This window comes from Mastomys coucha, unplaced genomic scaffold (genome assembly GCF_008632895.1).
Source record: "Mastomys coucha isolate ucsf_1 unplaced genomic scaffold, UCSF_Mcou_1 pScaffold1, whole genome shotgun sequence".
Classification (NCBI taxonomy): domain Eukaryota; kingdom Metazoa; phylum Chordata; class Mammalia; order Rodentia; family Muridae; genus Mastomys; species Mastomys coucha.
The window spans coordinates 79,447,441-79,513,144 of NW_022196891.1; the positions used below are offsets into that span (position 1 = coordinate 79,447,441).

At 50.1% G+C, this 65,704-nt stretch overlaps 2 protein-coding genes across 6 annotated transcripts in view; one reads left to right on the forward strand and one right to left on the reverse strand.

Annotated features, from left to right (window-relative positions):
• Nucleotides 1-4,614, forward strand: part of Tp53bp2 (tumor protein p53 binding protein 2) — a 60,130-nt gene extending 55,516 nt beyond the window's left edge. For all 5 annotated transcript variants that reach the window (XM_031337262.1, XM_031337271.1, XM_031337245.1 and 2 more), the window contains exons 17-18: nt 341-540; nt 3,863-4,614. In XM_031337262.1, coding sequence (XP_031193122.1) covers nt 341-540; nt 3,863-3,904 — 242 coding nt within the window. In that variant the 3' untranslated portion in view covers nt 3,905-4,614. The remainder of the gene's footprint in view (nt 1-340; nt 541-3,862) is intronic.
• A 4,144-nt stretch (nt 4,615-8,758) lies between these two features.
• Nucleotides 8,759-59,543, reverse strand: Capn2 (calpain 2). Its single transcript, XM_031337293.1, has 21 exons — nt 59,020-59,543; nt 53,435-53,504; nt 33,712-33,830; nt 33,041-33,174; nt 31,889-32,057; nt 30,980-31,063; nt 30,323-30,408; nt 29,123-29,197; nt 27,973-28,133; nt 25,613-25,782; nt 24,052-24,063; nt 22,962-23,173; nt 21,118-21,154; nt 19,746-19,811; nt 18,452-18,509; nt 15,454-15,518; nt 14,487-14,555; nt 14,039-14,117; nt 12,251-12,367; nt 11,721-11,779; nt 8,759-9,712 (listed from the first exon to the last, which is right to left on the reverse strand). Exons 1-21 carry the CDS (start codon nt 59,254-59,256, stop codon nt 9,689-9,691), a joined length of 2,103 nt encoding a protein of 700 aa, XP_031193153.1. The 5' UTR covers nt 59,257-59,543; the 3' UTR covers nt 8,759-9,688.
• Nucleotides 59,544-65,704: the final 6,161 nt, after the last annotated feature.

Below are 65,704 nucleotides of genomic sequence, written 5' to 3' on the forward strand. Positions count from 1 at the left end.
AGTTGACAGCAGTCTTCTTTTTTAATGTCATGGAGTCCGACAGTTTTTCTTTTAGCTACTGGGCTAACAGAGGCTTCCTCTCTGGGGAAGGTAAGCCTTATGAGATGCCTAGGGGTGTTTGTTGTTGGGCTCCTAGATACAGCATCCTTTATGGCCTATAAATACTGCTGGTCTTCGTCTCCCTCCAGTGCGGGGACATTTATTTCTTGAATGCTTACTATTGTAGTTCTGACATTCTAGTGAGGATCCTTTCCACATTTGTTTCACAGAGTTTAAAGTTCTTGTGAGCAGTGTAATCTGAGTAGTGAATCCCATGCGGTCTTTCTTCTGTCTTTTGTAGGCGTTCAGGAGAAAATGGGCATAATGAACAAAGGTGTCATTTATGCACTGTGGGATTACGAGCCCCAGCATGACGATGAGCTGCTCATGAAAGAAGGGGATTGCATGACCGTCGTCCGCAGGGAAGATGAAGATGAGATTGAGTGGTGGTGGGCGCGCCTTAATGATAAGGAGGGATATGTTCCACGCAACTTGCTAGGGGTAAGTCACTCCAGCACTGACCATGCTCTGTGTTTACTGCTGTGTCACTCCAGCGCTGACCATGCTCTGTGTGGGAAAGTGGAGCTCTGTGTGCACTGCTGTGTAGAGTCAGTGCAATTTACTGTCCTTTGTTAATAAGACGTGACACGGGGCTAGAGATGTGGCTCAGCAGTTAAGAGCACTTGCTGCTCTTGCAGGTGACTCAGGTTCAGTTCCCAGCATCTCCATGGCCCCTCTCAATTATCTATAAACTCCAATTCTAGGGGACCAGATGCCTACTCACTGCACATACATGGTACACACACACACTTGCTGACAAAGCACTCATACACATAAGATCTTTTTAAAAACACGACACTCAGCCAGGCAGTGGTGGCTCATGCCTTTAATCCCAGCACTTGGGAGGCAGAGACAGGCGGATTTCTGAGTTTGAGGCCAGTCTGGACTACGGAGTGAGCTCCAGGACAGCCAGGGCTATACAGAGAAACCCTGTCTCGAAAAACCAAAAAAAAAAAAAAAAAAAAAAAAAAAAAAAAAAAAAAAAAAAAAAAAAAAAAAAAAACAACCCACAAGGCTCAAATTGATGATGCCCTTCCTTAGACTCATAGGCACATTTACAGTGCACTTGATTATACTTTGGAATGTATTGGTAGTTTAAACTCAGGGCAGTGTGTTCCAGATTTGTGCCTTAGGCTCTTTTATAGGTTTAACCCAGGTGTCATAGGTCATGATCATGGTCCCAGCACTTGGGAGATGGAAGTAGGACGATCAAAACAAGCTCCTTCGCTGGGCAGTGGGGCGCACGCCTTTAATCCCAGCACTTGGGAGGCAGAGGCAGGCAGATTTCTGAGTTCGAGGCCAGCCTGGTCTACAGAGTGAGTTCCAGGACAACCCTGTCTCGAAAAAACCAACCCCGCCACCCCCCCCAAAAAAAAAACAACAAAAAAAATAAAACCAAGCTGCTTGATGGGCTTGGCTATTCGTGTATGCAGCCTGCGCACAGCGAAGACTCGCTGGGTGTGTGAAAGAATGAGAAATAGTGCAGGTGGATTGAGATAAGGTTTGGAGGGAAAGTGCTTGTGGATCTGTTGTTGGTAAAGAGTAGGAAACAAGCTGAAGGGCAGGAAGGGTGGGGTGATAGACACGTGGGCCATGTAGGTCACGGGCACCTCGCTCTACATCTCCACTGATTCATTCAGAACATTTCTGTTCTGGATAAGCAGGTGGTGGAGAAGATGAAGCAGCCTGCCTCCTGAGCTTGGTGTGCAAATAGTGCAGAAAGTCCATGTAAGACATTGGTGGGTGTTTATCAAGCATCAGCTAGACAAGGTCTGTTCTACAGCTTTAGATAGAAGCCTATGGGAGAATCTCCAGCATCCCACCAGGAGCAGGATTCTGTCTGCTAAGGTTCTGCTTGAGTTTTGAGTAGCCTTGGCCCAGGGACCTGGCACTCTGGATTGTGACAGTGACCCCCTTCCTATGGTTGTCTGTCACGTCTGTCATAAGGCTACACCTTAACTGCTGTTTCCGGAGAGCAGCATTTGTTGTGAAATATCTGCTGAGCCATCTCTCCAGCCTCCTCATGCCCTAGTCTCTCAGGAGCTGCTCAGGTGAGCCCTCCTCACCTTTCCCCGTTTCTGTGAGCTGGGTGAGACAGGGCTTTGCTATATAGCTGAGGCTGGCCTCAGACTCAACCCTCCTGCCTTCCAAGTGCTAGGTTTACAGGTATGTCTCACCGACCTACCTCATTTGTTGGGAATTATCAACTAATTGTACATATTTGTGGTATAAAGCATGACTTTTAATCATTTTTAAAACATTGAGAGACAGAGAGAGACAGAGACAAAGAGACACAGAGAGAGAGACAGAGAGAGAGAGAGAGAGAGAGAGAGAGAGAGAGAGAGAGAGAGAGTGTGTGCGTGTGTGTTTTCATGTACCACGGTAATTGTGTGAAGTCAGAGAACATTTTTGGGAGTTCCCTTTGAGATGAACTGAGGAAGCCTACAGCCAGTGTTAGCTGCTGAAGCATCCCACCCGCTCCTTTCTTTACACCCCTAACCCAACTTTAAAATAATTGTTGATTTATAAAATGACTCAGTTACGCTAATTAACATGTATAATCTGATTAGCTTACTTTTAATTTTGTGATGAAAATAAAATCTCTTAATGAGTTTTCAGTTAGTATGCATGTTTTTTAACTATTAATTCCTATGTTGTACAACAGGATTCTATTAAGTTGAATTTTCTAGGGAAGAATGAGATGGGAGGATTATTCTAAGGTGGGGGAGGAAGCAGTCATCAGAGACTCCATTGAGCTCTCAGAAGATTTTGAAATTAACAGACTGAAATAAAGGTTGTAATTTTAATCCTAAACTTAGAATTCTTAGTTCCCTGGTGTTCTCTTTTATAAACATGTTCTGTATGTATGTTTTAGTATCTTTTGAATGTTAAAAAAGTAAAGGAAATTTTACAATGTGGAATATTTAGACAAGCTCAGCCTTGAATCTGGAAAGTGCATTGGCGAGTGTCTTTTCTCAGCTGAAACTGACTCTTAAATCAACACACCACCTCTTTTGTTTTCTTGTCCCTAGGAGACTGAAGGGGAGGGTTTGTTTAGCTTGATGGTGAAATTCTAGTTTGACTCGCTCTGGGCTTCTAGACAGGGCCCTGCAGTCCTCCCATAGCCTCTCCTCGCTCTTGCTATGGAAAGCACAGGCCAGTGAATTCCAGAGCTGTTCATGTCTTTCCTAGGTCTGCTGACTCAGGCCTTTGTCCTGATAGGCTCAAGTCCCACCCCAGTGTCATGTCCTGTAAATAAGGTTGAAAAAGCGTGGTTTACTTATGTGGTTCCAGTACTCAGAAGTGTGAGACAAGAGGATTGTAAGGCTAACCTGAGGTACCTTGAAAGACCCTGCCTTAAAAACAAAAACAAAAACAAAACAAAACAGAAAACCAAACTTTTGCCCCATCATACCGGGCTTCCCAGTCCTGGAGCATAGAGCACTCTCCAAGGAGTCTTCAGCATTTGGCTTCCCTGGGCTGCAGTGTAGTTGAGCTGAGTCCATGCCTGGACTCTTTGTCCATGTCACAGCTCTGTGGTACTGCTCCAGCTGCTGGACCCTTGTGATCGTCAGTGGCCTTTCAGAGAGTGGCCAGCGAGACTGTGAGCGGTGTGTCCTCACTTGCTGCCTCCACAGCTCAGTGCCTTCCTGAGTTGGTTTCCTGTGCCACCTTCCTTGCCCCCCTTCCTGTATTTATTGAAATATTGTAGAACTTCTGTACATAATGCCACGTGTAAATATTTTTTTAAATTCTCTTGCAGCTATACCCAAGAATTAAACCAAGACAAAGGAGCCTGGCCTGACACTTGAGTGAATGAAGAATTAATGAGCTACAAGAGATACTATGATTGTTCTGGAAAAAAAAATTCAAAAGACTTATAAATAAGACAGTATAGCTTGAAAGCAATGAAGAATGTGTCCTGGAAGAAAATGAAGGATCAAAGGAGTGAACATGAGCAGAGGAGTTGAGCAGCTGAGTCCGCACCACCCTGTGCAGGGCCAAGTGCTCATTTCGGCTTATGGATAGGAGGCAGCCATCTGGTTTTGTCAAGAAATGGGACCATTTATTGGACTGTGGGAAAATCAGCTTCCTGTCCTTCGTAGGGTGATTTTGGCACTGTTCCCATTCCGCTGACCTGCCAGAAAGGGCCTGTGCCATCTGGCACCATCTCCAACTGCCCGCTAGCACCAGCAGGCGTTGGGGATCCCCAGCGGGCGCTGTACACTTATGTATTGTCAGTGAAGAACTGTAGCTGCTTGTCAGTGAGCAATAACTATTGTATGAGTTCTTGTAGCATTTAAGAATTATGCATATATTTGAAATACTGAAATAAAACTACACTACCTAATCTAAAGTAGATTTAGAATCTTGTTTTTAGGTTGAATTTGAATCTATATTTATTGTCTTTTTGTATCTTGGAAATTAGAGATTTGTTATAGATTTACCTGTATTTGTCAAGATCATAGCTGATTTTAAAAATGATTGTAATAAAATCAAACTTTATGAGTCCAAGCCATTTGCTGGTTTCCCTTTTCATGTTATACACAGCTTTGGTTATAGGGCATAGGCCACTGGGCTATCTACTGCACAGCTGAGAAGCAGCGAACTGCTTGATCCAGCGAACTGTGCTAAAACTTCCTTACAGTCATGTGATCGAGAAGCGGCTCCTAGTTACAAACACTCATCTCTGCAGTTTACAAGTCTGAACGGCTAGAGTACTCTACCTTTAAGAGACTGAGGGGGAGGTGTGTGTACGTGTGCACCTGTTTCATCGTGGAGGCTGGAAGCTCCAGGTCCCTTGGAGCTGGGGTTAAAATGGCACAGACCTAGAGACTTTTCAAACTAAGTTCCCTCATCAGCTAACATGATAGGGAGATCAGCTTGGGTCATCCAGGTGGGCCGGGGCAATCACGAGAGCAACCCCTTGGATAGCAGAAGGGGGGTCAGGAGCCCGAGACTGAAGAGGTGGGCGAACAGATGTGGGGTGTTTGCAAACCAGGAAGTATGAAAACGGAGAAAACCTCTGGACTGCAAGGAGAGGAGACCTCAGGCTTGTAGCCATGTAGACCTGAGTACACCCCACCAGGCAAGCTGATCTGTCTGGAGATGACTCCCCGTGTGTGTGGGGTGACCTAATGAAAGTTTTGTTGGACCCCCAGCTGGATACGTGCGAGATAATGGATATTTTTTTAACCCATTGGATTTCTATGAGATGTTACAGTAGGAGACAAATACGACATGGGTTCTAGAACAAGACTATTGTACGACCTTGTCAAGACAGTTGACCTCCTGGAGTCTTGTTCTCTTAACACATGCAGTGAAGCCTAAGGGTTTGTTGAGAGAGATCATGCAAAGTGCTAGAGAGACTGCTGGAGAATTCTACAAGTCTACAAAAGCAGGAGATGTGGGAGGTGGGGAAGGAGGCCAAGCCGATGGGTCGGTTGGTTGCAGATTTCCTACTCTTACCTGTGTTTTTATTCTCTTTGTAGGTTTTTACCTGTTTCATTAATAAAGTACCAAAGCTTCTTGGGCTAATCCTTGAAAGTGTAGACAAGGGTTATTGACTCAGAGTAACATAGCTTTCAGCGTGTAGTCAATTGGAATGGCCCAGGAAACATGGAGCCAGCTTACTCCAGGTTCCTATGTTCCCACAAGGAAGCAGTTGCAGGAAGCGTTACAGCAGTAGGGCAAAGGAAGTCCTAAATCAAAGCAACTTAAGAACCTGGTGGGTACTTGAGAGAGGCAGTTCCTCAGGATGGAATCTGTAGGTCTCGATGCTGGGTTAGACTCTGGGTTAATAGACTCTAAACAGTTTTTATCTGTTACCAGATGCTAGTCTGACATAGAGGTGGCTCTCAGGGGCCTAAAATCAGCCCCAGGTTTAGTGATTAAGTCCTGGACCTAAGCGTTCTAGCCAGCCTCAGATGCAGCTTCTGTCTAGGAATTCTCTGTCTTTTTTTCTTTTTTTCAGGTTCCTAAGTAACAGCTTTTTATTCACTCTCCAAATTGTGTATAGCAACGTTAATCCTCTGCAGTACGATTCTACATCTCCTTGCCCACCCACACTAGAGATGTATTTGGGATTCACAGATGTTCAGACTTTACATGAAGATCTTATCACATAGACCTCATATCTGCAAACTGCCTTCAACGATGCCCATGTGACTTTGACAGGAATTACACAATGAAGGCATTGATTCTGGCCAGATTTTACATGCAGTTGGCTCAATACAATCTCTGGTATTCAGGGTGTTCTAAGACTTTAGAATTGTGGGTTGTCAATCTGTCTTCAAATAATGGTTGAAAATAAGCCACAAGTAGTTGTTACAACAAAACTCAGTCTAATACTTTCTCTCCTTTTAAGACTACTTAAATACATATAATTTATTTCATTTATAATTTGACTACAAATTTCATATACAAAGCAGGAATTCTGGTGTAGAGTTAGGCAGTGGATACTGGAGAGACACTGTCAGGCATATTTCGTGGTCTTGTTTTTAGATTTTTTTTTCACATAATTGAGAGCCTGCTGGAGGCGATTCAGTATTCTGTTGCTTGCTTGCTTGCCCTTGTGTGTTTGGATTCAATGGCTAGATCAAACTCATAATTTATCAAACGATCTAACTGTTCTTCAGCTCTGTGTGTTGCTGGGGCAGCCATTCTAACAGCAGGATTTATAGGGTTTTGCCAAAGGGAAAAGGGAAGCACTGCAGTGGGCCATGCTAAGGAGGAGAGTGCAGACTTTGCTCAGTGAAGCCTTGGCTCCAGGTGGTGTCATGCGACTGGAGTCTCAGTTGACAAAACCAAGGGACAGAAGGAAACTAGGGGAATGTGGACTCGGGGTCAGAGGAAGTACTGAGTGGAATTAAAGGCGGCAGAGCCTGGCAGGGGGTGGGGCCTGGGGGGCTGGGTGCTAGAGGTGTACCTAGGAGTACCCATGAGGGGGTAACTTGGACTTTAGCCACGGAAGAGGACTGATTAATTAACTAGGTGGTACCAGGTGGAGAAGTGATTTGGGGACAAAGCATTGAATCTAGGAGGACAGTTTAGGATCCCTGGGAAGGACAGGTCAGGGTGGGGCAGGGGTTTGATTGGGATGCTGTCAGGGAGGAGCTATGAGAAGAAAACCTGAAGGGATGAGTGTTCCCAGTTCACAGAAGAGCTACAATGGCTGTGGGCTAGCAATTCAGGGCAGAGGTTTCCAGGAGTGGTGGTGAGATGCAGGCCAGAACAGTTCCCGTGGGGTTAAAAAGGCTAGGAGTCTATCTCCTCTTTGTAAAATGGGCACCGGCCAGCCAGTCTTTGGTTTTAGGCTTACTTATTTTTATTTGGTGTGTATTGTCGTTCTGCCCGCTTATATGCTTGTGCACCACATGCATGCCATGCCTATGGAGGTCAGAAGAGGGCATGGGATCCACTGGAACTGGAGTTTCAGCAGGTCTCAGCTGCCATGGGGTGCTGGGAACTGAACCCTGTCCCCATTGCCACCAAGAGCAAAGTTGGCATCAGGGAACCCTGCCCTCATTGCCACAAAGAGCAAAGTTGGCATCAGGGAACCCTGCCCTCATTGCCACAAAGAGCAAAGTTGGCACCAGGGAGAGTGGCTGATGGGCTGGCTACATGCCGCCAGCTAGTGAAGCCAAGAATAGCCTCTGCCACTTGGGAGGGGCCAGCTCTCCTGTCCCACTTGACAGCTCACCTGGGACCACACTCCTCTCAGCTTCTGACAGCAGGACCCCTGCCCTCACTCTCACCCCTGCCATCTGGGTCGAGAACTGCTGCCCTTACTGGAGTAACCACACTCTCTGCTGCGTCTCCTGATCTCAGACTTCAAACATTCTATCACCTCCCTCCCTCCAATCCCATCTTTAGTCCTTCACCAACACTACCCTTGTCACCCATAGTCCCGAGACAATCCATTCCTCCCTATCCTGAAACCCCTCAGTGTTGAACAGAGGAAGCTCATGCCAGTGACCCAAGTTAGTTCCACACACACTCTCCCAACCTCTTAGCCTCCCCAGTCCACTTTGAGCCGCGTTGGAGAAACCCATCTGCTACTTGATATGGTGCTATAATTCCAGAACTGTGGAGATGGAGGCAGGAGGATCAGGAGCTCAAGGCCAATGTTAGCTACATACTCCAGATCTGCTGGGATATATGAAGTCCTGTTATATATCCTCTGTCCCTAGTGGACGGGGATCTGCCCCCTAAACTGTCCATGAAATAGGGTTAGCATTTTCCCATCAGGCTGCCTTCTTTCTTTCCTTCCCATTTTGTGATTCTTCAAGAATCACCATCCACAGGCCTAGCCCTAGGTAATATGTGGGTTTCTCGGCTCCCAAGCTGGCCCCCCATCCCCATGGGAGCTGGCCTAAGCAACGGAGCCAGCAATGATACAGGGGACTTCCCAAAAGCCTTCCTAAACCAGACCAAGCAGGTGAAATTAGGACTATCCTTTCTGCCAGAATGACCAGAACTTCTGAATGAGAGTTTTAAACTGCTGTACAATCCCACAGTTTAATTATAGGCACGATGATCTCTCTGTGTATGAATTTTCAGAGCAGCAGACCTCACTTAAGTAAAACCCAGCTGTTACCTGTGTGCTCATAAACCCTCCCATGGGGGCCACGCTCTACGAAGAAAAACAAGGCAATGGTGCGACTGCATTGTAACTCTTTATTAACAGTACGTTTAGAAGTAGATAAGGCAATATGTCTGTATGGTTGCTAGCATTTTCCCAGGATCAAGAAGCCAGCTTGATTGTTTTAAGATCTTCTGAGCCCTGTCCTCCACAGCTGTAGGCACAATCCCTGGGGTTTATCACGCTCTTCTTACAGACCGCACACCTGGCTCAGTTGGTCAGTAGAATGATCTCACTACTTACTACTTGTAAGACCCAAATGTCTAAGGCCAACTATGGTCAAGGACTTAAATTTAAGAATGATAAAGGTGTATAAAAACCATCTTCTGTTAGAACCAAATGATGGAAACATGCCCCCCTTTTTTTAAATTGGCATTTATTTTTTGAGATTGTGTCTTGCTAGGTAGCCCAGGTTGGCCTTGTGTCAGACCCTCCTGGCTCTTGGACTCTTTAGATGCCTCCATCAGACTGCTTCATCATTGTATTTCCCAGTTTGCTCAGGGCAAGCGGCAGTCTCTGGGCTGCTGTGGCAGATGCCACCACTGCACTTTAAAACTTAAAATTTCTTTAAATATTCCCCTCAAGGCCTTGTGGCCTCTGAGATTGATTTCCTGTTTGCCCTGCTATTTAAGCTCTGCATTCCTTCCTAATTTAATATTGCTATGACCAGGACAATGTGTTGAAGTAAAAAGGATATACTATTTACAGGCATAAAGCTTGCTTTCACCTTACCAAGGGTGGTGCGATTCACTTGCATTTGGTTCAATGGTATGCAAATCTGTTACTCTGATATGTGAAAAGTTCAGCTATCTCCGACGGCTATATTCTTCAGTTATAATCATCCCATGAAGGAAATGTTCCCTTAAGTTCAAGATCCAGATACAAAGGGTTGACGTTTAGGCATTGGCTGTTTTCTTCCACTAGAAGTCTCCAGGCACGGTAACTTCAGAGTACTGAAAAACTCAGCCACTGTATAAAGAAGGAGAAGAAAAAAAAATCAGTCATTCAGGGGGCATCATTAAAATGAAAGACTTTATAGGTGGCTTTGAGTTATTCTGGAAGATGGCTGAACCAGAAAGCTTACCAAGGACTAAGACAGCACAGTTCTAGTGGTTTACTCTACCTGCATTCTGGAGTCTAGTTTTAGAAGTTTGATGATTCGTGTGATTTGAACTGGTGGTCGTTGCAGTTTTAATACATGAAGGGTGACAGACATTCAAATAACATGTGAACCAACTTTTTACACCTCTGCCACAAAACTCCACATCAGAGGTTTGTCTGGGGGCTGGTATGGTGGTGCATACCTTAAATTATAGAGAGGCAGAGGCAGGCAGATTGCTATCGATTTGAGGCTAGCCTGATTTACATAGAGAATTCCGGAACAGCCAGGGCTACATAGTGAGTGCCTATCTCAAAAAAAAAAAAAAATGGGTTTAAGATGTGGACATCCAAAAACCACTGTTTGCAGCTCTGGTTATATTTCTGGTTCTATATTGGAATGATAGGAACTCTAAATTGATCAGACTCTAAATTGATGTGGAATACACCAAGTCATCAGGACTTCAGGAAAGGCCTCCCGGGTAATGTAACCCACAACTGAGGTTGAAATTATGAAGGTCACTGCATAACTAAGGGGAGACTTTCTATCCGACTTGTCCTTGGCAACTTCTAAGGTAAATGAAATGGAGGGTGCATGTTCCTTAAGAGATGGGAAGAGCTGTCAGCATAGACAAGCCAGTATGTGTGAGCAGGCAGTGGGGTCGGGGAGCCAGAGCTGGCTATCCAGCAGGAATGAGATGTAGGCTAGTTTCTAAAACCTAGCATGGCGTGTTTCATGTACTGACTTCCCTTTAAATCTCGAGCTCAGCCTAAGGATGCTTTCCAGGTGATAAAACATAGATAGCTTTGAGCAACTGGTCATTTGTAACTGGTTAAAGGTTTCCACTTGGATACGTGTCCTTTACAACACACAGCAGAGCAGTGAACAGCTGTTTGAGCGTCGGAGTTCAAAATTCAAGAAAAAGCAAAAGGTTAACCGTGTCTTCTTGCCATTCCTCTGTCCTGTGTGCCACGGAGAAGTAGCGAACTGAAGTACTGTTCCCACCCAGTACCGCATCCTTCTGTGGACTATGCCCCACCAAGCTCTTGGACCAACTGGACTCATGGGGTCTTGGATTCTCTGCTGATTTTAATGTTTTCTGCAGTGCTGGGACTTGAACCTGGGGCCTTGTGAGTGCTCACCAGGCTCTCTACTGCCCAGCCCCTTCTGTGAGTGTGAGCCTTCTGTTAGTAGGATGACGAGGGGACGTTCTACGCTTTGTTTTTGGTGCAGCTGCCTACCACATCGACTTAGATTGATCTCAGAGATGTGTTGTTGCATTCCAGAAACATAAACCTATCATGGCATAGGACAAATATGTGATTGTTGTTAATTTCCCTTTATAGAGGCGAGTGCGTAGAGAGAAGTATTGTCCTAGAAAAATGCCTTTAGTAAATATGTCCTATGAATGACATCTCTTCTCAGAAGTCAGCCTGGATTCTCCCCTAAGGGTTTCTTTCATTCTACAAGCACATTCTTTCAGATGCTGACCAGTTCTCCTCTCAGCCATCTGGTATACCCAGCCACCTAATTTAACCCAGTGCTTATGATCCAGTCAAAGCTCATGGGATGAGAGAGCCAGGTGTGTTTTCCTAGGTTGGAGAATAAGCAAGTCGTTCAGAAATAGCAACTCAAAGCGCATCATGGGATTTCCCAACCATTTACAGCCCTATCCCCAACAGACCAGAAAAAAAAATCCAGAAGCAATATTTCAAAAGAATGTCACCCTAGGAGCCTGTTCAGGTCACCCTGGGAACGATCTGTTCAGGTCAGTTACCCCAGGAACAGCTTGTTGAGGTAGCCCCCAAAATAGCCTGTTCAGAGCCGTCTTGCAGCAGCCTTCCCAGGAGTCAGGGCTGGTGTGAGCTGTTGACTTACCGAGATAAGGTTGAGCTGTATTGTTCCGGTGTTCTCAGGGTCCAGCTGCTTGAATATCTCTGTGGAGGGAGGTCAGGGTGTGAGAAATGAGGGAGCAGAGCTGCAGACGGCAGCAGTGTCCAGTGTGGCAGCCAATTTTTGTTGGCTGCCACGAGCTACTACTATTCTTTCCTGCTTCCCCAGTTTAAAGGAACAGAAATTTATTGTCAATTCACAGACACATCTGGTGACTGCACCCTCAGTGAAGGACGAGATAGGCCAGTGGTTCTCAAGCATCCTAACTCTGCCACCCTTTCATAAAGTTCCTCGTGGTGTGGTGACCCTGGCTGGCCATAAAATTATTTTCACTGCTACTTCACAATCTGAAGTTGGCTATGGTTATGAAAACTGTAAAGTAAAAATCTGTATTTTCCTACGGTCTCAGGTGAGTGAGACTTGTGAAAGGGTCATTAAACCCCTGAGAGGCTGGAACTCACAGGTTGAGAACCACTGAGAGAAGCCTTAAGAGTGAATGCAAAGAACCAACATACTGAATAGTGTTTCCAGCCGAACCAAACAGCGGACAAAATTGTCAAAATCGATGATGAGTTCGTCGTCTGCAAACCGGGCGACGATGACTTGGTGGAGTTGACAGGGCAGCTTGAAACCTGGAGGGGGAGTGAACAAGGGACCATCAGATCTCTCTCGAGCTGGAGTTTTGCGGTGGCTGCGAGCTGGCCAGCGTAGGTGTTGGGAACCAGTCAGTCCTCGTAAGAGCAGCTATACTCTGAACCACTGAGCCACCTTTCCAGCTCCCTGCACGACGTGACACTTTAAATGACCCCTGTCCATTGCATCTGTCCGTGCGCAGCATGGCTGGTTGGATTTGCAATGTAGCCCCTCCCAGATGTTTCTGAGCTATTCCATGACCCTGGTCTATTTCCTTGCTAACAAGTAAAGCTTTCGTCTGCTTTTCTACAATGGTCTTGCTACACTGTATTGATAACCACGATCCCATTTTTTTTTTTTTTGTGAGCTCGTTCGAAATCAGCTTGCAGATGAGTTTTAGGAAGATTTAGCTGTCACAGAGGACTGGTCATGGCAAACTCATTACTATTAAGTCTTCCTTGTGAACTGAGAAGGAATTTCAACGGGCCCATGGCCCATGCTGACTGTATTTCCCAGCTTTCCTTGCTGCTGTCTGAGACTCTGTTTTGGCCAATGGTGTGAGTGAGCAGAAGTCACGGGTGTGCCTTCAAAATCAAGGGACCCTTCGTGTGTGGGCTTACTGCCAGCATGTGATGGTGGAGACCTGCCGTCGCAGATCCTTAAGCAGTAGACAGGAGGAGCCTGGGGTGCTAACAGTAGAACCCCCATCCCAGCCTTGGCAGCTTGAGAGAACGATGCAGCCTGTTTAAAGCACTGTTGTTTAGAGTCTCCTGTAGTCAGATTTGTCCTCATAGCACAGAAGTCTCCTGTGTTGGTCTTTGCTAAGTTCATAGCCAAATTAGCAATGTCTGTTCTGCTGGGGCTTTCCTGAAGCTGAGCTGATGCAGTCAGATTCTACCAAATCAGCTTTGCCGGGAAAAAAGTATGAGGAGTATAGACACACACACACAAACACACACGCACATACACGCACATACACATACACACACTCACATACACATGCACACACACGCGCACATACACACTCACACACATGCACACACACATGCACACACACATACACATACACATTCAATCACGCGCGCGCACACACACACACGCATGCATACACACACACGTGCACACACACATGCACACACACATGCACACACACATACATGCACACACACATACACACACATACACACATACACACTCAATTACACACACACACGCATGCATACACACACGCACACACACATGTACACACTCACACACATGCACACACGCACACACACTCACACACATGCACGCACACGCACTCACACACACGCACGCACACATGCACACACACACACACTGGCACACTCACACGCATACACACATACTCAGCAGAAACAGCAGAAACGAGTGTGAGGAGTATGAAGAGGGATACGTATGAGGGGTATATATGCACACATACACACACAGACAGACAAACCAAGACAGTCACACACACTCGCAAGCTGGCTTCACTGGCTTGCTCTGCCAGGCGGTTCCCGGGGATAGAACCCAGGGCCTTGTGCATGGTAGGGTAAGAGCTTTATCTCTCTCTGAGCTACATCTCCAGACCCAGAAGCAAAGCTTTGTTATACAGCAGAGAGGGGAGCAGCAGAGAGCCTGGGCGCGGAGGTGTGAGTCCAAAGTGTTACCTGCTTCTTCCAGAGCTTTCCGCATCTCATAGGAGTTCATGGTTCCGGACCTGTCCACGTCGATTTCCCGGTAAATTTTCTGGAACACACAAAACGCTTATTAGAACCATGACCCAAGGCAAAACAGGTGTCAAGATGTCTGTTAGGTGTATGCTGAGTGGACTTGAAGGACTTCCACTCTGCCTTCCCTGGAAACTCTTGACAGTGACCTCATTTCTGGTCACCAGTCAGGCAAAGGAAAGGATGAGGCTATGTCACTTGCTAAGTCCTTGCTTTGCTTGGTTGTTTGTCATACAAGGAAACTTCACTTCTGCTGAGTTCTGCCATGGACGGAGTTCAAGTCCCTTGGAGATGTGCCCCTACGCTCCAGAACAGCTACATCTTAACGTACATGCCACAGTGTCCCCCCAAAACTGATCTATCCACCCCAGGGCACCCAGGGCCATACTTGATATTTCTGAATCTTTGTCCAGAGGATGTAGAACTCCTTCAGGCCCAGCTTGCCACTCCCGTCTTCCTGCCCCCGGTTAAGGAAAGCCCCTGGCGTACGCAGTCACTTGGGTGCAATGCCATCTGGTTGGCCTACGGGCTGGGCCTGCTGGTCCTCCCAACACAAGCACAGGGAGGTTTCACAGAAGGATTTGCCTTCTGCTTTTCACACTCTTTGAGTTTCCTCAGAAGGGAGCAGCAGGAAGGGTGTGATCGAGCCCTGCTGTCTGCTGACTGAGGGGCTACAGGCCCCCACGTCTCGCTAAACAGTTTGTCACAAGACGATAGATAGATCTGGGCCCTTGAGCGTTATTCGAGTATTTTGAAGAGGCAGCTTGTGAAATAGGTAAATGCCGTGTGGCCAGTAGACACAGTGTCATAGAAGCAAGGACTGTCCCATCATTGAGCATGGAAATGGAGAGGGAGCATGGTTAACCTGCTCCTGGGACAGGTGGGCACCCCAGAGGGGCTAGGCCAAAGAGAGCAAACCACACAGCAAAAGCAGACCTTCATCTTCAGGTCTAGAAACTTTTTGTTCGTTTGTTTGTTTGTTTGTTTGTTTGAGACAGTTATTCTATGTAGCCCAGGCTGGCTTCAAACTGGAAATCCTCCTGCCTCCCACCACGTGCTGGAATGAACAGAAGTATACCAACACGTGGTTCTAGAAGGAAAACTCGCCAAGGACACAAATTCCTGTCAGACCCACTACGGTTTAGGGAAGCTCTGCTTAGGAAGAGGGGAAGGAGGTCACCCGAGAAGCCACCAAGGCTGCTCTGGGTGAAGATGGCAGGTGTAGGGTCCAGGTTTCTAGCTCCAGACCCGCCAGGCTGCCTGTCCACACCTCAAGCCTCTGAAGGTGGGGAGTCGCCTCACGTTCCCTCATCTGAGGAAACAGGCTCTACTGTCTGGAGCACATGAAAGGATACATCCAGCAGGTCCACCATGATCTTACAGGTCTCGATGCTGAAGCCGTCTGACTTGATGTCTTGGCCTAGAAGATAAAATGGATGTATGAGGAGAGCCTTCCAGACCAGCGCTGTCTCCCAAAACTCTCTACAAAGATACCCATGTGTGCTGGCCGCTGCAACAGCCAATCGGGTTACTTTAGCCATGCATGACTGGCTGTCAAACAGGGGCAGTACAGAGGGTCTTACACATGTTTGATTTCTTTTTGTATAACTGCCATGGACAAACAGGGTTTAATATTAAACAGGGTTTAATATCAAAATAAGCAAGTAAAAGAATTTAAAAAAAAAATTGACTGGACTTTTTGAGCTTTGTGACTGAGCTCAGGCAGGCTTCAAACTCAACACCTCTGCCTCCCAAGTGCCGGGATTCTGGGCATGAGCTACCACACCTGGTTATGGCTGGACCTTCAAATCCTGGGGTCACACACAGCCAGAGAGCATGCGTGTTCATTGTAGGCTCTGAGCAGAGAGAGGAAGGCAGATGTTCTACTGGTCCATCTGCAGACAGCTGTGTCTCTGTCTGAGATGACAGAGAGATTTGAGGACCCAGAACCTACTGTTCTTTACTAAGTGAGTCCATTGGTGGTAGCAGGTGGTATGAGACTCCCCACACTCCCCACAGACTTCATGAGGAGCAACTGTGTCTGTGTGTGTGTGTGTGCACGAGCGCGCATGTGTGTAATGAAGATGACAGTAATGTGTGTGTATGGTGGATGTGTATGCCTGTGCATGAGGATGGATGGGTGTGTACCATGGCTCATGGTACATACAAGTCAGGACAGCCTTGGGTGTCAGTACTAACCTTTCACTTTGTTTGAGACAGGGTCTCTTTGTTGTTAGCCCCTGTGGATGCTAGACCGGGACGCCCACAAAATTCTGGGGACTCTTGTCTCCATCTCCCATCTCACCATAGGAACACTGGGTTACAGGTGCATGCTACCGTGCCTGGCTTTACATAGGTTCTAGGGATTCAAACTCAGGTCCTCACACCAGCACGGCCAGCACGTTACCCCCATACCATCTCTCCAGGCCACATGGAATAACCCCTTTGGTGATGTCTTTGTAGAATATTTGGATCTACATCCCAACATTAAACTTGTCCCACTAGAGAGCATCCCATTGTCCAATGTGGTCATGAGGCTATGTGGGGATACTTAGGCAGAAGGCTGGAGTCACCAGGCAGGCAGGGGAGGGGCCTGAGCTCAGCAGCATGTGCTTTCCCTCAACTAGGAGCAGGCTGGACCAAGCATGGCCTAGCTCTTCCTGCATCCCAGCTGTGAGAGACAAAGAGACTCCGTCTTCTGCATGCACTACAGCCAACATCCAAGGAGTCCTCAGACCATCCTTGTGCCAGGCAGCCACAAGGGTCAAGACTATTATTCTCTTGTCCTGGAAGAGGGAGAGTGTAGCTGAGCCCGGTCCTGGGGAAGCTCTGAATTGGCCTGCCTGGATGCTAGGTTCAGCCGGATGCTAGCTCCAGCCACCCTCACTCTGCTGAGTGCTCTGTGAAGCACAGGTGCTATCTTATAGCTGCTTGTTCACGAGCCACAAGCTGCAACCCATTGTCTCCTGTGGGGGACACACACTGAGTATGGAAGACCCTACAGACCTTGGGCTATTCTTTGGTTTTAAAAGAACTTACTTTTATCCTGAGGGGGTCAAGTGGGAGGCCATCTGGTGGTGTCAGATGGAACGGCAGCCCCTGGAGTCCATGAAGACTGACTGTGCTGAAGCTTGGGATGTCACAGTGTATGTATCTGTTTCTGACTCGCGTGACTTCAGGCACTGCACACTAACTACTCTACTATCGTATCAGGAGCATCATGATTTGTACAGATTTGAGAAGTATATTTTCCCTTTTCTCTAGGGATGGGCAGCAGCGGGGGAGGGGAGCATTAGTCTCTGGACAACTTCTTATTTAAGACGTAGCTAGAAAAGCTGGCACGATTGATCACACCTATAATCTCAATACTTACGAGCCCAAGGCAGGAGGATTGCTGTGAGATCAAGACCAGCCTGGGCTACACACCGAGTTCAAGGAAGTCATTCTAAGCTATAGAATGAGACCCCATCTCAAGGCCAAAAGGGCCATCAAGTGGGTCACCAGGTAAAGGTGCTTGTTAGCAAGCCTGATGAGCTAAGTTCAATGAGCTAAGTTCTAGAACCCATACCATAGGAGAAAAGAACGGCTCCTGCATATTGTCCTCTACGTGTGCACTGTGGCATTCATGTGCACACACATGTGCACACACATGTACATACATGTAGAGACATGTGCACGCGCACATGTGCACATATGTGTGCCCATACATTAGCAAGCACGCACATACATATATGCACATACATGTGCACACATATGTACATGTGAAAAGTAATTGCTATACTTTTTGTTTTGTTTTGTTTTGTTTTTTTGAGACAGGTTTCTCTGTATAGCCCTGGCTGTCCTGGAACTCACTCTGTAGACCAGGCTGGCCTCGAACTCAGAAATCCTCCTGCCTCTGCCTCCCAAGTGCTGGGATTAAAGACGTGTGCCTTTTCTTACCAGCTGGTCATTATAAGAGCTTCCACTTACAGCATGCAGGCAGACTGTACATGTCATCTCTCACAGTAATATCTGACCACAGGGAAGAGGAAGTCATAGTATGTCTATTTTGCAGATGGGGTGGGGAGAGTTTGACAGGTGGTCTAACTTGGTTTAGATCACAGGGCTCATACGTAGAAGAGCTTGAATTTGATCTGCCATCCCTAGACCTGGAACCTTTGCTCTATAGCATTATCTCACTCAGAGCCTGCTCCATCTTATACCTCCCTGTGCTGGCAGTGCAAAGGCGATACTTGGGTAGGAGCAGAGAGTGATGGTTCATCTGCTAACTTGTGCCTGAAGCGGGGAGTCCCATGTCCGCTCATGTCCAAAGCGGGAAGAGTATGATGACGGACTTGCAAAGGGGACACTTACGCTTGGCTAGAACTCTCCTCAAGATGGTCTGCAGCTCAAAGGCGGAGATCTCTGCATCCTGTGGACATATGACCAGAACATCATTACGGGCTCCCTGTGGGAGCTGGGTGAACCACCTCTTAAGTATAGCCTCTTAGCAAGGCAATCTTGACTGCATTGTTGGTGCCTACACCAAGGACTGCCCTGGCCTGCGTTTAGCATTATAATGGAGGGCACATACTAGGTCTAGTCAGTCACTCTTTCTCTGTGGCAGACTAGTCTTCCCTAACTGGCCCTCCTACCTGGCAGGCCTTCTCTTCTCACTACAACTCAGACTTTGGGCTTCCAGAAACTGCTTAGCCATTTCCTGGGCCACTTTGTCTGGCCTCTGTGGGAGAGGGTGTACCTAGTCCTGCAGTGACAGGATGGGTAGGGAGCAGGGGGCATGCCAAGGGGGAGGGTCCCTCTTCTCAGAAAAGGGGAGGGAAAATGGGGGGAGGGTCTTGTGAAGGAGACTAGGGGGGAGGGGGGCTGATAAATGAATAAATAAATAAATTAATGAAAAAAAAATCAGCCATTTCCAAGATGGCTCATCTCTCTGCGGTCACTTGCCAGGGCTCCTCTGACATGGTCCAGCTAACTCTGTTCACTTAGATGTGTTTGCGGAATGTATGTAGCCCGGATAAGGCCCAGGGTGTGTGTGGAGGGATATGTATGGTTCAGTCAGTGGGGATGGTAAGGTTCTCTGTGGCCCCTTCCCTTGAGAAGTGGGGGTGGGGGTTGGGGGGAGACAGGTGGCGCCTCAGCGTGAACAGCATGTGGCTTAGCACTGTGATGAGCCTGCTTCATGGTTACACTGCCCTTTGCTTCTGGAGTTGCTGAGGAGAAAGAGCTGACTGGCTCTGTCATGGGACTGCAGGGCTAGGGAACTATTTCAAGAAAAAGACACGTAATGCTTTGGTGTAAACTGCTTCCGTTCTGAAGGAATGGGACCCTTCTCTCTCAGGTATGTGTATGGAGGTCAAGACTGGGAGTCAAGTTTCATATCTCTGTGGCCACGGGGCAGGGAAGACACAAAACAGCCTCAAAGTGAGGGGAACACCTTACGGAAAGAAGAACAGAGCCAGGGCTGCCCCCGGAAGCCAGCAGAGGGCTTGAGAGGGTTTGAACAAGGGGTGCTGAGCTAAGGGTCTGAGTGACGGTGACAGGTGACAATTCTTCGGTTTTTGCTTGGTTTGCTTTCTTCCCCCTTAGACGGAAGCCTGCTCCAGGAATCGCTTCTCCTCTGTGTCAGCGGGACCTCGGTGACACCTACCTCCCCAGCCAGCTGCGTGAACAGCCTTCTGAACCCATCGTCAATATCCTCCTCATTGACGTCGATCTAGAAGGTGAGACACAGAGATAGGAAATGGTTAAAGGGGAGGTTGACAGCAAGGGCCCCTCCCCCTTCCATGGTGTCCCCTCCACCCTCCAATTTCCAGTCTTCCCATCCCTCAGTCCAGAATTCTAAGAATACTGGGGCCAGCAGTGGTGGCACATGCCTTTAATCCCAGCACTTGGGAGGCAGAGGCAGGTGGATTTCTGAGTGTGAGGCCAGCCTGGTCTACAGAGTGAGTTCCAGGACAGCCAGGGCTATACAGAGAAACCCTGTCTCAAAACACCAAAAAAATTAAATAAATAAATAAAAATAAAAAAAAAATCTTTATGAACTTAAAGATGGCCTTGAATTCCTGATCATCTCCCAAGTGCTGGGACTACAGGCATGTGCCATCACACCTGTCTTTTAAGATTTTTTTTTTTTTTCCTTCTCAAGACAGGATTTCAAGTAGTCCAGGGTGGCCTTGAACTCACTGTAGAGCCAAAGAACTCTTTGAACTCTTCATCCTCCTGCCTCTACCTGTTCCATGCTGAGATCACAGGTGTGCACCACCATGCCGAGCTAAGCAAGGTGTTGTTTTGTTTTGCTTTGTTTTAGCTAAAGCCCATGAGAGGGAGTGGAAACCACACCGCAGGGAGGTTACCCTTCAACTTCTTGCAATCCCAAGTATGTTTAATATTTAACTAAAATGACCTTGTATGCTCTACTCCAACAGGAGTCCAGTGGAGCGCTGTGGAGCAGTTTAGTCAATTACAAACTGTCTGGTGTCCCACTGGGTACATAGGACAAGCACCAGACTTCTGCAACTATGATCCAAACAGAGAGCCACCTCAGGGCCTCAGAGACAGGAACCAAGACCCCTTCCTTTTCTAGCCTGCGGTCCTTTTACTCAGCTTTGCTAAGACTGGGCCTTGGGTGAAATTCCTGTATTACATCCCTAAAAGACCTTTAGGATTTACCACCGAACCATCCTTAGAACTCTCAGAAACTTGAGGAATCTCGTCATCCTTTGAGTCCATTTTATAGATGATAAAAGCGAGGTTAAGCGAGGGGGGTGCCCAGAGCCTACCCTGTTGAGTGCAGCATTGGTGATCTGTCTTTCCCTACCCCTCACCCTCACCCACACCCCTGACCCCCCTGCACATAGATAAACTGGGCTTTAATGAGCAAGAGACTGACTGGCTGTAGCCTGGTTTTCAAACTGTCTTCACACAGCCCAAGGGATGCCTAGGCCCCCACTGTGTTTTTGCTCTGTCACATTCTGTGTGCCTAGCAAATGCGCAGAGTTAGAGAGTTAAGGAATAAATACCTCTTCAAGGTTGGCCTCGATTTCGTCATCAACAGCTCTGGAAACGGAAAGATATTTTGTTACTAGAAGGCTGGGGAGGGCGAACCAGAAGTACTGCTGAAGTCGCTCTATGAGAAGGAACAGCAGTGTTTACACCCGGCATGATGGCAGAGGGAGTCTCTAGACCCTGGGTTTCTGTCATAACACAATGCCTCAGCAACAGTAGCCAGGGCAGAGATGTTTCTTTGGTTTTGAGTCTTTATCAAGCAGCTTTCCATATGGTATAGAACAAGTGCGCTGGGGCTCACTTAGCTTCCGGCTGGACAGTTTCTTGACATCTGTTTCTTAGCTTTGATTTTTTTTTTAAGTGCTGGGGGCCTCACAATGCTGAGCAAGCTCCCTACCACTGAGCTGCATCCCTGGTCTCAAAGGACAACCTTAAAGTTCCATCTAAAACATTCTTTGCCATGAAAAAACTCTTATTTTCTTGTATGAACCCCTGACTCTGTCCCACATTGGGCTGGAGCAAGCCATAGGGAACCCGATGGCAAAGTTAGCTTAATCTCACAGACTCTTACATAAGCTGGGTCCTTCGGTGAGGACACTTAAGCAGGGCTTTCCTTGGGAGCCTGTAATCTTAAACAAGGTTACGAAGAGTCTCAACTGCAGGCCTGAAGCATCCCAAGAGGGTAAAGGGTTTAGGAGCGCTGCTAGCTGGGATCTGCAGTAGGTTGGCTGTCCCAGGCCAGGGCAGCAGCTTTGAGTGGCAGAGAGCTCATACTGGGGACTAACCCTTTCCTGGGAGAAAGGCAGGATATAGGGTTTGTCCGAGAGCAGAGCCTTCATAATCTCTCCATCTCATTTCCCATTTTTCCCTGGTCCCCCATCAGTGCTTGGGTCCCCCCAGTCTTTCAATGATCCTCCTTTGGCTTACACTGTCCAGGGGGTGGTTCTCCATCTGGTGGAGACGAAGTTGGACACACTGGGAATCCTCCAGTGAAATGGCTCGGCCCTTTCCCTGCAGCAAGCTTCAATCGAACAGGAGGGCCTGTCATGGCGGGGAGCCACCGCCATGTTCTCTGCCATGTTCTAGTGGCATTTACTGGTTCACAGCTGTTGGGAACTGAAGCTCTTTCTCTGTCCTGTATTATCTTGAAGCAAAGGTTCCCTGGTCTCTCTCTGCCTCTTTCCTTTCCCAGGAGGTGATGGGTACAGACTGGCCTGTGCCCACTCCATCAGACATAATCTATGGGCCCTTGGGTCTTTGGCAAAGGTTGTCCCAACTATGGTTCTCCAGAACGCCCTTGATCCTGTCCTTCCCGTTTTGTCCCTGGTCCCCCATCAGTGCTGGGGTCCCCCCAGCCTTCCAGTGATCCTCCTTTGGCTTACACTGTGCAGGGGGTGGTTCTGCCTGCTGGCTAAAAGACTGACATGGGGACAGGGTAGCAGACGCTACTGTGAGTTGTGGGCACAGGGACAATGGTGGGAACTTGTCATATCTGCTTAAAGGACTCCACCAGAGACTTCCTGACTAAAACTGGGAAGGTTTTGGACATCAACATTATCTATTGCACATGACCTGGGAAAGCAAGGGTTATGCCGGGTATGGGTTCGTAGAGGATGTACATGGGCCATTATGATGATATTAACAATTGGTAACTCATACACAGACTGTGAGACTGGACTGCAAGCTACTCATGTCCCCAGCTGCCCTGTTCCAACCATGTCCTGAATGGTTTTTTCCTTGAGTAGAACCTTCAGAGTTCTTCAGCCCTACACTGACCTGTCAAGTAGGTCAGAATTAGAGAAAAAGAAAAGCGAAGGGCAGACCAGAGCCGGGAACAGGGAGAGGTGGCAGAACCTACTGGTAGTCAGCCTTCTTCTCAGAGAAGACCCGGATGCAGAAGTCGCCATCCTTGTGGGGCTCGAAGGTGGAGGGGACGAGGACATACTCCCCCGGGGGCAGCTTGAAGCGGTTGAGGACCTCCCGGAGGTTGATGAAGGTGTCCGACCGCTCCCTGGCTCGGGTTGTGAGGAAAAAGTTCTTGCCGAGGTGGATGTTGGTCTGCCCTGTTAGCTGATGGTGAAACAAAGCGATGAGGGAGCTCACTCACCTGCAGGTCACATTCACTCCCAGAGGGACAACGGGGACCATGCCCTGGATCATTTTAGGTGGGAATTGAAATTTCCACCCCAAGCGTCACACGACTGACTGGTAAGGAGCTCAGGCATGACCAGGTGTGATAGGAATGTCCCTTTCCCGTCCCCCTCGCTCTAGGTGACAATCAGGGTGCCAGAGGCCCGTCCCTCACAAAGGGTCCAGGTCAGTTCTGTGTTGTGTTTCACACACTGACAGAAGCATAGACAAGGCAGGGAAAGGAGTCCAGCTGTCAAACTAGATGTAACTCAAGGCTGGGCCCACAACTCTATAAAGCTCAACTGTCTATCTGAATGCCCATGGTCAGGGCACCTGGTGTGGTCATTTAATAAATGGCCTTTTGAGTCACCCGGCTGCTGTGCATTTTATTACTGTCAACTGAGGCCTTCTGCACCCCAGTTCATGCCCACAGTGCCTGAGGGAGGAGTGGTGATGGCTGACTATTTACACTGGAAAAGAAAGCAAAACTCAGAGAGAATATGCCATGCGTGGAAGGTCACAGAGCCTGGGAGTTGCTTCTGCGTCCCTCCCCCTCCATGCCTATTCTCAGGGCTACTCTAGGGTCATGGGGGAAAAGATAGCACTAATGAACTCTCTAGATACTTAGCCCTGAGCTTAGGCCAGTCAGCCACAGAATTGGAGCCGCCTCCGCGGGGCCTCTGTGGGGTCAAGGGCTCATCCCTCAACCGTTAGCCCCCTCTGAAGCTCCCACTACTCCCTGAGTTCAGGTTGGCTAAGCCTCCATCTTGTTGGCAGACGGAGGCCTGGGGTTGGGGACTGACATGTGCCCGACGTACCTCCTCTGGGACCTGAAAAATAAAGGAGACCTGGTTCAGATTTGGGGAGCAGATGTGGTGAACACATTAGCACCGGGCCTGACTCTTCACTGAGTGTTTTCTTGGAAGCTCTGATGCTATTAACTAGGCCAGCACTGCAACTCAAAGTACGTAGGCCACATGGAAAGGAAACCATCTTAGGACCTGGTGACGTGGTGGATGGGCCCTTACCATCATTCATGCACGTGGTGACTTGTTTTGAGTCACCAGCTGGCTGTGTGAGTAGGGCTGGGTGCAGATGGAGGAAGCCAGCCACATCCCGTCTCTATGTATCCCCTCCACTAAGGCACTTTCCCTCAATGGCCTTAGTTTTCTGACACGTCAAACAGTACCGATAACTACTAACATCCTGCCCAACTCTGAAAGCTCATGACTGGACTTCCAAGTGCATGCATGAGCAGACACAACTCACTGTGCATTTCTGAGCTATTCGGCCCAGGTCCTCAAGCTTCCTTTTCGGAGGCTGAGAATCCAGGGACTACGTATACTTTGCAACTGATGGTTTTTGTCCAGCCCCATTTCTCAGGTTGGTGGGTGGGGCCTCAGATCAGCAGCCAATCAGAAGCAGCCACATTGTCGGTCCTGGACACAGGAGCTTGACATCCTCCCTGACGCCTAGTTTTGTTTCCCAGTGTGCTAGGAGTGTGCTTGGAGTTTGTGGACAGAAGCCAGGCTTGAATTCTTTTGTTTCCCAAAGTCCTGGTCAGGCTAACACGTGACCTCGCTAAACATGGGGCTGTGGGAATGATGGGCGGCGGGCTTGCAGAACTAGGAAGAGTCCAGCAAATTGCGGGATTTCATTCACTAAACAAAAAGGCATCTATGCAGCCACCCTGAGGTCTTCCATGTTCCACTCATCTGCCAAGCAAGGCCATGTTTTGTGCCGCTGAGCCCTCACATGGAGTCAGGTCTCCTGGGTCTAGCCCTTAGCTTGAAGAAGAGAGATGGCCTCGACAAGACTACTCCTCTGGCGCGGTTGAGCAGGGTGGGCTTTGCATTGGCTTGGAAAGACAGAGGGACCCTTGAGCAGTAAGGGGCTTGTGAGAGCAGAGCTGCAGCCAGCAGGCCCCCGGGGAACACAATGATCCTTCTTTATCCTCTTGACCATCCGGGCCAAAGACTTGGCTGGTCTCTGACCATTAGGACCTGTTGGCTTAGCCCAGCCCTCAGAATACTTCTTGGTGTGCTCTAGAATATTCTGTTCTGGCTTAAGTCTTTCTGTTCTTTTGAGTTTGCTGGCCCAACCAGCATTCCAGGACTAGGGGATGAGAACAGGGACACAGAGGTCTTTGCCAAGCATAGAACTCCTAAGAGCGTAGCTATGGGAGCCCGGGAAAAGGCTAGGAGGTCCCCGGGGACACAAACAGCTATACAGACACTGGTCAGCTACTGCTAAGCCTGGCTTTGCTGACGTCTTTATTCTGGCTTAAGTTCCCTGTCCTCTGTCTTATTCTAAGTCTTGCCTCTGGGGTCTGTGTGGCTGGGAAGCGAAGGAAGAGCCCCACCCACCCTCCGCCCGTACCTCATAGATGCCAAAGCCAATGGTGTGCATGTCCTCGCCCATCTTCCGCTGCCGCCTCCGGTGCTTCTGGATGAGGCCCACCAGGAAGGTACAGCCCCTCTCCCCATCCTCATCGTCTTCATCTTCCTCCTCCAGCTTGATTAGGTACTGAGGGTTCATCCAGAAGGTGTCTGTGGAACAGGGTCAGAGGAACCCAGCCGTGAATAAATAAATGTCACCAGGAGCTGAGAACTGGCGTGGGCCTGGCCCTGTGGCTGGAGGTGGCAGGTCAAGGATGAGACAAAAGGAGCCGGTGGGAGCCGAGGAAGCAACAGAAGAGGCCAAAGGCAACCCCTTAGATTGAGCGGCTCCTGACAGAGGTGGGCTATGGAGGCAGATCTGCTGCTCCCTGGGGTTCTATTCTCTGGCACAGGGTTCTTATAACTCAAGCTGGCCGCAAACTTTCGTATGTCTCTGAGGACAAGCTTGGATTTCTGATCCTCCTGATTCCACCCCCTCAGCACAGGGACTGTAGGTACTAAGGACTGAACGAGGGCTCCAGGCCATGCTAGGTAATCTCTCCCTTCAGAGTTAGTTCTTGGTCTCCTTACAAAGTCTTCACAAAGACTGATCACCCCAAGTCTTAGAAAAAGGGAGGGCCACTGGGCTCCTGGCGCAGTGTGAGTCTCAGAAGGACCTAAATGGGGGAATTGCTCGTTTTCTGCCCTCAGGCTGTCTTGCCTTGGTGGTCCTTAAGGACGTCATCTCACACTGTGCCTGTCTTTGGGCCCCCACCCCTTGGCAAATGCAAAGGCCAGAAAGCATTGGTGTCACCCTCATGGTAGGTGCCTCTACAAGCCATACTTCCAACCAAAGCTCATCTGCAGGAAGACACTGAGTCCCCCCACCCCCTCCGGTCTGAGTGCCTGCCATCCCTCACACAATGACCTCCGGGGTAGAATTAGAAGCATGATCTCACAGCGTTGGCGGCCATGTTACAACTGCTCCTTCAGTCTCAGTTGTGTTGGCACACACTCACTTGTGTATGAAGCTCTAGGCTACCTCAGTGGTACCAAGTATGTATTACTGAGGCAGAGCACCCCCCAAGGCCAAGAGCATTCACTCGGAGGTCCTTGAGAGAGTGTCTGTGAACTCCCCCATCTAATGGGTACAGGGTGTTTTTGTGGGTGGCAGAGGGGCTTTCTCAGTGATGGCCTCTAGAACTGCCACTAAGTGACTGTATGCTGGGACTGGTGGGACTGGCCAGCTAGTCTACTTGCTCTCTTGGTCTGGTATATGACCTAGAGCCTGTGCTTCCTCATCTGTAACAGAGAGTCAAAATATGACCGTGTCCTGCCTCCAGGGTAAGAGTGACTTCAGAGCCCTCCTGCCCGGGGTTCAAACCCCAGAGAGCTCTGTGGCCTTGGGTGAGCCCCTTCCTGTGTCCCAGTCCCATCATCCTCAACTTGGAAATGAAAATAAGTGACTTCATTGAGACGATTAATACACAGATGAAGCTCTTTGGGACAGTTCCCAGTACTCTATGTACACTCCACCCTGTGACTGGAAGTGTCACTGAGATCAGACAGTGTCTAGGGGACAAAGAGTAGGAGAGGACTGAGCCGTCAAGACAACAGAAGAGACCAGCAAAGGGATCAACAGAGCAGAGCAGAGGAGAAGCCCTCTCCTGACATGAGCTGGGCTCTGTCAACATTTCCTTCCTTCCTCCCTCCCTTCCCTCCTTCTCTTCCCCTTTCCTCCTTCCCTTCCCTCCTCCTCTTCCTTCCTTTCTTTTTCCCTCCCCTCCTTCCTCCCTCTCTCCCTCTCTCCCTCCCTTCCTTCCTTCCTTTCCTTCTCTCAGTCTTTTTGAGACAGGGTTTCTCTGTGTAGCCCTGGCTGTCCTAGAACTCACTCTGTATAGCACAATGGCCTCCACCTCTGAGATCTGCCTGTCTCTGCCTCCCGAGTGCTGGGATTAAAGGTGTGCAGCTATCAACACCCAGCTATAAACATTTTATAAGTGAACTTGACACACAAGAGGGTGGCAGACTGCCACCAGCGGCTGGTGTGCCCCAGGATGCAGTGCATGAGGGCTTGGGGTGGCTCGTTATGAACTAGGACTTAGCACTGCCTCCATAAGCAAGATGAAGGTCACAGCCACCAGGGGATGTGGGGTCCAAAGGGAATCACAGCAAAGGAATGCAAGAAGTAGTAAAACTGGGAAAACGGAAAAAGATGTTGAGACACAGGCTGGTGGTGAAGGAAGGGAAGCGGGGCCTGGGTGAGTGGGAGCCAAGTCCCCTGGGCTTCCAGGCTGATGTGGCATATCTATCCAGGTAGGAGGCCATGGGACCTGAGCCACACATGGTCATGGCCCTTACTTGGGTAATTCCTGCAGCCCCCTGCGGTGGAGCCTCGCCTCCAGTTCCCATCCATCTTGGTGAGCTTCCACTTCTTGTAGGAGTCGCAGGTGAGGGTGTCCGGGGTCAGGTTGCAGATCTCCAGGCGAGAGTAGTGCCTGAGGAAGTCACTGAAGGACATCCTAGAAAAGCAGAGACAGGGTGTCCTGAGTTACGGGAGACACGGGGCCAGCCTTAATCGTCTACCTGGTCAGATGAGGGACTGTCTAAAACACAGTGGTGGGAGCTATGGCCAGACTCAGAGGGGCCCTACTCTAGTTCTGTAGCAGCCACTTTCTAAGGGGTGATTTGGGGTGACTTGATGAGTTCTCTTTGCACCTCAGAGTTCTCAGATGTGAAGTGAAAGCCATGAATAAATACAGATCGAGACAACATATGGGGTCTGGGAGTAAACACTATCCACTGTAGGCGTTCTGTGGGGTAGTGCGCACACCGGGGACCCTCTCTGCTCACTAACGAACTGGCTTCTTTCTTTTAAAGCTTTATTAGTATCACATACATTTGCTTTAGTGAGTTTTGGTGCCCTGCACACCTGAGGGAAGGAAGCCTGAGGAAGCCAGACCCCCTGGAATCAGAGTTACAGGCAATCGTGAGCTACCACATCAGGTTTACATGAGCAGAAAGTGCCCGTAACCACCCAGGCCTCCTTTCCTTGGAGTCCGGTTCTTAACGAGCCAGGATGTCTCTTTAGAGAAAGCTCCCGTCTTTCTCTGCGTTTTCTCTGGGGGTCTGGACATTTCTGAAGGACTTCCGCTCAGTCCGTGTGAGATCGCCCCGGGGTGTCAACCCCACAGCTGAGACGGGACCCACCGAAGAGATTTCAAAGTTGTTCAGGATCACGGAGAGATTTTTTTTTTTGTTTGTTTGTTTTCTTTGTCGGAAACAGGTTCTTTCTGGATAGCCGAGGCTATGCAGCTCGGTCTTCCAGTCTGAGAGCCCCCTTCCTCAGTTTCTAGAGAGCTAAGATTACAGAGGCACACCACCTGCTTGGCACTTAGATGCATAAAAAGTGGCAAAGCCAGGGTGCCCTACCGCATGCCCTCAGCTTGTTGACTGCTGTTGACTGACTGATGCTCTGGTTAGACTTTTCCTGGAGCCTCCGCCGCCTTACCAGAATTCTCCATCCTCCTGCCGTTCTGTTAGATTAGCCCGTACTTCTGGGTCAACCGTGTTCCAGCTGGGGCAGCTGGAAAGCAAAGCATAAAGAGAGGCCTTAGGAACGAGTGTGCAGTAATGAGCATTTCTCTCCATAGTCCCCAAATGCTGAGGCAGGAACAAACCCACTTTTCCTATCTTCTGAGGGCCCAGGCCTCAGAAAGGAAGGGGTTCTCCCTTCCTGGATCTATGGAGAAACACAGAGCGTAATCTATGAAGCACAGGACCTTGTGCAGGGAGCTAGGGGAGAGGTCAGGCTCTTCTGGAACACGGTGGATGGAAGAGTAGGAAATGCTGAGCAAGGCCCACCATCAAGGGATGAAGGAGCATTGGCTGTGTCTTGGAAGATGCTCCCGGCAGCTCTTTTAGGGGCAACTGGAAATCCACCAAGGGCCACCCCCAGAGCAACCTGGAAGGAAGCCTGCCCATAAGGCATTCCTCTGCTGAGGCCAGGGCTGCCTAGAACAAGCTGGAAAAGAGGTGGAGGAAGGAGAAGCACATCTGGGGACGAGTCAAGGGACCAAGCAGAGAGGCGCAATGGAGCATCTGCCCCAGAGGGTTGAGGCGGAACAGCTAACAGAACCCCCCCCGAGGATTAACAGGTTTATCTCTGCTCTTGGCACTTAGCTCACGCCCTTCTGTTATGAGGGTGATGGTAGGCTCTGTCACAGTGCCTTTGTGAAGGTCAGAGGATAACTTGTGGCTAGCTGGGTCTTTCATTCCTCCATGTGGGTCCCAGGGATCAAAAACTCTGTGGCATCAGGCTTGGTGCCAAGCACCTTTCCCTGCTAGGCTATCTCACTAGCCTATGGGGGTGCGTTTTCCCCAGAGGGCCCAGTAGCAGAGTGAACGTGAGCTGGAAAAGGAAGGACGAACCATGGACCATGAGGTAGGAAAGAATGTGCTCCGCTGGGGACCTGGGGACGGGGTGGGGGTGGGGGTGTGTGAGCCACAGGCCTGGGGCCCACGTGGTGTGAGGAGTGACCTCAGAACCACATTTCTTGACACTGCCCACAGTGCCTCCTCTCTGAGCTTCAGCCAGCCCTCCTTGGTCCTCCAGGGCCGCAGTGTAGGCTGAGCTCTCCCTAACCCTCTTCTGCTGGTCCTCCCTGTAGGCTATGCGCTCCCGGGCCCAACCACCCCGTTCCCTTCTCACTTGTCATTCCACTTCCCAGTCCACTCCACTTGTCCCCAGGGATTCCTGATGCGGATCAATTTCTGCAGGCTTCCAGCGCTTTCAACCTGAAGGATCCAATGAAAGAAAGGAGGGAGAGGCTGAAGGCCATGCAGGCTTGGACCTCCCGGCCTTCAGACAAGTGGATGGAGGAGGATCACGGAAGCTGGACAGGGCTTGACCCTCAGATGACTGCTGGCCAGCTTTGGAAAATCAGAATTAAGCCCTAAGCACTTAGGAGGCCTCTCCCCAAGTTCCAGGGAAGCCAGTGAGACGCAATCAAACAAAACAAAACAAATACCAACCACCTCCCCCAAAACAAAGAAAATGAGAATTAAAGCTCTCAGGAGCTGGCTCTAAAATTTAAAAAAAAAAAAAAAAAACTTTTTTTTTTTAAATCTGAGCACTTGAGAGACAGAGGCTAGGATTTCAGGTGTAAGTCACCACGCCCCACAAACAGTAATTTGAAGAGTATAAAATAGGAAGTGCTGCCTGTGGGTCTTGTTTTTAAAGCTGATCCAAAGAGTCACAGAAGAGCGCCTGCAGCTGCCGCTGTGACCAGCAGAGGGCAGCGCGCGCCGGGCAGCGGCCGCCCTGGAGGCCCCACCCCGACAGCCACGTGCTTGCAGGGGCCGGTACCTCCTCGGCTCCGGTGACGGAGTACGCATGTCCTTTCACCAACTTCTGGTACGTGATGGCCTCAGAATCTGCAGCGCTGGTGATCTGCAAACACAAGGACAGTAGGCGGCGGCTGCTTCAGCCCGGGATTCAAAAGGCCCAGGAGGACACACAAGACACCGGGGTCCAGCCTGGGGAACTCTGCGCATCCATCCCGCCTCCCGGAGGAGCAGCTTTCAATTGCTGATCACCAGGGAGCAAGTTGGCGCACGTCTTCCCCCCACCCCCCAACCCCCCACTTCGAGGCAAGGGTCTGTGGGAGGCTTAATGACAGACACCCAACGGGCAACTGTAGCCAAGATGCTCTGATTCCGCACCCCTACCCCGCCCAGCTCAGTTACACAGGATGGCGGCTCTTTATTTCTACCCTCACTTCAGAATCCACGCATTGGGCTGCCATCTCCTTAAAACCCCTCCTTTCCCGTCCTTCGGGCACAGCTTGGGGAAACTCCCGGGGCCTGCACCAGCCTCACTTTCCACCTCCCTGGTGGGGGTTGCTTGCAAACCGGTACTGCCTGGAGTCTTCTCCAGGACCCACGAGTTCTGGGACAGAGTGAGGAGAGGCTGCAGGGCTGCTCAAACAACCCCGCCGGTGGGGGACAAGGTGTCAAGACCAGCATAAGGGAGTGGGGGTGGGGACTTTCTGTAATCTGTGTTCTACGAGTGGAATGATTGAACACAGAATGGAAAGTGGGTTGGGGATGAAGGACCGGAGGCACTGTTACTATATCAGAGGCGCCCCCCAGAGAGCTATTGCCTAATGACCCTGGGCTTCAGGAGCTGAACAAGGACATAGTGGGCGAGGGATGCACCGATGTCTGAAATTGCTTCTGGGTCCCGTCAGGCTTGCCGAGGGTGATGGAGACTTACATCGATAGAGCAGCCAAGCAGAGAACCTTTCTCCAAAGCCTTCTGGATGATCTTGAACAAGTTGGGAGGCGGTTTCCTCAGCTCGTACCACTCGGCAATGCCTCCCGTGAAGTCCTCGAAGCCCTCGGTGGTGGCACCCCCCGAGAGCGCTTCATAGCACCCGTTGATCCTGAAGGAGGGAATGCATGCTGCCACTCACGCTGCAGCAGTGTGTCTTCATCTCTGAAAATGCCACCCCACTCCAACTCAGATCCCCCTCGTGGGAGCTCATGCGGTCCTCTGCTTTCATCCGCCTTGCCTTTGTCTCCAACTTGGGGTGCTCAGGAAGGCAAGGCATCTATCTATCTCTCTAGTTACTTTTCCTCTGTGGCTACGGCATGTTTTAGAATTTATACCGAACCCTGGATCTGGAAGGACTTAGTGGTGCTCAATCCAGCCTCTGGTGTTGGCTCTGGCCCTGACACAGAGGTTAGCTAGAGACACTTTAGTAATGAACCCAGCTTCCTGAGAAGCGCACAGCAGGTTCCTGTGGTCATGCCCCGAGCTCTCTGCCCCAAGTTCTCTTGGTTAAGAACATGACCCACGCCCCACCCCCGTCTCTGACCTGGGGTTGTGGAAATCCTAAACCCACTAGTTTCATCTTAATGCAGTGAGCCCACCAACACCAGCATCTGAGGCCCCCTCGGTAGAGGGCTGACATCCTGGGTGGACCCAGCACAACTTTGGGCAAGCTTTCCTGTGAGACACAGGAAACCATTCTTACCAGCCACGTGATTTATTCTGGGTGCGTTTCCACAGTTTCCCTACCTCTGCAACGGGTAGCTCTGCCCACTGGCAGAAGCTTTGGGCCTTTTCAGTTTGGGGCCCACCAAAGAAGCAGAGTTCTTTTCTCAAGGCCAGAGCAGTCAGCCCCAGAAGATTCCCGTTCACTTGCCTAAAAGCCAGCAATGACTGTCCTGTACCAGTACATCATGTGAACAGCCACCAGGCCCACATTACCTCCTTGAATTAAGAGCCCAATTTGGGCCAAAGTCATCCTTTTATAGAACAGAACGTCTATTCAAAACAGTCCCAGAAATAGTTCCTGCTGTTTCAGAGTCCAGGGGCAGCAGGGGGCAAGATGGGTTGTTGGGGAAGGGCATGGTTACTTACTTGGCGTAGGCCTTCTCCAGGAGGGCGCTCCAGAACTCGCTCCCCTCAGCTGAATGCACAAAGAGCAGCTCCCCGTCCTTAGTGGGCAGCCTGTCATCTACCACCACCTCCACCCATTCGCCATATTGCCAGAACTGCAGGGCAAGGGGGACAAGAGAGGGTGGCGCTGGGACTCTGAGCCTTGGCCTCATCCGGCTCTCCCCGGTCCAGCCCCTTGCTGTAGGTTCCCACGATGCTCTTCAGTGTCCTGTGTTAAATGTGCCCCTCACCAAGCAAGAAGCCAGTGGAGCTCATCTGTGTCTCCTGAAGCTATATGCACTTCTTTTTAAAATATCATCTCTCATTTGCTATCATAAAAGGAAGCGTTTTAACCTTTTATCTAAAACCCCAAATAAACTTAAAAAAAATAGGGGATTACTTCCTGTTTATCATGATCTACCGTCATGGACTACCCCACCCCCAACTCCTGGCCATTCTGATGAGACGCCACATCATGGGCAGGTTGGGAAAATCTTGTCTCTCTCTTCCAGCATCCTTTGCAGAACAGAACTGACCTCAGGAGCTTGCAAACTACCAGGGACTGGGGAGTGGAGGAGCAAGCCACGCCCAGAGGAATCTGCTGAGCCCCTGAGCCAGGGTCGAGGAAGTGCCTCAGCCAACTATGAAGTTACCTGGAAGTGGAAGATGCCGGCATAGTTTTCCTGGAAGCTCTGATTTGGAGGCACAACACGAGCCAGGATTTCTTCATTCAAGGTGAGGGAGGCGATGGCAGCCAGCAGCCAGCAGTCCCCTGCGAACACAAAGCCAAGAGCTCTGGTCAGGGCTTAGCTCCCAGAGGATGTGAAGTCTCGTTCCTGCAGCTGGGTGCTTGGAACCCAGTGTTACCCTGGAGTAGATGGAGTGGTGTTTCAGACAGTCCTCAACTACGGGATAGGTCACCTGGTCTGGTGGCTATTTTGATGGACCCGCTAAAGGAGAAATTGGAATGTTGGGTAGATGGCTGGGTACAAGAGAAGTTCGTTCTCTGAGAAACTCAGAACTCTGTGGCAGCTCAGCTGTGTTCTTGGAGCCCAGCTCTATGCCTGGTACACAAGAGCTATGCCCATCTATGGATGAACTGACAGGAGCTACGCCCATCTGTGGACAAACTGACCTTGACGGGCAACAGAGTCTTCAATAAAAAGAGGTTTTTCAAGAGGAGTTTGAATGAGAGGAAGAAAATGTAGCAATAGATGGGGAGGGGCTGAACACTGCACATCTCTTACGAGGGATGCCGGGGCAGGGGGTGGGGGTATGAGGGCAGTGCGATCACAGGAGTGAGTGTGCAACAACGCAGACAGAATAGCCGTGAGCAGGTATGCGCGAGGTTGGGCTGACTCTGAGGTCCCCCAGGGTAGAGGCAGAGCTCACTTCTGGGGTGTGGACAGGGACAGCCAGGTGAGGCTTTCTGATCCTCAGGCAGTCCCCACCGGTGCCCACTGCAGGAGGTTCATGTAGGAAGCACTGTGATCAATCCTGCAGTTACAAATTACCTGGTTCAGCCCCAGCTCGAGGCAGTTTGCAGACAGAGACTTTGCTGAGCGCCAAACCAAACCAAACCAAACCAAACCAAACCAAAACCAACAACAAAGGGGAACTGGGAAGAGAATGAAGACGGTTACTACTCTGAAAGTTGCCGTGGTAACCACAGGGTCTAGCCTGGTTAATTAAAATACTCACGCCCTTTATGGAGTTCTGAATTCTGGTGGCTACTTGGCAAACCCTGATGGAGCCTGAGCTAGGTGATCCCTCTGACAGGACTGTCACTCGGGTGACAAAAGGTGGCAGCAGGTGGTGAGTGAATACAGAGCCTCCCTAATTAGTCAACAGGTAACCCAAAGAAATCGGGTGGGTGGTGGAGCACTGCAGGCTTTGTAGTTTTCCACTACAAGCATCTGTTGTTCTCCGAGTGACACCAGGGCATTCCTGGGACCCTGTCTCCAAGGCTTGGTAGCAATGGCTCTGTCCCCAGAAGACTGGAACACTGATTGGGGCCATCGCCTGACTTCAGGAACAAAGTGTAATGATCCCCAGTTGAACTTGAGGTGGTGTGTGTGTTGGGGGGAGGGGCCCTCTGCATTGTATCTGTAAGGATATGTGTCGGCAGAAGGGCTGACATCATCCTGCCTCCATGAAACCCTGCCAAAGCTGATGAAGAAAGGCTGAGAGATGCGGAAGCTAGGTTCCTGACTCGAGCCGGTCCTAAAGCTAGACCTGGCTCGAATGAATGTGAACTGTTCATTCCCCCGTTTCCTGACCCAGCACACTGGGTTACAAGTCCCCACAGCTTACTGCTGGGGGAAGGTGGACAAGAGCCACTGCTTGTTCAGGCCTCCTGCACGCTGCCCGCTGTTCTGGGAGATTCAAATTCTTGTCATTACTCCTCACAACAGCTCCAGGAGGGCCTGCAGTGCAAACAGCTGTCTCCACGTGAAAGAGTAACAAGGCTTAGAACGCCTCTGGGTCCACTGGGCACAGCCAAACAGCCCCAGGCCCAAGTTTTAAAGGTAGGGCTTTATTGGCTGTCAGACTTCCAAGGGATCCAACCTTTTGGGTCACTGAAGCCACTATCCAGCCCAAACTGGAGACTCTGACACACAGAGACTAGGGAGCCGGAGATATTGGGTAGTGACCCTTTCTAGCTCTGGACAGCAGGTGGACCTGAGGGTTAGGAAGGATGGGTACCTACCTGGGGATGCTTTCTTTCCCTAACTCCTCATGATGCTTGGATGGACCTGGGGACGCAGTGTTCAGAAAGACCTGCCAGTTTCCTGAGATCTGCCTTTCTGTCAGCATCAGGGACTCCAAAGCCGGTAACGTCGAATGGCATCTCATGGGTGGGTCTCACAGACCTGTTGCCAGGGCAACAGCCGCCATATTCTCAGAATCCATTGGGCTCACCTCCCACCTTTACCTGAGGCCACTACGTCAGAACCCATACACACACACACACACACACACACATATATATATATGTATATGTGTGTATGTATACATATACATACATACACGGGGAACATCCCTCCATCTCTCTCTTCCTCCTCTCCGCTATTGCTCTCTCTCCCTCTCAATTAAACCTCTTACACGTGGAACTGTTTGGGCCTAGCGTGTGGTATGTTCTGACACAACACCGCTGTTCTAACAGGTCATTTTCGCCCATCCAAGCTGTTCAAACTCTCTATAACTGAAGGACTAGTTTACCAGCTGCTCCTGGGGTGATGGGGGCACCTCCTTTTTAAGTCCCATCTCGACTCTTCTTTAGACCTTGTTAGGAGCCTGGCAGTGGTTGTGAGTCTAGATTACTCTGAACTTACTGCCTTTTCTAGACCCTTGCAAACTGCCCAGACTTGAGACTTTCCATGGCATTTGGGGGACACAAACCTGGCATGTGAAAATGGACCCACTGTGTGGCGTCAGACCTGAGCTGGGGCTCTCACAGAGTCTATGTAAGATCCCATCAAATCTTGAGCATCTGTTTAGGGGATGCCTGGTACTGTGTGAGTCCCTCGGTGGGTGACCATCCAACGTGCTCCCTTCCTCTGTTTCCCTCAGCCCCAGCGATCAGTGCTCTTACACCCGCATGTACACGGAAAGACACGCATGTGTGCAGGGCCAGGCCTTTATAATCTCAGAGGTCATTACGGGCCAGCGTGCTATTCAGGGAACAATGACTGATTACATACAAGACTGGCCTTGGAAAGTGACACTGTTTGTATTTCTGTATTTGTAGTTCCTATTAGGCCAGCATACCTGTCTGGCAGTGCGGGGTGCTCCTGCCGCATCCTGGAAATCAGTGGCCAGGCTTTGTGGCTTCTGGCATCCTCCCTTCATGCCCCAGGAGCTCGTGTCCATCTTAGGCAGGTGAGAGCTTGCCTCTCCTGAAGCTGCCTTCGGAGAGGACTGCTTTCCTTACCACTTGCCACCCAGCTTCTTCTGAATGGGTCAGGATGCTAGAGGATCCCCTGGGAGACAATGGCTCTAGGCTAGGCTGAGCTGCTGTGCCCTGGAAGGGGCACAGCCCAGACACCTCTACTTGCAGTCTGTGTTCCTCCTTCTAGCAGGAATTTAAGAACTAACAGGTGTCTAACACTTGTGCAATACTTCAACGCTGACAAAGACATGCCTGCATTTTTCTAGGGTTTCTCATATCGCTCAGGCCATGCCCACTATTATTCTTATCTCCAAAGTTCAGGAGATAAGACATTTGTCGGGTCTCATACACAGTCTCTGAGTCCAAACCCTGGGATGTTTCTTGTTTTGTTTTCTGGAGACAACAGTCTCACTATGGAACTCTGACTGGTTTGGAACTTGATATGTAGACCAGGCTGGTCTTGAACTCACAGAGCTCTCTGCCTGCCTCTGCCTCTCTAGTGCTGTAATTAAAGGCAAGTGCTATCATACCCAGCCAAATCTTGGGTTTTGTTTCAGAATAACACCATGATAGTAATTTCTTTTCATCAAGAGTATCCAGTTCCTAGTAGGTCCGCTCAACTGTAAATTTGAATCCAACACTTCGGAAGAATACACTAACAGTCAACCATTTTCAATAGTCCACTTCCTGATTCTTTGTTATCCTTTCAAATAGCGACTAAGCATCCAAATATATTCAAATATATGAGCCCACGGGGGTCATTAGTATGTGAACTGCCACATTTATGAAATAATAGAGCCTATAATCTCTTCAGCTCAAGGTAATTCACCAAGACTACATGAAAGCTTAGCATCATATAGCCAAGATAACACTACAATCAAAACCAAGGCGGGAAGCAATGGATGATGTACACTTTGGACTTGTTGGTGTGTTGAAACAAGGCCCCACTGGATAGCATAGGCTAGCCAGAAACTCAAAAATTCTCCTGCCCAGGACTCCCATGTGCTAGGATCCTAGGTGTGCCCCAACACACTCTGCTCAAGCCGTACACGTGCTCATACGCATCCTACAGACACACATTCAACTCTTCTAACTCTCGAACCAGTGAGGAAGCCTCAGAGGCAGGAGAATATTTTGGTTTTTAATAAGGCGGAAACACTTGAGATCACATTTCATATGTGACTCCTTCATGTTCTCCCTCATTGCCCAATCAGCAGAGTATTTAGAAATAAGAAAGGAAGCTCCATTACCCTTTCTTTTTTAAAGATTTATTTATTTTATATATGTGAGCACACTGTAGCTATCTTCAGACATACCAGAAGAGGGCATCAGACCCCATTACAGATGGTTGTGAGCCACCATGTGGTTGCTGGGAATTAAACTCAGGACCTCTGGAAGAGCAGTCAGTGCTCTTAATTGCTGAGCCATCTCTCCAGCCCCATTACCTTTTTTTTTTTTTTTTTAAATATTAATTCATACAAAATGTATCGGCACAAATCTTTACACAGCGATTGTGCAGCTGACACGCTCAAAAGGCTTGTCAGGTGTCAGGCTTGCGTAAGCGTCTGCATACATCTTCACAGTACCACGTCCTTTCACGGTCACTAAACAGTCCCTACTTCATGGCAGAAACCAGTTTCCGTGGGTGCAGTCCTGGCTACTGAACGCCCACCACAGTTATCTATTAAACACTTTCTTGCACACCTTTCATGCCCTGCTTTGCAGAGGGGCTGGTGCCTCTTCCAGATTCACCCAACTCAAGAGCAGAGTTGGGAGACTTGGATCTTCCAGAGGTGACCCGAGACATCTCTGCACCTCTAAGCCCGATATGCACGGGACACCTGCCATACAACTCTTATCAACCGTGGCCTCCTCCCTCAGCCCCACTCATCCTTGATTTATCCCCACCAAGGTCAGAATCCACCTCTTCTATGGCATTTTATGGAAACACTTCCTTTCTGGATAACTGCAATGACCTGTCCCTGGGCAGGTACCCTAGTTGGAGATGTCCCCACGGTTCCACCTCTGCAGAACTTGCTTGGGGGCAGTTACAACTTGGGGTGGTAATAAGTCAGCTGGCTAGTTTAGAAGGCTCTGATAAATGGCTTCACTCAACTATTACAAAAGGATTTAACTATTCTGTTTTAGCTACAGCAAAACAGCTCTAAAGGGTGCCTTTTGTAGGGTCCAGGAGTGGTTAACCCTGTAACCTGTAAGAGACTCAAGACTTGAAGGCTCTGTTCCCCACTGGCAGGCATTTGGCTCTGGTCGCCAGTCATAACAGGATGACGATGGTGTGAGGGAGAACGAGATGGCCACTCAGACCTTGGCCCACTCTGGGGAAAGGACTGTCTCTGTGTCATACCTTGAATCACTCAATCTCCTGTCTTCCTTTCCTGGCAGTCATCACTGTTGTCACACAGGCACAAAGCTGCTTTGTACATCATCGTCTGTGGACTATTTTTGAGTCCCCAAATTACTCTATTTATCTCAACTAAAAACACTTGTCTTTGGAGCTTGAGTGCTGGATTGTGGCGGGCTGAGGTTTAGAAGCCTGGTCCATCCCTTCTGCTTGCCTCTGGGTTTAGTCGGTAGCCTCCAACCTGGTCTCGGCTTAGAAGCCCCCTGACCAGTAGACCCAGGGGCTAATGGCCTCTGGTGTGCTTTAGCCACTGGGCGACCTGGAAACCAAAGGCCAGAGCATATTCCCCACCCCCACCCTCCTGCTTCTTTGATGGCAGCTCTCTCCGGGTTCTAGAATTCTGTCAATGGCCCCCAACCTGCAGAAGGGGATCCAGAGAAGAGCCCCGGGTGGCTGCTGAGGTGTGCTAAGGAAGTCGCACGGGGCCTGTGGAGGCTGAGACCATTGTTTTTTTTAAAGTAGCCCATATCAGCTACAAAGATTCATTATCATAACTTAAACTGGCCTATAAACAACGTGATCCCAATAAAAATAGCAGCAGAGTTTTAAAAACTGTTATCTAGTCGATACGTAAGTTTATAGGGGATGTTAAACATGAGGCCCAGTCGGAGAACAGTCTCTAAAAGAGGCCCAGAGTCATGGTGCAGTCTGAAATTCTAGCACTTTGGAACTTAGGGAGGGAGGAAGAGTTCCCCGGGCGGGCCCTTGGACTCATGCCTAGCACAAATTCCATGCCACGCTGAACCCTCCTCCCCCCGCCCCATATCACCCTAAACAACAGAGCTAAGTGACAAAGTGACATGAATTAAAATATCTAAAACGATGAGCAAAAAAATGGGCTGTGGGATGGCTCTGCAGGCAGAGGCTCTTGGCCCTAAAATCTGGGTTTGAGCCCCAGAACTCACATGGCGGAAGGAGAGAAGTGACTCCTGCAAGCTGTTCCCTGGCCTCCACACTTGTGGAGGTCACACAAAGAGAATGATGATGGCTTGATAGTCATACCATGTCATGCAGCTTAAATTTATGTTCACACATACTACGCATACACTCATAACGACAATAAACTATCCATTTATACAATTCGCCCTCTTATTTATGTACTTAGATATTTTATATTATGGTATTATTTGACATAGTATGTGAACCCATGAAAATTCTAGGAAAAGTGGGCGAATTCTATTGCAGTCTTAGAGTGGAAATAAGCTATCTCCTTGTAATTTAGAAGTCATGAAGTTTTAAAATCGTAAGTTAAAAATATTTAAGTCTAAAGTAATACATTTAGCTACAATAAAGAAAGTGCTTGGTAAAAGTCACAATAAGGAAAATCAAGTAATGAGAATAAAAAAAAACATGAAAAATAAATGTTCAGACTTAGACCAGAGGTCACATTTTTTTTGTTGTTTTAGTAGATATAAAGAGCAAAAGGCCAAGCTTACTAGAAAAATAAAGATACAGTTAATAGAAAAAGGGAAAAACTGATGTGTGTGTGTTCATGCATGTGCATACATATGAACAGGAAGCTGTCTGTGCCTGGGTATGTGTGTGTGTTTGTGTGTGTGCATATACATGAGAGCAGAAGGCTCTGCCCATGTGTATGTGTGTGTGGGTGCATGTGTGTGTGTGTGTGGGTGGGTGCATGTGTGTGTTATATGACATCTACAAGAGCAGGAGGCTGTGCTTGTGTGTATGCGTGTGCATTGCATGCATACAGGAGAGCAGGAGAGTTCATGTGTGTGCATATACACAAGAGCAGGAGAGTGTGCCTGTGTGTGTGTTCATGCGTGTGTGTGTGTGTGTGTGTGTGTGTGTGTGTGTGTGTGTTCTGTGCATACACAAGAGCAGGAGGCTGTGCATGCAAGCGCAGTTCAGTCTCAGATACCGTCCTCCCTGGTTTTCGAGGCAGGCTTTCTCACTTAAGCCAGGCTGGCTGGCCAGGGAGCCACAGGCCCTTGGCGCCCTCAACACAGGCCCAGCTGCTATGGTGGAGCGCCCTTGACAGCACTTAAGCTTTTCTCTCTGGGTTGGGGAGCCCTCTTCCTTCTGGACATCTCTCTCTATCAAGAAAGGGTCTCAGTCTAGGAGTCTGTGGCTCAGGCTGACCTAGAACTCATTAATGGTCTAGACTGGTCTCAAACTCACAGCAATTCTCCTGCCTCGGCCTCCCATGAGCAGAGGTTACAGGTGTCTATAATCGCCTGGCTCTGGACTGCATTTTCTTTATAGCTGCTAGGTTTTCTTTAAAGGCTGTCAATGTTTTGCTCTGCCTTTATTTACACCGCTGGCTGTGTACCCTGGGAATGAGGAGAGGCGCTGTCTATATAAATTCTGCCTTGGCCGCTGGACAACTGTGACGTACCATCTCTAGTCTGCCTTTCTTGCCCGGGGAGCCCCATACTGGCTTCTGTCCAGCACCCGGGATGGGACGAGAACAGGGACAGGGGTCAGAGACAGGTCACTGTGGCACTTATCGCTCATGAGAGTCCCCAAGGCTGTGCCTCCCCAGGGTGGGAGCTGGCAGCTGCTGAACACATCATGTCCGTGGCTAGCCCAGAGGTTACTGAGCCGCCTGTGACCACTGCTCACAGAAGCCTGTCACCCAGGCTGCCTCGCATCAGCAAACATAACCCCGGAAGACACCAAAACTGCAGGTGGAGCCGCAGGGGTCTCCTGTGCCCTCTCTGTCACCTACTCCCACTGGACTTTGTTTCTGTGGTAAAACAGAGAGATATAATATCTCGATCCAAGAGACCAGACTTGGGCTACACCTACCTATAGAGAAGGAAACTTTGGATTATAAAACTCTGAGGTAAAATGACTGGCAGTTTGAGGAAGGTGAGGGAGGCAGGGATCTGGAGTCTAGAGACAGCACTGAAAGACATGACTGTGGCCAGGGGAGAGGCCGAGGGTCTCACAGCCAGCCTGGCCCCTTCATCTTTTGCTTGCGGACACACTGAGAAATCCTGCCTTCCTCTGGTGCCGTCCTCCAGGGTTCCCATCCAGGGTGTGTCTTGTTGCAGGCAGAGTTCATGCCTCTTCCCCGAGACCTGGCCTACCTGGCTCTGTTTCTAGTTTTTCACTCCTCCGGCTTGTTCACACCCATTTGTCTTCCAGCACCAGAAGGCACGGTAAACCTCAACACCACCACGCTCCCAGACTCCAGACTCCTCAGACTCTAGGTTCTTTACCCTCTTGGCCCCCTATAGCTTCAGCTCACTTTGTTCCTTGGCCCAGGCTCTCCCTTCCTGTGGCCTTTCCTTCCGTAGGTGTGACCCACCCTTTTTACATTGTCCTAGGCACCACTGTCCCATCGGCTAAATAGCAGGCAAACAAAACAGACATGACAGTTGCCCATTGAGCCCCTGGCCACTAAGGCCGGAGGGGCAGCAGTCACTTTGGGCAGGGGCACTGGTCCAGCCCGGGTGGTGAGAAGCTAAGCCAGTGAGACCCAGGAGCTCCATAGGAGGCCCGTGGATACACACAATTGTGGTTAGAAGCCTGGGTCTGGTCCTGATGCTGCTGCTGCTTAACTTCTGGTGAACTCTGCTGCCTTTCTTTTCATCCTGTGAAAGCTTTGGTCACCTTTGGCAGTTTTGTTCTGGGAGGTGTAAAGCTGGTAGAGGGCTTGGGGGAGAGGGGGAGGGGTTGTCACTGAGGTGGGAGTGAGAGGGGGCGGGGGTGGGGGACAGTGCCGTGCAGTAGCTCTGTCTCAGGATTCTGGCTGAGCCTTTGGAAGTGCTTCCAAAAGTTGCAGAAAGTGCTGCTGTCAAGACCGGTGAATGGATTGTGGAGGTCAAGGTCAACACAGGGGTCAAGGTCAATGTGGAGGCAAAAGTCAGCCCTTCAGTCAATGTTGACATGGAGGTCAAGGAAAACACAGAAGTCAAGGTTGACATGGAGGTCAAGGCCAGCACAGATGTCAAGGTCAATGTGGAGGTCAAAGTCAGCACAGAGGTCAAGGTTGACATGGAGGTCAAGGAAAACACAGAGGTCAAGGTTGACATGGAGGTCAAGGCCAGCACAGATGTCAAGGTCAATGTGGAGGTCAAAGTCAGCACAGAGGTCAAGGTTGACATGGAGGTCAAGGCCAGCACAGAGGTCAAGGTTGACATGGAGGTCAAGGCCAGCGCTGAGGTCAAAGCCATGTTTGTACAATTGCTTAAGAGCCAAGTGTGGCCCCTACAGAGAAAGCCCCACGCTCTGCTATACCAGACCAATTTTTCAGGGGAAACCTAGTTTCTCTTTACGCCATCTAGAGCCGGGCCCTAGGCCTGAGAATCACAGGCCCCTCTGGGGGTCCCTTCTCTGCTTGGTGCCCTGACAGAGCACAAGGCTGCAAGGGTCCCAGGAGCCTGCATCTTCCTCTTCCTGAGTCCATGATGGTGCGATCGGTTTCTTTCCCTGATGGGTTCTCCCAGAGACTCCTGCCTTGGCAGACCAGCATCTACTTCTTGATTTATCCATTCCTCAACTATTCGGTGATATTCTCTCCACCCTGGGGTACCCGAGAAGACCTTTTATCCATGAGCCCTTGGGGGTGTCTACAAATTCAGACTTTCCCCCGTTTAAATTTGCTTGGCCAAAGCCAGTTAGATCAGAGTCTGGGCTTTTCCACACCTTGGGCTCAGCTTTGGAGATTTGCTGAGCCTTCCTGGATGAAAAGGCTAATTGTTTCCAGTTGCTCTGGCCCCTATGAGCACCCCTAGACCCCATGGCCTTCCTACCACACCTAAACCTGTAGACAGTCCTTGGAGGCACCCCAGACCCTGCCTTAGGTAGGACAGGCCTTATGAATGGTTCCTTTAATCTTCAGGGCTCTCTTCTGGAAAAATAAATTCATTCAGGACTACATTGGTAAATTTCCAGAGCTGTACTCCTGGCCTCTGCACCCTGTGGGGTAGCCCCATGTCCGGGCCAGGGTCACCTGTACCACTGTAGAAATGTCTGTGGCTGGGTTACTCCTATTTGCAGCTGTTTGTGGGTTGCTAAGGGGGAGATGAAATATTTGTTGGGTGTTTTCTCTTTCATTTCCTTCAGCCATCAACATCTTTCCTTCCCAAACTGGAAAGTGAAACAGAATGGAAAAGCACCCAGGGGACCTAGGACATGTTGGGCTCTGCTCAGCTTTGCCACACCAGAAGGCAATAGCCTGGGATAAACTCTGGCCACGCACTGCTTCAGTTTAGCCCTGCCGTGGCTATGAGCGAGTTACAAGCCCAGAGACGGAAGATACCCATTGTTTATAAACTTCAAACCCAGGCCAAGGTGGTGCTTAAGCTTGGGGAAGGGAGACAGGACCCAGCCCAGCCAGCTCCCTCACTCCTGAAAGGCTTCCTGTGCCTCACAAGTTTTGACGGTTACTTTTCTCATTTGTGCTTAACTTTCTGTGGTTCTCTGCCCTCACCCCCTTGCATTCAGCAAGGAGGAAGCTACCACCCCGCAATCTAGCCTTAGGCTACGCCAAAGCACCGCTAGTAAGGGCAGTCACGGAGACATGATCCCAAAGATGGAGGTGAACACTGGCCTGGACAGAGAAGAGTGGGGTGGGCTTAGCAGAGGGGCAGCTGGGACTGAGTGAGGAGAGCGGGAGAGAGGAGAGGGCCGAAGACGTGGAGAATCGGCACAGCTCAGGATAGAAAGGTCAGTGGGTCCCAAATCTGACTTGCCCTGCCCCCGTCTGGGGCGAGAGGGTGGGAGGGGGTTGAGACTGAGGTTCCCTTCTTAATGCTTCGCTTTGTGATACCAGCCTGTCCCAGCCTGTCAGCCACTTGTATTTTACCTGCATCAGCTGACTGAGTCTCCAAGGGTTTGAGAAAACAAATAAAGATGCTATCGTCAGGATGTCCAGGACATCCGGCCACTCTGCAGGTCACAGGGCACCCTGGTCTGGAGATGCATTCCCACACAGGTCCAATGAGTGCTTTAAACTGACTCAGAAGCCAGGTGGTGGTGGCGCACACCTTTAGTCCCAGCACTTGGGAGGCAGAGGCAGGTAGATTTCTGAGTTCGAGGCCAGCCTGGTCTACAGAGTGATTTCCAGGACAGCCAGAGCTACTCAGAGCTGGGAAACTGAGGAAACAGATAGGCAGGCCTGAGGGGAACTCAGAGAAGTCCTCCCCACTGCCTCCTCCCCTGAAGCTCCTCCCAGTGCTGGTGGGAAGCCTGGTATTCCTCTCCCACGCGCTCAGATATCCCAACAACGCTGAACCCCTCTGCAAGCTGGCCCTCTGTGGCTGTAACCTTAATCTTGCCTCAGTTAACCAGCCTCAATGCTGAAGGGGCGTGGCTCTGTCTTCAGCGCGTACCATCCATCACTGCGACCCATCTGGGGATTCTCCTCGCTGGCCACCACAGCATAGTGTGACCCTCTGTGGCCTTGTGCCTGAGACCCTGGGATGTTTGAGGTGTCCACAGCTCCGCCTTCACTCCTTTGCTAGTGGTTCTGACTGGGGCATTTCCATCCTCCCCACAGTGGGAACATCTCAACCCGTCTGAGGGAGTGTCCCTGGCAAGTCCGGGGTCGAGGCCCAGAACACTGCTGACTGCACAAGAACATTCCTCTCCCCTCGGAACTGAAGGGCTCTCTAGTAGGCCTAAGCACTGCAGGCAGGTCTTGTCCATCCTTCCTCCCTCTCCCTTGCTAGACAGTTAAATTACATCCCTAAAGCTCGCCCCCAAGGTCTATTCCCTTATTTAGCCACTGACTCGTTCCTGAGACTAAACACCAAAGGTCCAACAGTCACTATTTGGTGACACAGGCTAATCTGTCCGATCAGGACTTACCAATTCATCCTAGCACAGACTAACCTCTTTTTCTCCTAGAAAATCCACCCTTGCAAAACCACCTGCTGCTTCTTGCTGTCAGGTCTTTTCCCAATCCAGAGGCAGCTCTGCTCCCATCCACTCCCCACCCCCACCCCAGTCCCTCCATGGTAATAAATCTCCTTTGTGCCAAGATTTGGTGTCTGGGTGTGTCCTGTACAGACTCTGATGGAACACCCAACCCCTTCACCATCCAAGAGTTAGTTCTCTGTCCCAAATGTCAAGAATGGAAACCGGGAGAAAGCCTGTTTCCAGTCCGGCTGGTTTTGTGGCTTATTCCTGTGCGGGCTCCCTTCCTCCCCCTGTGGGTCCACAGCTGGATGGATGGATAGATAATAAGGAACATGGGAGCAGCTCCTAGCTACATTCCTGCCTTCACTATTACCTTCAGTCTCCATCCCACCAGGCACCTTGTGAGGGAAGGGACAAGTAGATCTCCTGTCCTAGGCAGCCCAGAGAGGGAAGGAACCCCAGTTCTCAGAGCACTGAAGGTCCCCCCTGGAGCGAGCTGTGTGGTTTCCTCTAGAGGAAACACACCCAGCCCAGAGCCAGGCCTGCGACAGGGTGATGATAAGTCAGTGTGGGCCCGGTCTCGTCTTACTCAGTCCACAGCCTGGCAGCAAGCCAGAAGAGGGTTCCCCTAATGGGAGTGCCCAGCAGACATGCAATCTTATCATTTCCATCAGGCTGGTGGGCAGGAGCTGGGATTCTAACTCAACCCCTCCTCATCAACATAAGGTCGTCAGTCTCCTGTGCGAGAAAGACCCCAGTTTATCCCTTATCTATCTTTCTCTCTCCTGCTGTGGGAACTCCCTGAAAGAGGCAGTAGGGATGAGGGGGATGCTGCAGGGAGTCACTGCCTCCCACACCCACAGAAGGCTGAGGGAGGCTCCTGTTGTCCACTGAGGCTCCTGCTCATCAGCAGCCGTCCTTCCTCCTGCAGGACCCAGAGGGATGCGAAGGAACCGAGCTGAGGCGACTAGATGCAGGAGGAACACCAGAATGGTGGGAGAGGAACGGTGTATGTGTGTGTGTGTGTGGGGGGGGGGTTCTCTCTGATCTCCATTGAGATAGAGGAACCCCCAGAGGCCCTGGGTCTCAAGAGCACCTTAGAGTCAGAAGTCTTAAGATTCCCTATTGTGTGGGAAAAGGAAAAAGGACTTAAATGTCCTCACAGTTCCCATTTCACAGATGGGTAATTGAAAACTGATGACTAACATTCCCAGGGTGTTGGAGGCAAGCACAGGAGCCCAGGCTGTGTGTTGTAGGAGCCCAGGCTATGTGGTATAGGAGCCCAGGCTATGTGTTATAGGAGCCCAGGCTATGTGGTATAGGAGCCCAGGCTATGTGGTATAGGGGCCCAGGCTGTGTAGTGCAGGAGCCCAGGCTGGGTGGTATAGGGGCCCAGGCTATGTTGTATAGGAGCCCAGGCTGTGCAGTGCAGGAGCCCAGGCTGGGTGGCACTAATGGCCTCTGGCTCTGGGGAGGAAACAACCAGAAGTTGTGACCATCACAACGCCAATGCACCGGAGCAGAGGAATCTGGAATTTTCCCCAGTACTACACCCCTCTGTCACATCTCTCTCTGACAACACCATGGTCACCACATAGGCTGACCATGTCCTATCTGGGCATGGAAGATGGGCAGGGTGATGGAACCTCTTCTGAGTATACTGTCCTCTGAGTTAGAATCCCAACTCCTGTCCTCTTAGACACTCTGTCTTATTAAACCTTTCCCACGCCTCAGCTTCCTGCAGGCTGCAAGTCATGCCATTTCATCTTCAGGATTGATACACCCAGTATAGGGAAGAGCACTCAATGCTGTGCGAAGTGATGGAGCTAAGGAGCGAGCCTCTGATCACCGAGCGTCAAAGCCCCACCCTCTGCTGCACTGTCCACTGCCATTCTCACAGGTAGTGGAATTTAAATAAAACCTACAACCTCAGTTCTTTCACCAGTCATGACGGTGCATGCCTATAATCCCCGTAGGTGGGAAACTGAGGCAGAAAGAGCTCCTTGAATTCAGGGAGTGAGCTATGGAGTGAGACCTCAGTTCAGAAAACCAAACACCAAGTTCAGTTCCTCAGGTGCACACCTCACACTTTGAGTGTCACTTAGCGACACGGCTGGCGGTTACCATCTTGAGTAGCGGGGCTGGACGTTTACGTCATTGCTAAGCGCTCCGTGGGGACAGGGCTGGTCTAGCCTGCTTCATTACACACTTGCCTTCTAGACCACCTCTTCCTGAGACTCACCATCCACACAGCATTGTGGCTAGAACCCCAGTGGACCTCACGGGCCATGAAGCCCTTACTGCTGGAGCCCTGGAGAGGGGCTTCCCTGGAGCTAACACTATTGAGGCCGAGCACAGCTCCACTGACTTAGGATCCTGCTCTTAGGCATAGTTGAGCTGACAGATTTTAAAGCCACAGAATGTTGCAAGTGTGGGCCTGGGAAAGATCTGACCCAACCCTTTCTTCTCAGACATGGTGACTGGGTTGATACAGGGGTGTGGCGTGGCTCCTAGTCACAGACAGCTGGTGGCAAGGTCCAGGGAGAACCCAGGCAAGCCAAAGATCACATCCTGATCCACAGACCTAGAGCCCTGTCGCCCTGCTACCTGCTGGGCATGCCATGGCTTCAGAGGAGAGTCCACGGGAGCTGGGGGCTCTGATGGCTTCCCACCACTTCTGCTACTACAGTCAAGCACAGAGCTGGAGACCAGGCAGATGTCTGCCTGATGGTCAAGGCTGGGGCCGGCCAGGACAAGACAGGGCATCAGGGCAAAGCAGCAGCTTAGCCTTCACCAGAGCCCGGTGTCTGCTGCCTTAGCTGCAGCAGGAAAAACAGTTGGGAGGCTGAGAGCAGCTGTGCAGGAGTGTGCAGCAGAAAGGAAGCTGCGGAAGCCGTGACTCATAGATGCTAAAGTGTTCCGGGAGGGGCCTCTATGGGGCAGGGCAGGATGAGAGATAAGCTGGGGGCGGGGGCGGGGCTGGTAGAAGGACCGTGAAGAGAGAGGGATGGGTTCACTTTCTTCATTAAACCCAGCCCACACCAGTTTTCTGGTCATTGTCTTTTTGTTTAAACTACAGTCAGCTGCTTCTTTCTTCTTCTTCTTCTTCTTCTTCTTCTTCTTCTTCTTCTTCTTCTTCTTCTTCTTCTTCTTCTTCTTCTTCTTTTTCTTCTTCTTCTTCTTTTTCTTCTCCTTCTTCTTCTTTTTCTTCCCATTCTCCTCCTCCTCCTTCCTTCTCTTCCTCTTCCTCCTCCTTCTCCTTTTCCTTCTCTTTCTCCTTTTTCCTCTTTTCATCTTCTATTACTTCTTTTTCTCCTTTTTTCTTCCTACAGCTATGACTATTATTATTATTATTATTATTATTATTATTATTATTATCATTATTATCATTATTAAATTTAATGTTTCTGAGATAAGGTCTTGCAACACAGATCATATTAGCCTGGTAGCAATCCTCCTGTCTCAACCACCTGAGTGCTGGGATTATAGGCATGCACCACTATATATTACTATATATTACATTAAAAGAGGATGCCTGCAAATCCTAAGAAAAGAGCATCATACAAAACCCTTGGCTGGTGCTCTTTGAAACTGTCACGTTTAACAAGAACAAGGCAGGACTGAGAAGCTGTCACAGCCGAGAGGTGCCCTGGGGGCCCACCACAGCGATGATGCAATGTGGCATTCTGGAGAGAGCCTGAGATGCTAAGGGTCGCTGGGTAAACCTGAGGAGTCTCCATGAAGCTTGGGCCTTAGGGGAGTGCACTGATAATGGTTCATCTATGGTAGCAAACGGAGCATACCCATATGCGATGATCATGACTGGAAACTAGTTTCTGATTCTATGCAACACCTCCTTGGCTTTTCTGTAAATCTAAAACTATTCTAAAAGCACAAAGTTTTATTTATTAAAATGAGAAAAGAAAAAGAGAGAGAAAGAAAGCAATGCCTATTCCGAAGGGAAAGCTTTTTGCTCACAGAAGGTGAGTGGCCTGCCCCAGGTCATCAGGGCTCACTCAGTGTGGAGGGAGAGACCAGATCCACCTTCAGGGGCACAGTTCCCACAGAGCTCCCTCCCTGCTGCATCTCGGATGAGGGAAACACGAGGAGGCTATACAGAAGGGCACCCGGAGGCCAAACACCTCCTGGTAGGTGTTCTGGGGGCCAAGTAAAGGTGGAGGCAAGCCGGGCAGTGTTGGCGCACGCCTTTAATCCCAGCACTTGGGAGGCAGAGGCAGGTGGATTTCTGAGTTCGAGGCCAGCCTGGTCTACAGAGTGAGTTCCAGGACAGCCAGAGCTACACAGAGAAAAGCCTGTCTCGAAACAAACAAACAAACAATGGTGGAGGCGAAGTGGCCCACTCCAAGGGCCCAGAGAGCGCAGGCCTGCCGTTTGAACAGCTGTGTCAGCACTGGAAACCGTATGCTCTGGCCTGGGCTGCTGGGCACAGGATCCATCACCATCAGCAGTTACACAGTGCAGGGGGTGGCTGGCCTCTGGGCCGGCCTAACTGAGGCTCAGCCTTTCCTTTTCAGCCTTCCTTGAAGAAGGGCAGAATTTTTTTCCTTGCTGGGTCCATGCTTTGGCCAACCATGCTCTGCAATGCAGGTGGCTCATGGTGGGAGCACCTCTGTGCCTCTGTATGTGCCCGTGCACATGTGCGAAGCTAAGCCTCCCAGGAATGCAGGTGAGAGACTGAGTAAAGCACTTGAGGGCAGCAGTGTAAGGGGTGTGGGAGGGTGTGGAGAGATGCAGGAACGTATGCAAGTCCTCGTTTATCCCGCCTCACTGGGTCAGTGAATGCATTAGGGTAGAAGGTGCAAATGGAGAAAATGAAACAAATGAGCTCGCTCAGCTCGGCACCGAGGATTCAGACCCTGCGGGTTATGCAGTGAGTGCAGGACTTGGCATCAGACCAGGGCTCTCAAGACGACTCGGGCGCAGCCTCACACGGCCCCTCCTGCCTCTGTGCTTCAGTTTTTAAGATCTGCATAGCATGCGTAAAACTACCTCCTTGGGATTCAGGATGCCATAGTGCAACCAAACCAAACCCAACACCATCTGAGTCATGCATTTTGTTTCTCAGGTGATCCTTCTTGCTCACCTAACGGACCAAGGAATGGGAAACAGCTGGCTGGATTTTACTGCATGACTGGCACAGGGACTGAACCTAGGACCTCATTCATGCATGCTGGTCAAACACTGTCCCACTGTCCCACTCCACTGCAGGAATAGCTTTAGGGGACTGAATGACACCTATCAGTGGGCCCTTCCTTCTGAAGTATGGGGAAGCTGAGGTCCCCAGGGATGGCTGGGCCAAGGTCTCCCACCTACTGACATTACTGAAACCTGTCCTTGCCACACAGCCCTGTTCAGTTGCTTCTCAGCCTTTGGGGATTTCGGGATATGGTTACCAACCGTACTGAGCCTGTGTCTGCCTACACAGTCCTCCTATTGGCTCTGAGCCTTGTGGGACTTGGTGACGGTGCCACCCCTTCAGGATCCCATGCCCAAATGTCAGAGTAAGGGTGAGAGTTCAGTAAGCCACATCTCACCACCCACGATCTCGTTGGAATCTTCCAGAATAAAAAGCCAGAGGAAAAATAAAATGGCTCATCTGGTACTTCTAGAAACCTTAAACGTTAGACCAATTACAGAGAAACTTTAGGAAGGTTTACATTTCTCTTTCCCATTCGGTTCTGGATGTATAGCAAACCATTTCTCCCAGGAGTTTAACCCTCGCGGCCCCTCCCAAACTGCCTGGTGGAGCCGAAATGGTTTTTTTTTTTTTTAATAAGATTTATTTATTATTATAATTAAGTACACTGTAGCTGTCTTCAGGCACACCACAAGAGGGCATCCAATCTCATTATGGGTGGTTGTGAGCCACCATGTGGTGGCTGGGATTTGAACTCAGGACCTTTGGAAGAGCAGTCACTGCTCTTACCCACTGAGCCATCTCACCAGCCCCCGAAATGGGTTTTAACGCAGATACTTGTTAGGTGCGGCTGGGCTCTCAGGATACGGGCAGACTTTTGAGGTAGCTGTGTAACCTTGTTAGCACTCAGTAACCTCTGTATTTGCCTAGATCCTTCAAACACTCCCAGGTTGGTCAAAATCTCAATCAACTTCCCACCCTATCATTTCCATTTCCTCTAACCAGTGGCTTGTCCCCACAGGACACTCATCTTAGGTTGCCCTAGCTTGCCTGGTCTGCTCTCTTTCTTGGAGAGAGAGTGAAGAGAGGGGAGGTCTGTTTTCCTCAGGTGAGAAAACTCTATGGAATTTTAGGAATCCTCACTCGGCAAAGTTGTGTTCCAACAGACCTGGGTCCTGTTCTCTCTAGAGGTTTGCCCTATCCTGAGAGTTTGCACAGGCTATCACATCCCCCACGGGTGGTATTTTTGCAGGCCTATTTCTAGCCTTGGCACTTAACACACTAGTGCTGGGGTCAGACAGATGTGTCTGTACTCCAGGCCTCTTCTCTGACTACGGTATGGCAATGCTCATCTGTAAAATGACAGTGATCGGGGTGTTATCTTCGAGTGTTGGCGAGCATGGTTTAGTGACCGGCTTCCTAAATAATGGCTGCCAGCCGTATGAGATCGGAGCCCCTATGAAGTGGACACGGGAAGGTGGTGAGCTCTAGAGAACCAGTTTTGTGATAGTGGACTTGTCTGGGAAGCCCACTGAGGCAGATAGCAGGTTTCTGGTTTATTAGAGCAAGTAATCTGCCCCCCCCAAATAATTATAGGGTCATGTTTATTATGAAGAAGAAAAAGGGAAGGTAGATTCTCATTGCTGAGACTCACCAGAAACCTGGGGCAGGGAGGAGGGAGGGGCGTGTTCAGAAGTTGGAGAGCCTAGAGCAGTAATTCTCAGATCAGGCCCTCCCAATCCTGATTAATCCTTGGGTTAGTCTGAATAACACGATCATTACAATCCACATCGCTTTCCCTGGTGAGCTCCTGCAGGCAGCTGCCTACAAGGCAGAGCTGGTCCTCGTGCTTCCCACTTCCTCTCAGCAGTGAAAGGATTCCCCTCCCTTCACCCTGAGTCACTGCCTCCTCTCGGACCTCCCACCTTAACCTTGGGACTGGCAAGGGGACATCCCCAGGGGACAAGAAATCCAGGGAGTGTCTGGAAATGGAAGTCACCGCACAGCTTGGGGAGAGAAGCCATAGAACTTGCAGCTGACACAGCACAGCTTGCCCCAGACCCCACTACTTACCCAGGGCTCCTTGGCAGATGTCCGTGCGGGTGGCTCCTCCGATAATGAACTGGGGGTCAGCGCAGATCTCCTGGAAACAAAGGCACAGAGCATGGTCAGCAGGGAGGACTGGAGCCTCAGTTCCCAGCAGGTGCCCTGAGTCCCTCCTCCTCATGCTGCTCAGCTCCTAGGAACGTTTCATAGTGAGACCTTGTCGCTAGGAGGAGATCCATATGACCCTGCTCCATGGGCCCTTGTGTGTGGTGGGGGAAGGTTTCCAGGAAGGCATCAGACCCCACACACTCCCAATTTCCTACAGCCTGCTCCATTATACGGTCTACCAGGGCCGGGGAATGCATCCAGCGTCCTCTGCCAGACTTTGGGACCTTCCACACTGAGTGTCCCCTGCCTACCATTCTGGCAGCTTCTCTTCTGGGCTTGCTCACAAGTGGCTGGGTTTGCATGGCTTTCTCCCTTTCCCTACATTTTCCACATTTCAATATCTTTCCCCTCTCCTCCAGGATGAGGTCTCTTCTCATTTGTCCCCATCCTTCCCTTTAGCTCTGTCCTGGAGTTTTTGAAAACCTAAATCTGGTGACACTCACGGGTCCTCCTAACATCTTTCTAATACATGTACTTCTTGGGGACAGGGGCTGAACTCTTCCTCCCCCACCCCCACCCCCCCGCATTCTTTCAGGACTTGGAGAATCCATGCATTCTGCACCTGCTTCGCAGACACTCCAGTAGCCCTTTAGGGACTCAAGATGGAGTCAGCTCCTATTTATTCTATGTGGGGAATACCTCAGGAGGTAAAGCGATTGCTCAAAGGTTCACGGTTCCCCAGTGGTAGAGACAGCTGGGATTCAAACTCATTGGTGTCAAGTGCTAATGCACTTATGCCTACTTAAGCCTACTTATTGCTCCCTATAGCCAATGTGGAAGGGCTCAGCCCTCCTGCAGGCCCCTGGATGTGTTTCGGATTCTGAAGAGCTCCACCCAAAAGCCACAAAGGAAGTCAGGGCCCAAATCTAAGCTGGTTTGTAGGAGTGTCACATCTGCATAGCATGGCTTTGACTCTTGGCACTATTCTATCTACCAGGAATCTCTTTCCCTGAGAGCTGGGTCTTTCCTGGCAGCCTCCAGCACACCAGCTCACAGAGCAAGGCTCACTTCCTGCTTCCCCATCAGTCTGCCTGTCGGATTCAGGGGCAATGAGAAAGCACTTCTGTCGGAGCAGGGAAGCCAACTATCCCTAAGGCCTGCCAAGCAAGCACTTAACCCCGGGGGATGGAGCAGACTGGACTCCGATCCAGGAGCCTCTGCCACGCTGATCATCCATCCAGGGGCCAAGCTCTCACCTCAGGAGGCGGGGCTACCATTATACTTCAGAGAATGCCTCGGGGGGTCTCCAGAGAAGACCAAGTTCAGACTCCACAACCCAGAGACTAGCCACAGTCGGTTTAGAAAACTATGCCCCAGACACAGCCTGTGGGGTCTACAAGTAAACATAATGTAGCCATAGAAGAAAGGATTGAGCCTTGGATTCTGATGAGCTAGTGAGAATCTCAGCCCTGCTGTTTATTGCTTAACGCCTAGGATGTTGGGGGGGGGGGGGGGGGGTTCCTTGGCATCCTGAAGCTTATTCTGCATCTGTACAATGGGTTTGAAGAAGACAAATGGACCATCCACACAGGACTGTTCTCAGGGTCAGTGACTGGCCTTGGCAAGTATTCTATCATGATAGCTGGGAAGACCTGATGTGACATCCTCGGATGGTGCTGGACCACTCGTCACTGTGGCCTGGCACGGCTGCTGCCCTCAGTGTGGCTTGGTCATGGTCTATCTCATTTCTTTGCAGTGGAGAGCTCTTTGGTCAGTGTCATGACATTCTCTCAGGAAGGGTTATCAGTCCCCAGGCCACCCACATGGCTAATCAGCTCCCTTGCCTGCCACGCTTTCTCTGGATTGTTTCAATTTTTCCTCTGGGAGTCACCTTTAACCCCTTCCTCTCTCATGACTCAAACTCTAGCAAACTCAAGTTGTTCACAGCTGAACAACTCTTAAATCAAGCCACAGGTCTTTATTCGCTCTCCTCCTCCTCCTCTTCTTCTTCTTCTTCTTCTTCTTCTTCTTCTTCTTCTTCTTCTTCTTCTTCTTTTCTTCTCCTTCTTCTATTCCTCCTCTTCCTCCTCCTCTCCCTCCTCCTCTTCCTCCTCCTTTTTCTTCTTCTTCTTCTTCTTCTTCTTCTTCTTCTTCTTCTTCTTCTTCTTCTTCTTCTTTTCTTCTCCTTCTTCTTCTATTCCTCCTCTTCCTCCTCCTCTCCCTCCTCCTCTCCCTCCTCCTTTTTCTTCTTCTTCTTCTTCTTCTTCTTCTTCTTCTTCTTCTTCTCCTTCTCCTTCTCCTCCTCCTCCTCCTCCTCCTCCTCCTCCTCCTCCTCCTTTTTCTTCTTCTTCTTCTTCTTCTTCTTTTCTTCTCCTTCTTCTTCTATTCCTCCTCTTCCTCCTCCTCTCCCTCCTCTTCTCCCTCCTCCTTTTTCTTCTTCTTCTTCTTCTTCTTCTTCTTCTTCTTCTTCTTCTTCTTCTTCTTCTTCTTCTTCTTCTTTCACCTCTTTCTCCCTGCCCCTCCACTCTTCTAGTCCTTTAGACATCCTTTTTTTAAAATAAGTGAAACACTCGGTTCCCTTCCATTTCTCCTCCTCCAGGGTCTGCAACCTGTCTGGTCCCTACCCCACCATCCATTGATATCACTCTATTTCAGTCTCCAATAACTGGCTAATGAATCCAGTACGTACTTTTTTTTTTTATTCCTGTTCTCTGGCCCCACCAAGGTATGACAGGACAGGTCAGGACAGCTAGCCCAGCCATGGCTGCAGTCCTGATTTGTTCTGAGCAAGTTTAACATTCCCAAGCTTTGGTTTCTCCAACTGTCGGATGATGTGTGGTGCACAACCTGCCTGCTGGAGGCAGTGTCCCTGAAGTGATGCTGGAGGCAGTGTCCCTAAAGTGGCACTGGAGGCAGTGTCCCTGAAGTAAGTGGCGCTGGAGTTCTGTTTTTCTACTCAGAAGGCCCATAGGCTTTACTATCACCTGTTGAAGGACATTTCTGTTCTCTCTGGGCTTCAAGAGACAGAAACTAAGTATACTGTGCCTGGAATACAATAGGTGTTCAATAATTGCTCATCGACTGAATGGAAGGAAGGTTTGTGGACTCAGATGTGTGTGGGTGGTGAACGTGCCTCAGCCTTGAGTTCCTGGTCCCCTCAGTGATGTGCTGTAAACTGGAATTGTAAGCTGTGTAAATTCTTTCTTCTCTTCACTTGCTTTTGGTTAGGGTGTCTTCTAACCACAGAAATGATAACAAGGTAACTTGTGAAACAGTATGCAAATGTAAGGAACTTGTTCTCCTGTATGTGACGTGTCTCCCCAGCCAGGATGTCATCCGAGGCTCACAATGACCGTTCATTCATTCATTCTCCAAACAGTTAGTGACTTGCTGTGGATGTCTTAATGCCTGGGCTAGAGTAAGCACTCCCTGAATGCTGGCGAATGAATGAATGAATAAGTGAATGACTATGGAAAAGGGACGCTCTCTTGGCAAGACACTGAGAGCACATGGCGACTAACACAGAGCAGCTCAGCAGAGCAAGAAAACATATGTGACTGCATATGTTCATGGCGCTAACTCCAGGGCAGGAAAGAGCATGGGGCAGAGAGTAGGGTGGGGACGGACTCTCTGAGGAGGAGACTGTGAAAGAATGTAAATGAGCCAGACTTTCGGGAAGAACTTGCCTGGGGGATGAGAAGGGTAAGAAAGAGCCCATGTCTCCAGGAAACCTGAGCAGAGGCAGCTGCACCAAGTGTGTTAGGCAAGGGAGAAAACAAAGAGGCCTCCTTTGCCTTATTTTTTATCTTATTCATTTAATGTTGAAACACAGTCTTACTTTGTAGTTCAGGTTGGCCTCGAACTTACTAAACAGCCAAAGCTACAAAGTAAGTGTCTTGAGGGCTGAGATCAAGGGTGTGTACCAGCATGCCCAGCTGTGCTGAGAAAGAGAGAGAGCCAGTGGCTCACCCTAGGTACCCAGGTGCTCTGGGTTCTAGTCTTCTTTTTCATTTATTTTTAAATTTGAGTCAAGGTCTCACATGGTCCAGGCTGGCCTCAGATGCACTGTCTAGCCAAGGCCAGCCTCCATCTTCTTTTGTTGTTATTATTATTTATTTTGTGTGTGCAGGCATGCCTGCAAGACCCTGCCTGTGTGTGCCACAGTATGCATGTGGAGGTCAGAGAACAATTTTGGGGCGGAGTTGGCTCTCTTTTTCCAAGGGGGTTCTGGGATAGAACTAAGGTCATTAGGAATGGCCATCAAAGCCCTTACTCAATGAGCCATCTTTGTGGCCCCAGGCTTTGAATCTCTGATCCTCCTGTCTCCACCTCCTGAGTACTGGAATGACAGGCATCCATGACCACGCACCTGATTTTAGGTGGTGCTTGGGAGAGAACGGAGGGCTTCGCCCATGCTAAGTAAAGACTCCACCAACTGAGCTACACCCCAGCTAGTCTAGGGTGCTTTCAGACTAGATCCAGGATAACAAAAGCAGCCTGGGGGAACCAAGAGTATGGAAGCAGGGTAGGAATGTCCATTGTCCTAACAGGAATCTACAAGTTTAGACTTCCTCTCCATTCCCTGGAAAAGTCAAGTGGGGGTCCCATGGGATGAGGACCAGCAGGGCTTCCACTGGAGGCTGAAACCACAAGGGAACGAACGGCTTAAGGACAGAGACTCTGAGGGTTGGGACAAGAGCAGAGGTTACCAGGCGAGGACTCTAGGTCAGCAAAATAATGAGTAACAGGATCCTTGGAGCCCTTCGATTCTTTAAGTTACCCTTCCATTCTTTAAGTTAAGGGATCCTCTCGGCCGGGCGGTGGTGGCACACGCCTTTAATCCCAGCATTTGGGAGGCAGAGGCAGACGGATTTCTGAGTTCGAGGCCAGCCTGGTCTACAAAGTGAGTTCCAGGACAGCCAGGGCTACACAGAGAAACCCTGTCTCGAAAAACAAAAACAAAAACAAAACAAAAAAAAAGGGATTCTCTCACTGCACTTTGAGAAACAGACAAAATCTAAGCTGGATCAGTGTACTTGCATTTACAAGTACTACCTGTACTTGTGCGACCACCTAGGTCAGCCAGAGCCAGGCTGTGCCCGCCCCCTGCCGCCCTCTCCACCTCCAGCAGTCCCCAGTCTTCCCTCCTACTCAGATATCCTCACCCCGACCCCTACAGCTGACCCACGTCTCCTTCCTCCATCTCACCACTAGAGTCCAGTAAAAGTTTCACCCCAGCGGCCCTGTGTCCCTGCGGCTTTGTGAGGCCGAAGGCGGCTTCTAGGGCGTGTCCACTAATGGGACTTGGGGTCCAGCTCTGTGCGCAGCTTGGGGCAGGTCCCCTGGGTGGGCCTCAGCCTGCAACGGGAGTCCCCTTAGCAGCGATCGCGGAGCACTACTAAGCCAGGACTAGCGAGCCGGGGAGCCTGGGGCTCCGACCTCCCGGAACCCCGAGTGCCCTTCCAGCCCATGCCGGCCCTGCTGGTCGCCCTCGCGCCTCCTACCGTGGGCCGCTTCCATTCGATGCCCCGAGTTTTGCTGGAGTAGGGCCCCAACTCCTTGAAGCCCAGGGATGACGGCAGGGCGGGGAAGGAGGGATCCTGGAAGAGCGCCCCGGCCTCCAGGCACTCGTTCCGCAGCGTCTCGTAGTCCTGGTTGAGGTACTTGATGGCTCTCTCGTGCGACCCCAGCCCCTCGGCCGCCTCGCGGTCCTTGGCCAGCTTCATCGCGATGCCCGCCATGGTAGCGATCGGGATGGCGCAGTGCACGGAGCGAGGGGTCGCGGAGAGGCGGGGCGCGGCACTTGGCTGGGGCGCGGCAGGGCCCGGAGCGCTGCAGCGGACTGCGGGAGCCTCCGCAGCGGGGGATGATTCACCGGCGGGAAGCGCCGGGGCCGAGCTCGGGGTGTGGCCTCCGCCTCTCCAGGCCTGCTAGGCGCCGGGCTCCGGACGCGGCCCGCCGGCGACCTGCACAGCGCCAGCCCTACCGTGGAGGACTGCGGGGGCCGATGCTGCCACCTTCGGACGGCTCCCGGGATGGCGCGGCCCGGTGGCGGGGGAGGGGAGGGTATGGGATGGGGGAGCGACCGCAAGTTGGGGTGCGAAAGTTGAGACTCAAACCCCAGCCAGTGGGGAGGAAGGCTGGGCGAAACTCAGCAATGACTGTCCAGAAGGCATCGGATGAGTCAGGAGCGGATGAGGGAGTGAGTTCGCGGCGACTAAGCCAGTTGCCACTCGCTGGGCTCAGGGTGGTAAGAGAGAGCTCTGCAGTTTGGGCACACATGCTTCCCCTCCACCCCCAAATCTGTGAGAAATGGCTTACCGGTGTGCCCATCTTACAGATGAGAAACTGAGCGCCATAGAGGCTCGAAGATGTAACCCCCACAAATTAGAGCTAGTCACTGACAACACAGGGATTTTAAGGTCCCAGGGCCTCTGCGGTTACTGAACAGTTATTTGTGCATAAGTAGGGCACAAATTACTGTTGACAGAACCATCCATCCGTGTTAAATCTAAATTTCAAGAAAAGGGAGGAAATGTGTGGTTTTAGTATGTGTAGCCCTCAAATATCACCCTAGGCAAATCTATGTTAGAATAGTAATGTGCCGCGTATCTAAAATTCAGATTTATTTGGGAGGATTTATTGAGTTGATGCTGAGAGAGCACTTAGAACAGAGCCCCTGTTGGTGGCAGGTCCCGCCGCTCTGTCCCGGGAGAGTTCCCCGAGTTGCAGCTCACACAGAACATGGAATGAATACTGGTTGGGCTTAGTTTCTGCTTGTGCTATGAATGGTTTAAAGCACGGGTTCTCCACTGGAGGCAACCCACATGCACCAACGTGATCTTAACTGTAGACCTTCTTCATATTGTCACAGCTGGGACAAAAGAGGCTCCAGGCCTCTACTGGGTGGAAGCCGGGTGCTACTGAGGGATGGTCCGGTGGAGGGCACCACTCTACAGAGAGACCAGCAAGAACAGTGCAGTCTGAGATGTCTCTGTGCCAGGCTGAGAAACCCTGGTTTGAACCTCATCTTGGTTCACCATTGATGGTTTCTGAGATAGTGACTCTGTAGCAACTTGAGATATCTATGTGATATGCAAATGACTCTGTTCCTGGGAGAATCAAAGTGACTGTCTCCCTGTGGCAAAGCTTGTCAGGGCTTGTCTGTTTATACTGCTACCTCATCATTCTCTCCTGTGCATGACAGGTGTCTGTCTGGTGTCTTCCCCGCTTCCCTTTTGAATCCTGAGCCCAGAAGAAATCGGGGTGGGGCCAAAGGAAATCAGAGGGTGGGAAAACATGAACAACCTCCGGAAAAGGCCTGTGAAGCTTAGAAACCATCTCGCTGCAAACGAATGCCCGCTGTTGAGCTTGGTGGCCCATGTCTTTAAATCCCAACACCGGGGAGGCAGGGTCAGGCAGATCTCCATGGGTTCCAGGCCTGCCTGGTCTGCACGGAGAGTTCTAGGCTAGCTAGGGCTAACATAACAAGACTGTGTCTTAAAAAAACCAAAAGCACAAACAAACAAAACATGAGGTATCGGATTACTCCGACTGTATTTGTCAAATAAAATCCTTTAAAATGTGTTCATTTTGTATCAATACGACAGCCATGATTTTAACTTTAAGAACAATTCTTACCTACATTAGCCTCTTTTCTGTGCCTATTTTTGTCTTTAACTGGGTGTCCACTGTTGCCCAAGGCTGACCCACTGCTTCACTTGCTTGCTCAAACTTCACTTGGATTCCTTCTTTCTTTACTGGTTCCCCAGTTCTCCTTCCCTCAGGCTGGCACACACACAAACAACGGGCTTCCAGCCCACTGTCCCCAGCTTCTGGAAAGGGGCCAACGGTAGCAGGAACATTCCCCTGCTTGGCTAGTCATTCCCCAGTGTTTCTCCAGCTTCTATTCCAGATTCTCCCTGACTCCTTTTGTCCCTCTGCCACAGGACAGCTAGCCTCCTCTCCCTTATTCATTTTGTTTGAATCTGAGATGCTTGCAGAGTCCTGGGAGGGGGACATTCTGCCCAGGATCGGGGTCTTTATTTGCAAAGGCAATCTCTTCCTACCTCAATTGGACTTTATTTGATAGCCTCTGTCTTCAGGTTTCAACTCCCAGCACACTGCCTGACAGGCACACTGCGTGTCACCAGGCTGTCTTGTCTTGCGTGACTGAAAGAACTGAAGACTACCCAGCAGTCCTAGGTAGTTCAGGGGTTTCCCGTGCAATGGTCTCAGGCGCTTCCCAGACCTATCCTAGATGCTTTTAATTTGTCCACTATCTTATTTCCACTGGCTCTGCCCTGATTTCTTCTGGGCTCAGGGCTCTTGCGAGAAAGTTTGTCCCAAACCTGATCTAGCAGGAAGTTTGGTTCCCTGCTGGAGGAAGTTCCTCCGCCTTGGCAGCTGGAAGCGCTGGAGGCCAGGCCTCCTCCCCAATCCTAGCTCCAGATGCCTGGGCAGGCACCCATCACTGCTAGAAACTTGCAAGGCTGAGGCAGAAGAATGTCTCTTCTCACCCAGGGCTTCCTCTTCCAGTTGAGCGACACCCTTCATGGTGCATTCAGGCAGGGCTGCCGACCTAGCCAACTGTGTGCATAGAACTCTGCTCCCCGAAGGCCCCAGGGCGTCTAGAGTTACTGCAATAGATTTGCAGACACACAGACTAATGACTGACCTCACTCTCTGGACAGGGACCAGTTTGTAACTTGAGTCAACCTTGTTCTTTATGCTTCTCAAAGTTTCCCTCACCCTATTTTCTCAGGGGAGCTGGCCAAGGCTTTTCTTTCTCGGGCCACATGACCCCTGTCAGGGAACCATAGAGACATATACACAGATCCCCTCTTTCCAAATGAGTCATCCAGCCTGAAGGGTAGCAGTGAATCAGGAACAGCTGGCATATCTGGAATACCAGAGAAAGAGGGAGAAAGAGAGGGGGTGCGGTGTTTTGTTGTACTCACAGACTTGACAACTGGCCGAAGGAAATCCTTACTCCCTGTTTTAGGAGGACTGTAGCAGCAGCTGACGTGTGGCGGAGTAAGCCTTACTCTGAAACCCTAGGCCACAACGGGGCCTCCCTTTCTGGCTTCAGACAGCAAAGGACGAGGCAGGTGGAACAGGAGGCAAACCTAAGCTTTCCTCTTCTCCCTGTTTCAGGTCTGTGGTATGACTCCAAAGTGGATCACAGACAAGACAAATTCCACCATGTTCCTGAAATCCACTTGGAGTTCACTGGTAGACCAGTTGTCTAAATGTACACAGGCCCAAGTTCCGAGGCCCCCCCGCACCCCCCCCACCCCCCGTATCATCATCAATGTGCAGGAGACCAAAACAAAGGACCAAGTTTTGTGTGTCAAGTTTGTTTGAGCATTAATGCTCCCCCACAGGCTCAGATGGTAAATACGTGGTCCCCAGCTGGTGGCTGTGTTTTGAGAAGTGGTAGAAACGTTAGCACACAGGGCTTACGGAGAGGAAGAAGTCACTGGGAAGCGGCCTTTGAAAGGTATAAATGGCCTTCGGGTTCTTCTTCCAATTGCTTCCTGTCCACAGTAAAGTGAACCGCTTTCTCCTCTACCGGCTCCTGCCTCCACGATGTTCAACCTCACCTCAGCCCCGCAACAGTGGAACCAGCTTGAGCCCACACAAGTCATTCCTGCCTTTAATTCTCCCAGGTGCTTGTCTCACAGCCATGGAAAGCTGAGTCAGCACTTAGTGTGACTTCCTTTCCCCCTAGAGAGATTGTATTTATTAGGATTTATTCTTCCCTCAAGACTGCATTGTGTGCCATGAAGCCGAGAGGGCTTCGGGAGGGTGTCCGAGAGCCGAAGGGGAGATCAGACAGGTTCTCTTGAATGTTACAAATGGGGAAAGGCTGGGTCTGGAAGAGGAGAGGAAACAGTTTGAATCAAGTTCCAGATGCCCAGGTGGTTTCTAAGCCGTTGCCTGTGTCTCCAGCCCACACCCAGGACCACCGATGAGGGCACCCCTTAGGCACTAAATGCCTTCTCTCAGAGGGACCTTCATAGGAGCTTCTCCTAATGGGTGCTTTGCCAAGGACAAATTACATCTTCACTTGTGGGATCCCTTGCCATTTTCAAAATGCCAGTCCCACTCCCATCTTATCTCCTTCCTGTACCTGATCATTTTTGTCAATTTGACATCAACTAGAAATAACTGGGGGTGGGGAGGACTCATTTGAGGAATTGCCTCCATCAGATTGGCTCCTGGGCATGTCTGGGGGTGTATTTCCTTGATGACTAATTGATAGAGGAGTATAGGTCCTCCCCACTGTAGTGAGTGGCAAGGTAGGCCTGGGGTTGTATAAATAAGGTCACTGAATGTAAGCCTAGAAGCGAGCCAGTGCGCAGTGCTTCCATGGGGCTCTCTCCTTCAGTGGTTGCCTCTAGGTTCCTGCCTTGAGATCCTGTCCTGACGTCCCTCCATGACAGATGTGCTGGTTTGAATAGGTATGGCTCCCATTGACTCATGTATTTGAATGCTCGGCCCATAAGGAGTGGCCCTATTAGGAGGTGTGGTCTTGTTGGAGGAAGTGTGTCACTGTGGGAGTGGGCTTTGAGGTCCCCTATGTTCAAGCTACAGCTAGTATGGCACACTGTCTCTCCTTACTGGCTGTGAATCAAGATGTTGACTGCTCAGCTGCTTCTGAGTTTATTTGGGTTTATGGGTACAGAAGGATATGGGTCCCTCTCTGTGGTAGGCATGACAGCAAGCGACATCAGGAGCAGGAAGCAGAGCGATTGCATCTTCAACTGCAAGCGTGAGGTGGCAGAGAGTGCAAATTGGTAGTGAGGTGGACTTGTAAACTCAAGGTTTACTGAGTTTACTGAGCACCATGTCAGCCTGCATGCCACTATGTTTCCCTTCATGATGATAATGGACTAAACTTTGAAACTGTAGGCCAGCCCTAACTAAATGTTTTCTTTTTATAAGAGTTGCCATGTCTGCTCTAGTGGGGACCCATGACCTACTTTGTATAGTCAGAGTTGTTACAAGTATCAGCTCATAATGTCTGTGAATTGTTTGAGAAACAGCTGCGGTAGCAATGTCACCTCTGTATAAGAGCACAGGAGTACTGCCGCTGCTTCTCTATCTTCATAGTCCCTGACGAAGAGAACAGATTCGGAGAACTACACTGCCCACGCTATGGGAGGCACCACAGGGTACCAGAGAGGTGTGGCCCCTGAACAGTTTTCCATCAGTAGTATCCCAAGTCCTCCAAATCAAGGCTTCTAAGCAGAGCAAGCAGCTCACTAAGCAAAAATAGCCCCAAGACCATCCCTGGCAACTCCATCTACCATCTGCATTTTTTTTCAATTCCCAAGTCCCTTCCAAGCAGGAATTCTAGAACTTCTCAGATATATGCTCAAGCTCACATGGCGAGAGGCCAGTGTGCTAATTGGTCTTTTGGCTTCTGAGCATACAGCCTGGATGGCCAGCGTGTAATTTCTCCCAACACGTCAACCACATCAGTGCCAGTGCTTCTAGTAGCCATCTTTACTGGAAGCATCCCTGGGTATATTAGCTCTGAGTTACCCTTATAACTAGTGTGATGAAGTACATGGAAAAAGCCACCCAGGGTCTGTTTCGTTTCTGGTTTGAGGAATAACATCCATCCTGGTAGTGGGAACGTGAAGTGTCTTAGCACGTTGTCTCCATGGTCAGGAGGCAGGCATGCATTCTGGTGCCCTGGTAGCCTCCTGCTTCTCCCATTGATCAGTCTGGGCCCCCAGCCCATGGGAAGGAGCCATTCACACCCAGGGTGGGAGAGTGGGTCCTCCCTCCTCAGTTAAGCCTTTCTGGAAGTACCCTCAGATACATCCCAAAATGTGCCCTTGAGTTGTTTGTAAATCCATGGCATTTAAAATCCAACCAGAGGCTAGAGTAAGGTTACGAGTACTTGTTGCTTTTGCAGAGGGCCTGGGCTTGGCTCCCAGAACCCATTTACAACTCCAGTTCCAAGGATACAATGCCTTCTTCTACAGGTACCAAGCATGCATGTAGTGCATATACATACACATAGGCAAAATATTCTCGCACATAAATAAAAATGAATCAACCTAAAAATAAAAAATCCAAACCACAGCAATCACCTGATGTGCTAGGCCCTGCTTCACCTCTGCTCTCTAATGTGCCTGGCCCTGCTTCACCTCTGCCCTCTAATGTGCCTGG

What these genes read in the sequence shown, in the direction of transcription:
- Capn2 (XM_031337293.1), bottom strand. Translation starts at nt 59,256, where the DNA reads ATGGCGGGCATCGCGATGAAGCTGGCCAAGGACCGCGAGGCGGCCGAG. An exon ending in CAGGAGGATGGAGAATTCTG is followed by an intron (nt 28,134 to 29,122) that starts GTAAGGCGGCGG and finishes CTGCTTTTCTAG; the next exon opens with GATGTCCTTCAGTGACTTCC. An exon ending in GAGGAGAGTTCTAGCCAAGC is followed by an intron (nt 15,519 to 18,451) that starts GTAAGTGTCCCC and finishes TTTATCTTCTAG; the next exon opens with GCCAAGACATCAAGTCAGAC.